General features: G+C 38.0%; 1 protein-coding gene across 2 annotated transcripts; it reads right to left on the bottom strand.

Annotated features, from left to right (window-relative positions):
- Positions 1 to 15486: 15486 nt before the first annotated feature.
- On the bottom strand, positions 15487 to 39459 carry LOC131636117 (membrane magnesium transporter-like). 2 transcript variants are annotated; one of them, XM_058906765.1, is made up of 6 exons: positions 39448 to 39459; positions 34075 to 34132; positions 33981 to 34033; positions 33781 to 33881; positions 16808 to 16872; positions 15487 to 15586 (listed from the first exon to the last, which is right to left on the bottom strand). In XM_058906765.1, the coding sequence occupies exons 1-5, from the start codon at positions 39457 to 39459 to the stop codon at positions 16848 to 16850; spliced, it is 249 nt and encodes an 82-aa protein (XP_058762748.1). In that variant the 3' UTR covers positions 15487 to 15586; positions 16808 to 16847. The 2 variants fall into 2 exon arrangements, 1 of the variants encoding a protein (XP_058762748.1); XR_009293963.1 differs by lacking the exons at positions 15487 to 15586; positions 16808 to 16872; positions 34075 to 34132; positions 39448 to 39459 and adding an exon at positions 34180 to 34456 and having other exon boundaries at positions 33803 to 33881.
- Between the last annotated feature and the right edge of the window lie 32630 nt (positions 39460 to 72089).

Genomic DNA, 72089 nt, shown 5'->3' with positions numbered 1-72089 from the left:
TGAGCGTCATATGGTGGAACCCTAATCAGTGGAGGCCTCATGGAAGGTGGTAGATGTTGTTACGAACCATTGTAAGAACGCTATTACTTTCAATAGTGAGTGTCCGTAGAAGCTGAATGGCCTAGAACCTTTTTAACCCTTCTAAGCCTTTTTAGGATATAGCGCAGAAACAAGGTCGAGTATCAATTTGGGCTTGTTGTCATGCGATGCTACGCTCATACGAGGTCTTTTTAGGCATATTATTGGCGCCCATGAGCAATTGTGCGTGCCGGTAGTATCCGATAGAAGATTGAAAACTCTGGGAACCTTTGTAGAACCCGATCGGCAGGTACAAAATTCCTTAGAACACACCTTGTGGGATGGATAGACCCATGACTCCATGCTCGTGACATCGAACTTTTGAACCCGGACTGTGTGATTTTGTGTGATTTTGTGTGCTCTTGATTGTGATTGATGCATAAACCATGCATTCATGCATTCATAAAAATGTCCTTCACAAATGGTTTTCAAGGAACTTAGAGACTTTTTTGTAAACATCACAGGTACCATGGATCAAAAGAGAAGCATCAAGAAGTACACTTTCAGGAATTCAAGTGCGAAAGAGCTAGCAACTTTGGTTCCTAATCTTGACAACTTCAGAAACCATTATGGGAAATTGATCTCTATCTGAAGACCAAAGTAGAAGAGCGGAAGAGACAACAAGAGGATTTATTTTCCTCTGGTAGTCAGGAAGATTCTGTTGCATGGAAAGAAGTTGTTGATAAGTTGATGGTCGAGAAGACTCATTTGAAGGTCTTTTATGAATATGAATTGGAGAAGCTCCGTAGGAAGCTACAAAGAGGAGCTGGATCTTCGTCAGAATTGTTTCCTTCTCGATTTTAGTTTTTCTGTTGTTTGTAATTTTGAACTTTGAAGTTTTTTGTAAGCTTTATTATTATTAATGAAAGAATTTTGTTATGTTTTATGTTGTATTTTACTAATGTTTACAATAAAATGTCTTAAAGTTCCTTGAAAACCAAAAATATATATATAAATTATTTGCATTGCATTTCATGCATCATTCCGCATTTTTGTCTTGCTTCCGAGAATATTCCCAAGGTCTTATTCAGTGCTCTTCGTACAGAAATCAAGCTGTCTCACCGGTATAATACTCGAGCCAACTGCAAGAAGAAGATGGAAGGTCTTGAACAAGAAAATCGTGAACTTCGTGAAGAGGTTGTTACTTTGAGATCTGGGGTGGAACGTATCACTGCTCTAGTTGAGACATTGATGGCTACTCAGAATCAGAATCAGGTTCCTCCTCCTTCCAATGCCCAAGCTCAGGGTCAGGCCACTGTGATTTGTGAAATTGCTGCTACAACAATTCCTGCTATTCCTGCTGCTGCTACTCAGCAACGTATGTCTAATGGATATCCATGGGGTATGCTTGAAAGTTATCTGTCTGTTCCTGAGATGACTCGTCCTTTGACTCCTGTCATGGTCACCACGTCTCCTATTGTTCACACTGGTCCTTTTGTCCCAGAGCCCATTTATGATGTTGCGCCAAGTGAAGGTTTGGGTATTCACGACAGAATGGATGGTTTCTAAGATCAGTTTGTAGAGTTGCAGAAAGAGATGAAAGCCCTGCGTGGGAAAGAATTGTTTGGAAAGAATGTGCATGATCTCTACCTTGTTCCCAATGTGAAAGTACCTGCTAAGTTCAAATTGCTTGAATTCGAGAAGTATAAGGGAAATTCCTGTCCTCAGGCACATTTAGTAATGTATGTAAGGAATATGTCCACTCACAGTGATGATCAACGTCTGTTGATCCATTATTTCCAAGACAGTCTCACTGGAGCTGCTTCAAAGTGGTATATGGGCCTTGATAGCACCCATATTCGCACTTTTAATGATTTAGCTGAGGCGTTTGTGAAGCAGTACAAGTATAATATGGACATGGCTCCTGATCGAGATCAGCTGCGAGCTATGATGCAGAAAGAAAAGGAATCCTTTAAGGAATATGCTCAGAGATGGCGTGAGGTTGCCGCCCAAGTGATTCCTCCGATGGAAGAGAAAGAGATGACTAAGATTTTCCTGAAGACTCTTGGTCCATTTTACTATGAGAAGATGATTGCAAGTGCTCCTGTAGACTTCACTGAAATGGTGGGTATGGGTGTCAGACTTGAAGAAGCTGTGCGAGAAGGTCATCTGGTTCAGAATGACAATCCGTCTGGTGGTGCAAGGAAGTATGGTTCTTCTTTCCACAAGAAAAGGAATCAGATGCTAATGTTGTTTCTCATGGAAGGAATAGTCGATCCAGAAGTCAACCTCAACAAGTGGCGTCAGTGACTCATGTTGTGAATTCAATGCCTATAGCTCCTGTTAATCAACAACCAGCGAGGCGGAATCAGTATCCTCGAGTTAATTTTGATCCAATCCCTATGACATACACCGAATTGTATCCTGCTCTGATTCATAAGAAGTTGGTTCAACCAAGGTCACCGCCTCCTGTTCTAGAGAAACTCCCTTGGTGGTACAAAGCTGATGCCACTTATGCTTTTCATCAGAATGCTCCTGGGCATGACTTAGAGAATTGTTTTCCTCTAAAGAATGAAGTTCAGAGATTGGTCTGTTCTGGTATGCTTTCCTTCCGTGATGTTGGTCCTAATGTGCAGAACAATCCACTGCCGACTCATGAAGCATCTGCGGTGAACATGGTGTATGGATGCCCTGGGAAGTATAAGGTTTATCGTGTGGAACACATCAGAGGATCATTGGTAGACATGCATGCCACTCTGTGTGAATATAGTCATTATGAGCATAATCATGCTGCTTGTAGGATTTGTTCAGTCAATCCTCGAGGATGTTATATTGTGAGAAGAAACCTACAAGAGATGATGGATCAAGGGCTCATTGTGATTCTGAGAGACAGAGATGAAGATGATGTCAATGTAATTTAGACGTGCTTTAAAATTCCAGAATGCATAGAGATTGGTTATTACGGAAAAGCTGCTGTAGAGCCTCTTGTGATATGTTTGCGGTGAACATGGTGTATGGATGCCCTGGGAAGTATAAGGTTTATCGTGTGGAACACATCAGAGGATCATTGGTAGACATGCATGCCACTCTGTGTGAATATAGTCATTATGAGCATAATCATGCTGCTTGTAGGATTTGTTCAGTCAATCCTCGAGGATGTTATATTGTGAGAAGAAACCTACAAGAGATGATGGATCAAGGGCTCATTGTGATTCTGAGAGACAGAGATGAAGATGATGTCAATGTAATTTAGACGTGCTTTAAAATTCCAGAATGCATAGAGATTGGTTATTACGGAAAAGCTGCTGTAGAGCCTCTTGTGATATGTTTGCCTGGATCTGTACCTTATAGCTCTGACAAAGATGTACCCTATAGATACAATGCCACCATGCTGGAAGATGGAAAAGAAGTCGAGATTAAGCCTCTGTCTTCTGTGGTGAATATAACAGATGTTAGTAGAGTGACTAGACGTGGACCATTTTTATTCAAGATTAGTTTTCAAGTGACGGACATCTTTCCTACATACAATTGTTTATTGGGACGCCTGATCAGTGGTTTTCACACATATATTTACAGTTATTTTCAGTTGTTTTTGAAGTATTTTATTTTATGTCTTTTTTCATTATTCGTCATTTTATGCTTGGTTTAAGTGTTTGTAGGCTCGGATGAATGAAATGGGAAAAATCAGTGTGAAAAAGTGCAAAACTGAAGAAAAGTTGTATCAGCTAGTCAAGCGCGTCCTCATACGCGTGTGGTGCCAGAAAAACATCTTCTGCTGCTGAAACGCGTCCCCAGACGCGTGTGGGAGTGAAAGATGATGTCTGTTGAGAAAACGCGTCCCCAGACGCGTCCCATTACCTGCAAAGAGCCAGAAAAGCACACCTCTGCCCAGACGCGTGCCCAGACGCGTTCCTGACCATCAAACGCATGCCCACACCCGTTTTAGAAGCCAGAAAAGCAAAGGAAAATGGCCCTTCTACCCAGACGCGTCCCAAGACGCGTGCCACAGCACCAAACGCATGCCCACACGCGTGTGCACGTAAAAATTTGGGCTTTCGTGCTGAAAAGCCCAGTCAGGCAGAAATAAAAGAAGGGGAATGCGTTTGAACAATGGTTTGACAAATTTGGGAGCGAAAGTACACTGTAGAAGGCTGAAGAACTCATATTTGATGCAAGGATTGAAGAATTCTATGAGCTTTTGCCATTGAAGATTGGATTTCCTTCATTTATGTAATGTCTACAATTAACACTTTGTTTTCTATTATTTTTATGAGAAGCTAAACCCCCCATTGCTAGGAGGTGACCCTGATTCTGATTGTGATGAATTTGATCAATTGATGCAATAACTATTTTACGTTTCATATTTGTTAATTTGTTCTTCATCTGTTAGTAATGCTTTATCCGTCAGAAAAACGGATTATGAATATGAATGAATAGTGTAGCTGGACGACATATTATTTGTGGACATGATTAAGAACATATAATATTTATATCGCCTAGGACTAGGGATATCATGTTGTAACCGGAAAGTCTTGTTATTGGAATGCTTGATCATAACCACAATTATCTATGGACATAGTAATTAAGTTATGAGGTCAAAGATCTCTTCATTAAGGCCTTAGGATTATATACTCTAAAGAATCGGGAATTAACCATGAAAAGTATGTTGTTGCATTGAGAGAGAAAATTCATTGCACGAAGAATCATTCACCTTCCCTAGCAATCTACTCATCTCTGTTCATCGTTTTATTATTCTGCGTATTTACTTTATTTGCGAAACCAACCAAAACCCCTTTTGAACTCTTGTTTACTTGAAATACTGACAAAACTCTGTATCGTCAAGCATTCCTTGAGATTTGACATTCGGGGAAATTTCCCTATTATTACTACAGAGGCAAAATAGTACACTTGTTATTTTACCCATCAAGTTTTTGGCGCCGTTGTCGGGGACTTCAAAGATTATAGAGTTTTTAGATTTATTTCAATTAGAATTTTGTTGCTCTGCGACTACAATTTTATTTCCTGCAAATTTTTTTAATTTTGTTTCTCATTCTGATAATTGACTAATCTTTTTTTGCAAGGTAAGGCCTCAGCTGAATTTATCTTTGACGCAAAAATTGAAAGGACTTTGCACACAAGGTGCAGACAAGCTCGTCAAGCTAAACTGGAGTCCGAGGAAGAAGTGATTATAGTTCATTTTGGTTCAGACACTGAAAGTGAAGAAGAGATCATGGGCGAGGTACCACCACCACCGGAGAGACTTCTCGGAGATTATGGTGCTACAAACACGCCAGGGGGTAGACTAACTATTGTCAACCAACTGGTTAATGCGGCCAATTTTCAATTGCATCCGAGCACGATAATTCAGCTTGAAAGAAAACCTTTCACCAGAAAGGTTAATGAAGATGCAAACAAGCACCTACAGAGATTTCTTACCATGAGTACAACTTTAAAAATCGAAGGTCATACAGAAGAGGCAAAGAAGCTAAGAATATTCCCATTCACCTTGGCAGAAGAAGAAGAAGAGTGGTTCAATTCCCTTCCAGCGGGCAGCATTACATCATGGGAAGAGATGGAAAAAGCTTTCTTAAATGAGTATTTTCCTGCATCTGTATTTATAAGGAAGAGGTATGACATCCTGAACTTCAAGCAGAAGTGATTATAGTTCATTTTGGTTCAGACACTGAAAGTGAAGAAGAGATCATGGGCGAGGTACCACCACCGGAGAGACTTCTCGGAGATTATGGTGCTACAAACACGCCAGGGGGTAGACTAACTATTGTCAACCAACTGGTTAATGCGGCCAATTTTCAATTGCATCCGAGCACGATAATTCAGCTTGAAAGAAAACCTTTCACCAGAAAGGTTAATGAAGATGCAAACAAGCACCTACAGAGATTTCTTACCATGAGTACAACTTTAAAAATCGAATGTCATACAGAAGAGGCAAAGAAGCTAAGAATATTCCCATTCACCTTGGCAGAAGAAGAAGAAGAGTGGTTCAATTCCCTTCCAGCGGGCAGCATTACATCATGGGAAGAGATGGAAAAAGCTTTCTTAAATGAGTATTTTCCTGCATCTGTATTTATAAGGAAGAGGTATGACATCCTGAACTTCAAGCAGAAGGAGGCTGAGCCCTTAGGAGATGCCTACAAAAGATTCAAAAGAATTCTAATAGCATGTCCCACTCATAATATGGACAAGACTGAACAGATGCAAGTATTTGTCAATGGGCTTAGAATGAAAACAAAGCAGTTGATTGATACAGCAGTTGGAGGCTCAACAAATTTCACAACAGCCTCCGACATCATAAAAATCATTGAAGCAATAGCTGCAAATGAGCATTTGGAGCTGTATGACAGGTGTGCTAGCAAACCGGAGGGAATCATTAATCTTAAGCTGGAAACTTCAAAAATTCGGGTTGAAGATGCCATAGCTGCAGAAGTTGAAAAGAAACTGAAAGCTATGAACATAGGTACACAACAGGTGGCTCAAGTTCAACAAGCTCAACCTGTAAATTGTGAAATTTGCCATGGTCCTCACCAAACTTTATGTTGTGTTGCTACTCCAAAACAGATTGAAGAAATAAAATTCTTGAGGCAAAACAATCCATATTCTAACACCTATAATCCTGGGTGGAAGAATCATCCAAATTTCTCGTGGAAAGATCAACAACAACAAGGCCCTCAGAAGGCGGAATGGGAAATAGCTATCGAGAGATTGACTGGACAATGCTCTCAGTTTCAAGAAGAGACAAGAAACAACCACAGGAACACCACAGCTTCAATCAAAAATCAGGAAGTTCAAGTGGGTCAAATAGCACAGCACCTTACTCTACAGGCACAAGGTGCCTTTCCGAGCTGAACTGTAAAAAATCTGAAAGACCAAGAGAAGATTAATGTTGTTACAACAAGGAGTAAAAAAGTGTCAGAATCGAAAAAAGGGAAAGACGAAATTGATGACCCCATGGTAATAGAGGTGGATTTGGAAATAAGAGCGAATCCGAAAGAGCCAGAAGTTGTGGTACCACTGGTTACACCAATTGAAGAAAAAAATAAGAAAGATGCGGAACCTGTGATCAAACTACCTTTCCCTTCCAGAGTGACAAAGAAGGATTCAAAAGAGAAAGACTTTGAGAAGTTTACTGCCTTGTTCAAAAAGTTAGAGGTAAATCTACCCTTCTTCGAAGCACTTAAGCACATGCCCTTGTATAGGAAATTTATGAAGGAGGTGATGGCAAAAAAGAGATCACTGGGAGGAGAACCAAAAACTGTAACCGAGAAGTGTGGTATAGTCTCGTCAGTAAGAAATATCCCAATCAAGAGGAAAGACCCTGGAGCGGTGGCGATACCATGCACTATCAAGAATATAACATTTAAAAAGGTACTCATCGATTATGGTTCTAGTGTAAGTTTAATGCCGCTGTCCATTTTCAAAATGCTTGAATTGGAAAAGATTAGTGAAAGTAAGACAAATGTAAGGTTCGCCGATCACACCATTAAGAAATCATATGGGGTATCTGAAGATGTGCTAGTGGAGGTTGATAAGTTTGTATTCCCTGTTGACTTCCACATCATTGACATTCCGGAAGACGAAGAAACTCCTATCCTTCTTGGGATACTATTTTTGTCAACAGGCCGCTGCAACTTTGACATTGAAAAAGGGGCGCTCACGCTGAAATCATTTGATGAAGAAGTAACCTTGAAGATGTTAGGAGTTAAGAAACATAGGGCGGTTGTAAATGATCAAACTTCTGTTGGTATGACAGAAAGTGAGGAAAAAGACAAAAGGCCTAAACAGCTCCAAGAAAAAGTATCAAGCATAGCCTCTCGGGTGGAACCGACTTATGTAGCTATCAAAAGTCCTAAGAAGGCTAAGGAAGTCAAGAAGAATGCGGGAAGTGAGCAGAAGAGAAAATTTGTCCATGCTTTTCATCTTCATGAATTCTTGGTTGAGGAGGTGAAAAGAAACCAGGTTTGGAAAAAAAATACGCTTCGTAAAAAGGGTAATGGACCGTCGAGCCATGCGACGTTAAACGAAGTGCTTCGTGGGAGGCAACCCATACTTTTAGTAATTACTTTGTCTTTTTGTTTATTTTATTTCAGGAAATAAAAGGGGCATTTCAAGTGGAAGCTATGGAGTGCATTACCCTCTGTGAGTCACCTCTCTCGGGCTTGTTCTAAAACATTGAGGCCAATGTTTCGTTCAAGTTTGGGGGAGGTTTTACTCTTTGCATTTTAATTTATATTGCTGCAATAATATGTGTGAGACCTACAGAATCATATTTGTCCCAAATTTTGACCGAAATTTTTAATTTTTGAAGAGTTTTGATCTTAAAGAGCGATCGGGAATAGTATATAGAGATGAAGGGAGGATGGTTTGAGGACAGGAAGTTCAGAATAATGTGACAAGAAGAGGCTTGTTTAAACACCCCTGGTTCCCTACATGAAATACGAGTATAACGTGTAGATTTGCACCATAGTACTTGTCTCCTGAGAAGTACTCCTCGAGTAGTTTATTGATACAGTCTGGCATAATTCAGATTCACGTGCATGATGACTGGTTGAGAAGAAAAAAAATATAAAAAGTTGGCACCCGAGGATGAAAAGGCGGTAAAAGGCAACCGGCTCGCTAAGTTGGGTAACCCTCACCCAGTTATTCAGCCCAAAGGAGGTTGATCCCCAAAGGTAGTCCAAAAGGACAATATATAACTACATAGTTTGAAAATTTCATCGGCAATAAAAAGGTAGCAAATGCTGCTCGTTTGGTGCCAGAAAAAGAAAATAAAAAGCCTTCATTTGTCTCATGCATGTGATGATTATTATAAGAAATACAGTGCCTTAATGTGATTGTCCGAATGAAAGAGGAGGAAAATCGGAAAGAGACTTAATTGCAAAGCATGGTTGGAGAGGTATCCGAAAGGGGAGTTTCCGGTTTAAATGTTGTAGCAGAAACTCGTCGCGTCATGTGATTGCCGGACCAACTGTTTCCTGATCAATACAAACGGATATCTCACGTATGAACACCGGTGTGCTCTGAAGGTCATTAACTCTTGTAATTGTGGCTTGAGGTCAAGCAACGGTTTAAGTTTGGGGGAGTTTGATCAGTGGTTTTCACACATATATTTACAATTATTTTTAGTTATTTTTAAAGTATTTTATTTTATGTCTTTTTTCATTATTCGTCATTTTATGCTTTGGTTTTGTGTTTAAGTTTTTGTAGGCTCGGATGAATGAAATGGGAAAAATCAGTGTGAAAAAGTGCAAAACTGAAGAAAAGTCGTATCAGCTGGTCAAACGCATCGTCACACGCGTGTGGTGCCTGAAAAAACATCTTCTGCTGCTGAAACGCGTCCCCAGACGCGTGTGGGAGTGAAAGATGATGTCTGTTGAGCAAACGTGTCCCCAGACGTGTCCCATTACCTGTAAAGAGCCAGAAAAGCAGACCTCTTCCCAGACGCGTTCCTGACCATCAAACGCGTGCCCACACGCGTCCCAGAAGCGAGAAAACCAAAGGAAAATGGCCCTTCTGCCCAGACGCGTCCCAGGACGCGTGCCACAGCACCAAACGCGTGCTCACACGCGTGTGCACGTAAAAATTTGGGCTTTCGTGCTGAAAAGCCCAGTCAGGCAGAAATAAAAGAAGGGGAATGCGTTTGAACAAGGGTTTGACAAATTTGGGAGCGAAAGTACACTGTAGCAGGCTGGAGAACTCAGATTTGATGCAAGGATTGAAGAATTCTATGAGCTTTTGCCATTGAAGATTGGATTTCCTTCATTTATCTGTAATGTCTACAATTAACACTATGTTTTCTGTTATTTTTATGAGTAGCTAAACCCCCCATTGCTAGGGGGTGACCCTGATTCTGATTGTGATGAATTTGATCAATTGATGCAATAACTATTTTACGTTTCATATTTGTTAATTTGTTCTTCATCTATTTGTAATGCTTTATCCGTAAGAAAAACGGATTCTGAATATGAATGAATATTGTAGCTGGACGACATATTATTTGTGGACATGATTAAGAACATATAATATTTATATCGCCTAGGACTAGGGATATCATGTTGTAACCGGAAAGTCTTGTTATTGGAATGCTTGATCATAACCACAATTATCTATGGACATAGTAATTAGGTTTTTAGGTCAAAGATCTCTTCCTTAAGGCCTTAGGATTATATACTCTAAAGAACCGGGAATTAACCATGAAAAGTATGTTGTTGCATTGAGAGAGAAAATTCGTTGCACGAAGAATCATTCACCATCCCTAGCAATCTACTCATCTTTGTTTATCGTTTTATTATTCTGCGTATTTACTTTATTTGCGAAACCAACCAAAACCCCTTTTGAACTTTTGTTTAATTGAAATACTGATAAAACTCTGTATCGTCAAGCAGTCCTTGAGATTCGACATTCGGGGAAATTTCCCTATTATTACTACAGAGGCAAAATAGTACACTTGCTATTTTACCGATCAACGCCCATGGATCCACGAAGCTGGGGCAGTTACTTCGACTCTTCACCAGAAGTTGAAATTTGTGAAAGATGGAAAGATGGTTGTCGTGAACGGAGAACAAGCTTTGTTGATTAGTCATCTCTCTTCATTCCGTGCAATAGAGGCTGATGAAGTAGTCATTGGAACTGAATTCCAAGCCCTGTCTGTTAATGATGAACTCAAAAAGGATGAAGCTTCCATTGCCTCTTTCAAAGATGCTCAGCTGGTGGTTCAAAATGGACACTCAGGAGTATGGGGACAAGTGGTGAGTCTGCAAGTGAACAAGAACAGAGCTGGTTTGGGATTTTCTGCCTCAGACAAGTCTGGGTTGAAGCCTGAATCTGCTTTTCGCCCTTATCAAGAGATATTTCATAGTGCTGGGTTCCTACACCCGACTCCTCCAGAGGTAGACGCTAATATTGAAGATGAACCAGAGCCAGAGATACCAAGCTTTGTGACCCGTCGAAAGATGATCAAGAACTCGATCACCAGTGATGTTCCTGATTATACTCATGTTTCAAAGTAATTTGCTTTTATGTTTTTCAAAATCCTTTCATTCTGCCCAAGATGAAAGTGAAATTGTTGGGGCTTTTCCTGTTTGTTTCAAACATTAATAATCATCAATAAAAGTCATTTTGTTTCTGCATATATATGTTTTTTATCTTTTTTCTTTTTCTGGAAAGTAGTAACACAAAAAACCTTAAATAATGTTTTCATTTGCCATAATCTGCACGATTACATGTTTGCATATATCTTTCCTTTTCCTGAAATAAGAATCACTTGTGCAGATTAATCAATAAAACCATTGAAAGTAATGACCCTGCACCCTCTCCCAACTTCGAGTGTCATGTATATGAGGCGGAAGAAGAAAGTGATGAATGTATTCTTGATGAGATTTCCCGACTGCTTGAGCACGAGGAAGACACTATTCAACCATATAAGGAGCTTTTAGAAGTCATCAACTTGGGTTCTGAAGAGGATAAAAAGGAAGTCAAGATTGGGGCACTGCTTGGTCAAGATGTTAAGAAGAGGATTGTAGAGCTTCTTAAAGAGTATGTTGACATTTTTGCGTGGTCCTACCAAGACATGCTTGGGTTGGACACAAATATTGTGGAGCATCGTTTGCCGTTAAAACCTGAATGCCTCCTGTCAAGCAAAAGCTAAGAAGAAGTCACCCCGATATGGCGGAGAAGATTAAGAATGAGTTTTTGAAGCAGATAGATGCAGTTTTCCTTGTCACTTCTGTATACCCTCAATGGATTGCCAATATTGTGCCTGTTCCGAAGAATGACGGAAAAGTTCGCATGTGTGTTGATTATAGAGATTTGAATAAAGCCAGTCCGAAAGATGATTTTCCTCTACCTCACATTGACATGTTGGTAGATAGAACGACAAAGTTTGAGGTTTTCTCCTTCATGGATGGTTTCCCAGGATACAACCAGATTAAGATGGCACCTGAAGACATGGAAAAGACAACCTTTATTACGCCATGGGGAACATTCTGTTACAAAGTAATGCCTTTTGGGTTGAAGAATTCTAGCGCGACATATCAGAGGGCCATGACCACTCTTTTCCATGATATGATGCACAAAGAAATTGAGGTTTATGTGGATGACATGATTGCCAAGTCCCAGTCAGAGGAGGGGCACATGGAGGATCTTTTAAAGTTGTTCCAGCGTTTGCGAAAGTACCGTCTCCGCCTGAATCCAAATAAATGCACTTTTGGTGTCCGTTCTGGAAAATTATTGGGTTTCGTTGTCAGTCAAAAAGGAATCGAAGTAGATCCTGATAAAGTCAAAGCAATTCAGGAAATGCCAGCACCAAAGACTGAGAAACAAGTGAGAGGTTTCCTCGGACGTTTGAATTATATCTCCATGTTCATTTCCAATATGACTGCTACCTGTGAGCCAATCTTCAAGTTGTTAAAGAAAAATCAGGGATGTGTGTGGAATGAAGATTGTCAGAAAGCTTTTGACAACATCAAAGAATATCTGCTTGAACCCCCTATTTTGCTTCCTCCAGTTGAAGGAAGACCTTTGATTATGTACCTCACAGTGCTTGAGAATTCAATGGGATGTGTGTTGGGTCAGCATGACGAGTCTGGTCGAAAAGAGTATGCAATATACTACCTTAGCAAAAAGTTTACCGAGTGCTAAACAAGATACTCGCTGCTTGAGAAAACTTGTTATGCTTTGGTATGGGCTGCTCGCCGACTGAGACAGTATATGTTGAATCACACCACCTTATTGATTTCCAAGATGGATCCAATCAAGTACATATTTGAAAAACCTGCATTAACTGGAAGGATTGCTCGCTGGCAAATGTTTCTATCTGAATATGATATTGAATACCGAGCTCAAAAGGCTGTGAAAGGAAGTGTGTTGGCAGAGTACCTCGCTCACCAACCAATTGATGATCATTAATCTATCAGAATGGACTTCCTGGATTAAGATATAATGTATTTGAGAGCTCAGGATTGGGATGAGCCGTTGCCAGAAGAAGGACCAGATCCTGGATCCAAATGGGGTTTAATTTTTGATGGAGCTTCTAATGTCCATGGCCATGGTATTGGTGCCATTATTATCACTCCGCAAGGTTCACATGTTCCTTTCACTGCAAGGATATGTTTTGATTGTACAAATAATATTGCTGAATATGAAGCGTGCATCATGGGACTTGAAGAAGCCATTAATCTGAGAATTAAGATTCTTGATGTTTATGGGGATTCCGCGCTTGTGATTAATCAGATTAAAGGAGAATGGGAAACGCGTCATCCTGGCTTGATCCCTTACAAATATTACGCTAGAAGGCTGTGGACATTCTTTAACAAAGTTGAATTCCACCACATCCCTCGAGATGAGAATCAGATGGCTGATGCTTTAGCCACATTGTCTTCCATGTACAAAGTGAATTCCCATAATGAGGAACCTCGAATTACAATTAGGCGTCTTGATAGACCTGCTCATGTATTTGCCGTTGAGGAATCAGTAGATGAGAAGCCTTGGTATTTCGATATTAAGCATTTTCTTTAGACCCAAGAGTACCCACTTGGGGAATCAAATAAGGATAAGAAAACTTTGAGGAGATTGGCCGACAGTGTCTTCATCAATGCGGATGTTTTGTATAGAAGAAATTATGACATGGTTTTGCTCAGATGCGTGGATAGACACGAAGCAGACATGTTGACGCATGAAATTCATGAAGGTTCTTTTGGTACTCATGCCAATGGACATTCGATGGCTAAAAAGATGCTTAGAGCGGGTTACTATTGGCTGACAATGGAATCTGATTGCAACAAGTTTGTAAAGAAATGTCACAAGTGTCAATTGTATGCTGACAAGATTCATGTGTCTCCAACACTTCTCAATGTTATTTCCTCTCCATGGCCTTTCTCTATGTGGGATATTGATATGATTGGCATGATTGAACCCAAGGCTTCGAACGGACATCGATTCATCCTGGTAGCAATTGATTATTTTACCAAATGGGTAGAAGTTGCTTCATATGCTAATGTGACAAGGCAAGTTGTGGTCAGATTCATCGAGAACAACATCATCTGCCGATATGGTGTACCAAGCAAGATCATTACTGATAACGGCTCGAATCTGAATAACAGTATGATGAGAGAACTATGTGAAAGTTTCAAGATTGAACATCACAACTATTTGCCTTATAGGCCAAAGATGAATGGAGCTGTTGAAGCAGCAGATAAGAATATTAAGAAGATTGTTCAAAAGATGGTTGTTACGTAAAAGAATTGGCATGAGATTCTTCCATTTGCTTTGCATGGGTATCGTACATCTGTTCGTACTTCAACTGAGGCAACTCCCTTTTCTTTGGTCTATGGTATGGAAGCAGTGCTCCCCGTCGAGGTTGAAATTCCATCATTGAGAGTTTTAATGGAAACCAAGTTATCTGAGGCTGAGTGGTGTCAGAGCAGGTTTGATCCATTGAATTTCATAGAAGAAAAGAGAATGACAGCTTTATGCCATGGTCAGCTATACCAGAAAAGAATGAAGAAAGCTTTTGATAAGAAGGTTCGACCTCGTGTATTCAGAGAAGGCGACCTCGTGCTCAAAAGGATCTTGTATTTCACCTCTGATTCAAGGGGCAAGGGGACTCCTAATTTTGAAGGACCATATGTTATTAAGAAAGCCTTCTCTGGTGGTGCATTAATTCTTGCAACTATGGATGGAGAAGAGCTACCACGTCCCGTGAATGCTAATTTAGTCAAGAAATACTTCGCCTAAAAATAATAAAAGAACAACTCGCTAAGTTGAAAACCCGAAAGGGCGGCTTAGGCAAAAAAGAGCGTCTCGGTGGATTGAAATCCCGAAAGGGCGGTCCACGAAAAAGTTAGAGACATAAACAGAATAAAATACCCGGTGGACTGAAAACCCGAAAGGGCGATCCAGGCAAAAGTTAGGGATTCATGGCAAGTAACTACATCAGACAAGACTTGATCATCAGTAGTCATCTGTTTATCATGAGAACACTATGCCATAAAAGACCTACAACGACGCTTTTTTTGGGCTTTAAAAGCCCTGTTGTAGGTGGCGCTGCTATAGGTTTTAGCAGCGCTTTTGGTTTAGGCAAAAGCGCTGGCGTAGATAGGCGTAAAGCAGCGCTTTTTCTTAAAAGCGCTTTCATATATTGGCATAAGGCAACACTTTCTCTTAAAAAGCGCTTTCATATATAGGCCTAAGGCAGCGCTTTTTTTGAAAAAGCGCTTTCGTAGGTGTTTTTTATAAACCTATTATTTTTATAATTTTTAATATTTTGACATATCTCAAATTTTCACTAATATTTTGAGAAATACATTTATTATATTAAACATCACTAATTTTATAAGTGCTCTAGAAGCTAAGTTTACAATCAAATTCTCAAAACACAAAATACAATACAAATATATATATATATATATATATATATATATATATATATATATATATATATATATATATATACACTGATTTGCTCCCAAAGAAAACTAGTTCTCTCCAGCCGAACGTGACTCCTTGATGGCCATAATTGACTTTCCAACAATGCATAAATCAACTTCTAATTTATCTTCAATTGTCCATCGCATGTATACATATAAAAATAAGAAGAAAATAAAGTTAATAAAGGAGTATAATACATATTGACTAAATGACGTATAGATAAGTCAGATAAGTAAATTGTCACTACACTAGAAATGTGAAACTAATCTTCCTACTTGTGAAACTAATAAGTTATAAATCAGATAAGTCATGCTTAAACATTCAGACACACAAACAAATGTATCATATAATAAGTTAGAAAATAAATAAAAAATATCATGGATATCAAAAACTAAAACAAGAGCACTAGGGGTCCTACACACAACAAGAAACCAGAAATGAACCTAACTCAAAACACTTAAAAACGTATCAAGACCCAACAACTCTACCTTGTCTTGAGAATTCAAATCACTTATCAAAATTGCATCCACGGCATTGAAGACCAAGTAAGTCCCTTTCCCATCAAAATGTATTAATGTATTAAGTTCTTTCCCATACTCAAATGTATTAATGTTTTTAAAATTATTCAAAGCATATAGCCTTTTATATATACCATGACAGTACTATGAGACATGTATATTCCCTATGAAAAAACTTTATGCTAGATATAAATGTAATATGCTTCATTATATGTCTTGTTGTGTAGTATTGTTTGCCCCATTAGGACCCTACCAGCTAAATCCTTAACTTCAATCAACTTGATAAACCGCAAAAGCTGTATTAAATTACATGAAATGTATATATGCTCTATACAGGACTAGGTCCTTATTCTTATATCATCGCTCTATATAGTACACCATCTCAAACTAAGAAAATTATCCACAAAACAAAATTCCATTTTAATAGCTTACACTTAAGATTGATGACAACAAGTCCAAGTAGAAGATGAACATTCTCCTAAATGATTTTAATTTTTAACTATCTCAATTTCAATTGAATGAATTATATGTAATATACCAACATAAAGTTGGTACTTTGTATACAAGATAGATTTATACGAAATGGAAAATATGGGTTCTAATCTATATTTGGTACATTTTTCTATTTTAGAACTAAAACAGGACAAGACAGAACATTGGGTGCAGTCTATAAATAAAACATAACTGGACACGAGGTTAAAAAAGTTTATACATTTTGATTCATTAAGAAGGAAGAATCAAGGAGAATAGAATAAATAAACTTGTACCAAATACATTATGAAGGAGGGAGAATCAGCCATAAAGTTTTTAAGATGTATTATACTTCTTACCTTACGTCTTTATAGCATATATCTTCCTTCCGCGGCTCTATTATAAATGTAGGTATCTTTTGAAGCTGCAAATTATTAAACAAGAAAAGTTAATGCCAATAGACATACCCAAGATATAAATGGAAAAAGGTAAACTACATAACCATGTAAGAACTTTTCCAATTCCATATTAGTCAAGGTTTTGCTCATAAGCAAGTCACAAGTGCAAACTCATCCACATGCAAGTCAGATCAATTGTACATTACCAGGCATCATAAACATTAGATCATATACAGAAATGTGATTTCACATAATAAATACTCAATTGACATCAAAGTGAAGTCTATGTAATTCCAACATATCCTATAAAGATTTGCTAACAATATACTATGCAAACCAATTACCACATCCGTATAGGACGACAATACATCAAACACCAATCTTATCCCATTAACTAAACCCCCACCAATATCATTCACATGAAAAATATTAGATCAATCTTTTTAACAATCCGCTAGCTTTCAAACCCCGCAAAACACATTTCAACTTCAAGTCAAACTTTTTAAGTGTGCTAAGCAGCAACTTCAAGCGCACATTATTGTTGACAATTCATGTTTCCTACACTCACAAGTCACACCCATTTTCGTTTGCTCTTAAGTTTACTTCCTTAGTTCAATACATTATATACAACCACATTAAGCAATCACAATACATCTGCACGATTTGAACTCGAAGAACTTTTATTAAATTAACTTAATATATAATATTGTCAACAATTCTTGGCTTGATACTTTTTTCATTATTATTTCTCGTATATATAAAGGTTACAGGGCTATATCGGTAATTACACTAAATAATTACATTTAAACTAATTCCTATTCACATCCCCTCTCAAATTGATGTTGCTTGTCAATGAGCATCAATTTGCTAACAAGAAACTGATGACGTGGACGCGGAACAGCCTTGGTAAGAATATCTGCAATCTGCAACTGAGTACTGACATGAGGAAGTGATATTATTCTGTCATCATAAGCGTCACGGATTGAGTGACAATCAACTTCAATATGTTTGGTGCGTTCATGAAAAACAGGATTCGCAACAATTTGGATTGCACTTGTATTGTCAGCATAAAGTGAAGTTGGCTCTATTTGAGGAAATCCAAGTTCAGCCAAAAGACCACGAAGCCAAATTATTTCAGAACAAGCAGCAGACATGGCACGATACTCAGATTCAGTAGAAGATTTAGAGACTCTCGCTTGTTTCTTACTTTTCCATGAGATTAATGAAGAGCCAAGAAACATGCACCAACCAGTGACAGATCGTCGAGTATCAGGGCAACCTGCCCAATCGGCATCACTATAAGCACTCAATTTAGGAGGAACTCTAGTAGGAAAGAATAAACCACGATGAGAGCTTCCCTTCAAGTAACGAATTATACGACGAACTGCTGCCAAGTGAAGGTGGCGAGGAGAGTGCATGAATTGACTTACTTGTTGAACAGCAAATGATATGTCAGGGCGAGTAATAGTCAAGTAATTAAGGCTACCCACGAGTTGACGATACAATAAGGGATCATGCAACAGATCACCATCATCACGATGATATTTAACATTAACCTCAAGAGGAGTATCCACTGGATTAGCCGATTGCAGACCAGCCATAGAAATTAAATCTGTGGCATACTTGTGTTGATGGAGGAATATGCCCTTGGATGTAGAATGAACCTCAAGACCAAGAAAATAATGCAAATTACCAAGATCTTTCATATGAAACGCTGCTTGTAACTGCTGTTTAAGGCTTTGAATGGAAGCATGATCAGAACCAGTAATAATCATATCATCAACATACAGAAGAAGTAGGACAATTCCAGTAGATGTTCTATGAATAAATAGAGAAGAATCGTACTGACTCTGAGTAAAGGAAAACCCAAGTAGAGTGGAGCGAAATTTTTCATACCATGCTCTAGGCGCTTGTTTCAAACCATATAAGGAGCGTTTGAGCTTGCACACACCCTTAGATGACGGAAATAAACCTTGAGGAGGAGTCATATAAATATCTTCCGCCAGGTCACCATGAAGAAAAGCATTTTTCACATCTAATTGATGAAGAGCCCACCCGTTAGAAGCAGCTATAGAGAGTACCGTACGAACAGATGTCATTTTGGCAACCGGTGCAAATGTCTCATCATAATCAATTCCATATTCCTGCTTGTTTCCTAAGGCAACCAAGCGGGCCTTGAAACGGTTGAGGGACCCATCAGAATTCAATTTCACAGAATACACCCATTTGCAGCCAATGGGTTTAACATCAGGAGGACAAGAGACAATATCCCATGTGAAATTCTCTTGAAGAGCTTGAAGTTCCTCATTCATTGCTTTTATCCAACGTACATCTTTAACAGCCTGTGAATAGCAAGTAGGAATAGATATGCTAGAGAGTGTGGCAGTCAGAGAAGTATGTGAGGAATCATACCTGTCTGGTGAATATCTATCGGGTGCTCGAGATATTCGACCAGAACGTCGTGGTTCAACCATTACAGGATCAGGTGGCGGTTCAGCGTCGGGAAGGGGTGTGGGAACCTGCTGTTTGTGTTTTCTGACATATACATGACCTGGTTTATAGCGTTCTATAGATTGAGGCATAATAGAAAACTTAGGAAGAATAACAATATCATTCATGACAGGAGAAACACATGGAAACATAAACTGATTATCAAAAAATGTCACATTCCTAGAAATGCGAAAACGATGGTTAGTGACATGATAACACACAAATCCCTTATGAGAGTGACTATACCCCATAAACGCACATTAACAGACTGCGCTCCAAGCTTATGCCTTTCAAATGGAGGTAAGTGAACAAAACAAACACATCCAAAAGTATGTAAATCATTATAATTAGGCTGAATTTTAAAAAAGACGAAAAAAAGGAGAATCTAGATCAATAACCGTAGAAGGAAGACGATTGATCAATAAAACAGTTGTGGAAAGAGCCTCCACCCAAAATCGGGGTGGTACAGAAGCTTGAAGAAGTAAAGTGCGGGTCACATCAAGCAAATGACGATTCTTGCGTTCTGCCATTCCATTTTGTTGGGGGGTATTGGGACAAGATCGTTGAGACAAAATGCCTTTTTGTTGAAGAAATTCTTGAAACTCACGAGACATGTACTCACCACTAGAATCAGAGCGAAAAATTTTAACATTTTCATGAAATTGAGTTTCAACATATGTCAGAAATTTCTTAAACATAGAAAACACTTCAGATTTAGACCGAAGAAAATATATCCAAGTAAAACGACTATAATCATCAATAAATGTGACAAAATATTTATAGCGAGCATGAGAAACTACAGGAGACATACCCCATACATCACTATGAATCATTTCAAAACAAGAGGAAGCCCGATAAGCACCAGACGGAAAAGGAAGTGTTTTACTTTTAGCTAATTTGCAAACAGAACATGAAAGAGAGGCATTAGAAACAACATTTTTATTTCCCAATAAACCATTTTTAAATAAATGAGATAAAACAACAGAGTTAGGATGACCCAATTTTCTATGCCAATCCTCATAAGAATTCAAGACATTATTACAAACAAGAGATAAATGACTAGAAATAAACTGAAGTGGAAACAGTCTTCCCTAGGCCCCTTCGCAACCACCTTCCCCGACACCTGTTCCTGCACAAGGCAACCATCACGAGAAAAATTTACATTACAATTATTATCAACCAATTGACCAACAGATAATAAATTGGAAGCAAGTCCAGGTGCTACAAACACATCCCAAAAATCAGAGTTGAGGTCACCAACATTCGTGATAGAGAGAGCATTACCATCCGCAATTTGAATTTTCTGATTACCATGGTAAGAATGTAAATTGTGCAAGTATTCAGAAGAGGCTGTCATGTGATTGGATGCACCAGAATCAAGAAACCACGGGCAGGAAACATTCGAAGACTTACCCTGAATTCCCAAGGTTGAAAGAGCAGAAAGTACCATCTGTTGGATTATTTCAGGTTGGAGAGCACCACCATTAGATGGATTGGTGATGGAAGGACCAACTGCAGAGCTTGTACTAGTAGGAAATGCTTGCACCGAACGTTGTGCTGATCGTGGAGGACGGGTGGGACAATCAGAGATAATATGGCCCCGCTGCTTGCAATAATTACAAAACTTCTTACTGCAACTCTGAGCAAAATGTCCAAATTGTTTGCAAGAGAAACATCGGACATGTCGAATATCACGACCGTTACCTCTACTCTGAGGAGCATATGCAAACATAGCAGACTCAGAAATGACAACATCGTGAGACATGGATCCTTGAGTAGCAAGACGTTGTTCCTCTCTGAGAAGTTCACCAACACATGTATCTAAAGAAGGAACAGGATTTCTATTCAGCAGAGCACCTCTGACAACCTCAAATTCTGCACGAAGCTTCATGAGAAATTGATCTCGCCTACTAGTATTGTAGACCTCTTGGACATCCGCGAGAGAACTCTTGGGAACATCAACATGTATAATCGCAGAGTGTTCTTTCCACAAATTCAAAAAACCAGAATAATATTCTTGAACAGACAGATTGCCTTGTTTGTAATTGGCAATGTCTAGCTCTAACTGAAAACGTTTGGCCGCGTTGTCTAGGTTATAGATACGCTTCAAGTAGTTCCACATTTCTTGGGCAGTGGAAAAAGATCGCAAATTATTAATCATGTGAGGATCAATAGTACCGAGAATCCAAGTGATAATCTGAGCATCTTCTATTTCCCATGCATCTAAGTCAGTTGTCTCTAACGGTGTCAAAGAGACATCGTCCAAGTGACTCCATAATCCTTTCCCTTTGACATACATCCGAAACTGAAATTCCCAAACAAGATAATTCTTTCCGGTAAAACGAACACAAATATGATCTATCTCTTCTTCGGAAGCCATAATATCAGAGATGACTTAAGAACAATTTTGTTAACGTAACAATTTTGTTAACGTGAAACAAGAAACACCAACGGAACACTGAAGAAAATACTTGCCGACACCAAATCAACACCCCAATTCAGGATTCTCGTCGACACCAAGTCAAAACCCTAATTCAGAATACTTGCCGACACCGAGTCAAAACCCTAATTCAGAATACTTGCCGACACCGATACGATAACACGATCAAAGAAAACACGATTTGTAAGCACCTGAGATTAGAATCGCAATCTTGGAAGAGATTACCGAGAACCGAGATGATTTCAATTACCGAGAAACGAGATCCACCGAGACGATTTCAAGAGCGACCCAGTGGGGTGTCGCTGAATAAAGCCAAGATTAACCTAAAACTCACAGGTTTGATCGAAAACCTACTGATACCATGTCAACAATTCTTGGCTTGATACTTTTTTCATTATTATTTCTCGTATATATAAAGGTTACAGGGCTATATCGGTAATTACACTAAATAATTACATTTAAACTAATTCCTATTCACAAATATATCATATGATAGCTTGTGTAGTATTTTACTGCTGCAACCAATCTTCCAGTTTTTATCCCAGTGAAAAGCTTACCAGCTATTTCACAATTATTACAATATTCTTCGAGTGGAAGAAAGAAAAACAATCATTTTCCTATTATCCTTTCCCCTGGTATATGTCTAGGATGCACTATTCTGATTTCACTGTCATTACTAGTTTATGTGTATTGTTTGAGGAAGAGAAAAGCTTGTGAGAATAAGTGTGCGCCTTCTGTGGAGATAACCGATAAGTTAATTTCAGAAGTTTCAAACTATATAAGTAATCCAAAAGTGTATCAAGCTTGTATGATTATGGAAGCTACAATGAACTTCAATGAACAATGCAGGATATGGAAATCTGTGTACAAAGCTAAAATAGACGGTCATGTTTTAGCTGTGAAAAATGTTAAGGAAGACATCCGAGTCACAGAAGAGTTGATGATTCTTCAAAAGGTAAATCATGCAAATCTTGTAAAACTAATCGGTGTCTCTTCAGGATATGTTGGAAATCACTTTCTTGTATATGAATATGCTAAAAATGGATCACTTTATAACTGGCTATTCTCTAAATTTTCTACTGCTTCAAGCTCAGTGGTTTCCCTCACATGGAGTCAGAGGTTAAACATAGCAATTCTAGGTCTAATCATGATCAAATGCAAGTTCATAAAATCACTGAGAAGAGATTGAATTTACCTCAAAAAAACTTTGAAAAGAGATTGAATTTACCTAAAAAAACTACTCATATATTAAACAGTTGTTGAATATATAAGAGCTCAATTAAGTTTTTTTATCCAAACACCTAACTCTTAAACCTATTATGATGAAAAAACATAGAGATAGATCACTATAGCATGTGAGGGCAAGGTGTAGTTTTCATTACGTCAAAACATTGTGAATCAACTACAACTCAAATGGAATCTGAGAAACCGAGCTAATGCAACAAAGACAAGTATCTTTGACCACAAGACACTAATAGGTCGACTCAAGGATGAAATAGGTCGACCCATTGCAAGCTGATTCTGAAAGATTCCAAGTAAGGAGTGAAAGTGTCGACGCATTACATGCATAGGTCGACGCATGGAACTTTGAGTTTATCTCGGCTATGCGCACGCTGACCCTTCAGGTCGACGCATCCAGCTTTTGAACCTCAGATGAAAAAGGAAAATGCGTCGACACATGGATGGAGCAGGTCGACGCACAGGATTTTGGGGAACTCACGGGAATGCGCACGCCGACCCTTCAGGTCGACGCAAGTGTCACACATTCCTCTTTCTCAGGTGCAACAAACTCAATAGGTCGACCTATGTAGAGAGCAGGTCGACCTGTCGCTAATTAATCTGGTTTTTCTGCTGTGTTCTAATTGGTATATGCATCAAATGTGGTATAAATACTCAAGTGATCATTCAATAGCAAAACAACAAGAAACGTGAAATATAGACTCAGCTTCTTCTCATCTTCAACCTTTCGCTTATTGATCGAGAATCACACATAATCATCTTTCTCGATCGAAGTAAGGAACGTGTGTTGATAAGGTTCGACGGTAGAGTTTGTCTTGTTCGAGATTCGACGGTAGACATTCATCTTGTTCGAGTGAAGATTGTTGAGGGTGTTTCTTGTATAAAACCTTAGGGTTTTTCCTTCCTCATCAAAGATTTTGTTCGAAGGTTTTTGACGATCGATTCGCTTTGGTAATCAATTCAGTCGTGCATAAAGGTTTTAGAGATTGAAGATCTACTCAACAAACTTGCTACAACCGGAGGATTGAGAAAGGAACGATCGGGGTCTTGATCGTGAAGATCTTAGACATTGACTTGATTCGACTTGAATCAAGGGGAGGATCGAATTGTATTTCAATTTTACTGCATGATTGTAGTTGGTGATTGGTACTTTCTATCCTTGTTAAACATTTTGCAATCAAATAAAACTTTCCAAATTTCATTTGAAATTAGGGGCAGACGTACTCCTGCGAGGACGATAGAGGAACTGCCTAAACAAATATCGTGTTCCTTATCGCTTTTACTTTATCGCATTTTCACTTGTTTTCGTTTATTTCCATTATTGAACAAAAACTAAGGTTAGGTAAAATATCGATCACCAAGTGTTCGATAAAATTACTCAATCAATTTTTTGTTCATATTTTAGTGAAAACGTTCATTGTGAGTAATATACCATAGAGTGTGTAATTGAGACAATCGAGATATTCGTTAAAACGTAATTCATCACTTGACATTCTCATTCGTTCGGTTTAGTGCACATATCCGGTCCCCGATAACATAATCATCTTAGACGATTAAGTGATTCAGGGAAGTCACGTTTCAAATAGCTAAAATTTTCTTAAGTCGAAAAAGGTGGTCTATTCACCCCCCTCTAGACCAGTCCTATCGTCTAACAAGTGGTATCACGAGCTCCGGTTCATTTTAGTGTTTGATATAACTTTTTAGAAAATGGAGAACGGTCAAAAAGGGGCGTATACTAAAGCGCCTGTTTTCACTGGAGAAAACTATAGTTATTGGAAAGACTGTATGTGCATTCATATCAACTCCGTTGATAGAAAAATTTGGGATGTCATCGCCAATGGTCCTATGGCTATCACCATAACCAACGATGCTGGCATCACAAGACCTAAACCTCAAGCACAATGGGATGAAAAAGATGAAAAGAATTACGGGTATGATTGGAAAGCTAGAAACATGATTATAGCTTCCTTACGGGTCGATGAGTACTTTCGTGTGTCGCATTGCCAATCGGATAAGGCAATGTGGGATGCATTACAAGTCGCCCATGAAGGAACTAATGATGTTAAGCTAGCTAGAATCAATACTTTAACGCAAGAGTTTGATCTCTTTCATATGAAGCATGGTGAAACCATTGCGGATATGCAAAAGAGATTTTCTCACATTATAAATCGATTACACACATTGGGACATATTACTCCCAATGCCGTAGCTACTAACAAAGTTTTGAGATGTCTTAGTAGGGAATGGCAACCGAAGGTCATGGCAATCAAAGATGCCAATGATCTCACTACATTGGATCTCACAGCTCTATTCGGAAAGCTTGAAGAACATGAGCAAGACCTCATGAACCTAAACAAGCACGAAAAGAAAGAAAAGAAAGAAAAGTCAAAGGACACGGAAAAGAAGTCTATCGCCTTAAAGGCTTCAAGCTCTAAGTCATCCACCAAAGATACATGTGATAGTGAGTCTAGTGTTGAAGATGAAAGTCCGGATGAAGATATGGGATTATTCGTAAGAAGGTACAACAAATATCTTCGAAAGAATGAAATTAAGCACTTGGACAACAATCTAGTTGATTATAGACGTCAATCAAAGTCTAACAAGCAAGATGAGTACAAGAAGACTAAACCTAGAGGATCTTGTTACAACTGTGGAAAACCCGGTCACTACAAACTGGATTGCCCTTCACTAAAGAAAGATAAGACCAAAAGTAAACCTCAAAAGAAGCAACCAAAAGAAAGAAGGGCCTACATCGCTTGGGAAAGTGATAGTGACTCATCTAGCAAAGAAAGCTCAAGCGATGAAGAGGAAACCGTCAACCTATGTCTCATGGCACATCAAAAGAAGAAAAAGATTGTAAGTCATGATAAATATAATTACGTTGATGCTATGTCTTATTTTGAATTAAAGCATGCCTTTGATACCTTGCATCATGAAGCTAAGGAAGCATTTCAACGCTTAGCCTCAAATAAAAGAATTTTTAAATACCTTAAGAAGAAAGTTAACGATTTCGAAAAGGAATTAGAAACTCTCAAGGAATCTATGATCAAGAGTATCAAAGACACAGGCGTTGTTGACAAAGGTCCTTGGTTTAAGTGGGGAGGATGTGAAACTTGTCACATTTGGCAAAAAGAAGTTAAAACTATCAAAGCCAAATTAGACAAGGCCTCACAACCAAAAATCACATATGCTATTGATCGATCACATTTCAAAAACAGTATGATAAATCCGTATCAACGATACACTTATGTGATAAAAGATCAATCTAGTAAATGTGATGACTACTCAAACTCAAGATGTCTATATTGTTGCAAAAGGGGACATGCCATTAAAAAATGTCGCTTTAGGAGATTCTTGGTTCCCAAAGGCATTTTCAAATGGACTCCCAAGAGCAACCTTTGTTTCACTCACACACAAGGACCCAATGAAAATTGGGTACCTATTTCCCTTGTTTAAATTTGTAGGTGGAATGTCTTGAGCCATCCGAAAGAAGATGGTTTCTAGATAGCGGATGCTCAAGACATATGACGGGTGACTTATCTTTATTCTATGACTTTATGGCTAAGAAGAAAGGATTTGTGACCTATGGTGATAACAACAAGGGAGCAATACTCGGTAAAGGTAGTGTAGGTAATCCCTTTTCTACTACTATGTCTGACGTCCTTCTAGTAGAGGGCCTTAAACACAATCTTATTAGCATCAGTCAATTATGCGACAAAGGATACTCAGTATCATTTTCTAAAGAAAGTTGCATAATTCGAAATGATGACAAGAAAGATGATGCGTTCAAAGGCCTGAGGGTAAATAATGTATACATGCTTGATCTAAATGATGTATCTTTAATTGAAGCAAAATGTCTAGTAACTATGAGTGAAGACTCATGGCTTTGGCATAGACGTTTAGCTCACGTCAACTTTGATTTGCTTAATAAAATCGTCTCAAAAGACTTAGTGTCCGGCGTACCTAAAATAAAGTTTTCCAAAGATCACTTATGTGATGCGTGCCAAATGGGAAAGCAAACGAGGATCTCTTTTAAATCTAAAAACATTGTTTCAACTACAAGACCTCTTGAACTTCTCCATATGGACCTCTTTGAACCATTTAGAATAAAAACTCTAGGTGGAAACTATTATGGGTATGTCATAGTTGATGACTTTTCTAGATATTGTTGGACGATTTTCTTAGCAAATAAAAGTGACACCTTCTCCGCATTTGAGAAATTTGCCAAGTTAATTCAAAATAAATTAAACACTAACATAGTATCCATCCGAAGTGATCATGGAGTTGAGTTTGAAAACCATCTCTTTGAAGAGTTTTGTGGCAATCATGGTATTAATCATAATTTCTCCGCACCACGAACCCCCCAACAAAATGGAGTTGTGGAACGTAAAAATCGAGTGTTGGAAGAACTTGGGAGAACTATGATTAATGAACATGGGCTTCCAAAATATTTTTAAGCCGATGCCATTAATACGGCTTGTTATGTTCTAAATAGGATCCTGATACGTCCTATTCTAAACAAAACACCGTATGAACTCTTAAAAGGGAGAAAACCTAACATTTCTCACCTTCATGTATTTGGATGTAAATGCTTTGTTCTAAACAATGGAAAAGAAAGTCTTGGCAAGTTTGATGCAAAAGCGGATGAGGGTATCTTTCTAGGATACGCTCAATCTAGTAAAGCCTATAGAGTATACAACAAAAGGTTACATATTGTTGAAGAGTCCGTACATGTCTCTTTTGATGAGTCTTGTCCGAAAGTTGTCGGAAAAGGTAGTGTTCTTAATGGTGCAGGTGTATCAACTGAGATTTTACTTAATGATCCGGATGCCAAGCTTGAGAAAGATAAAGAATCCCTCTTACCCGAGAATAATGAAGAGGAAGTGGATCAAACACCTAAAGAGAAAGTAGAAGATCAACCAGGCGAGAAGAGTGATCTTCCTCTTGCATGGAAATCTTCTAAGGACCATCCTATGGTGAACATTCTAGGAGACATATCAAAAGAGGTGACAACACGGTCAAGGATAAGTAACTTTTGTTTTTATTATTCTTTCATCTCTCAAATTGAGCCTAAAAACTCAAAAGATGCATTAGTCGATGAGCATTGGTATTTAGCTATGCAAGAAGAGCTAAACCAATTTAAGAGAAATTAGGTTTGGGACCTTGTCCCTCCTCCGCGAGACCATCTAGTAATTGGCACTAAATGGGTGTTTAGGAACAAACTAGACGAAAATGGTATCATCACTCGCAACAAGGCCCGTCTTGTTGCTCAAGGGTATAGCCAAGAGGAAGGGATCGACTATGAGGAGACCTATGCTCCGGTCGCCCGACTTGAGGCAATTCGCTTGTTAATTGCATTTGCATGTTCACAAAACTTTAAGCTTTATCAAATGGATGTTAAGAGTGCTTTTCTAAATGGGTTTATTAATGAAGAGGTTTATGTATCTCCACCTCCCGGATTTGAAAACGTTGATTATCCTGATTATGTTTATAAACTTAAGCGTACCTTGTATGGTTTAAAACAAACTCCTAGAGCTTGGTACGAGCGGCTTAGCAACTTTCTAATTAATCAAGGTTTCTCAAGAGGGAAAGTTGATACTACCCTATTCATTAAGAGACATGAAAAGCATTCAATATTAGTTCAAGTGTATGTGGATGATATTATCTTTGGTTCTACTAACATGACTCTTGTAAAGGAGTTTTCTAAGCTTATGCAGGGAGAATTTGAAATGAGCATGATGGGTGAACTAAACTACTTCCTTGGACTTCAAATAAAACAACTAAAAGAAGGAACGTTTGTGAGTCAAACCAAGTATTGTCAAGAACTCATCAAACGGTTTAATATGGCAAAGTCCAAGGCCATTGACACTCCTATACCTACCGCGGTAAATCTTGATCGGGATGAACATGGTAAGTCGGTTGATGTAAAAAGGTATAGAGGTATGATCGGTTCCCTACTTTACCTTACCGCTTCCCGTCCCGATATTATGTTTAGTGTATGCATGTGTGCAAGATATCAATCATGTCCCAAGGAGTCTCACTTAAAAGCCGTTAAGCGCATACTTAGGTATCTTGTAGGTACAACTAAGCATGGCTTATGGTTCTCCAAAGGTAGTGATTGCTCTTTGGTTGGATATTCCGATTCCGACTTTGCCGGGTGCAAATTGGATAGGAAAAGCACTAGTGAAACATGTCACTTCTTTTCAAATTCCTTGGTTAGTTGGCATAGCAAGAAACAAGTGTCTGTTGCTTTGTCAATCGCCGAGGCGGAATATGTGGCGGCTGGTAATTGTTGTGCTCAAATACTTTGGCTCAAGCAACAATTACTTTACTTCAATGTCAAGCTTGATCATATTCCTATCTTTTGTGATAACACAAGTGCTATCAATCTAACCAAAAATCCGGTCTTACACTCTCGCACTAAACACATAGAAATACGACATCATTTCCTTATGGATCATGTTGAGAAGGGTGATGTAGTGTTTGAGCATGTTGATAGCAAAAATCAACTTGCCGACATCTTTACAAAACTACTAGCTACCGAGCCCTTCTTTCACATCCGTAGGGAACTCGGCGTCCTTGATATATCGGATAGGTTGCAACTATGAGTAGTTGCATATGCTTTATTTATTATCAATGCTCTCACAATGTTTGAAGTGTTCATTAAAGGATATGTGAGGGCTTGTTTCTCATCTCCCTTGTGTAAAGGTAATATCGTTTCAACCATAAAACTCACTTCATGGTAAGGTATCACTATGGTAAAGTTGAAATGTGTTCATCAATATGTTTATTCTATGCAAGATTTGGTCATAACATGCATACATTCATTGTATACTGCCAAATTTTGAAATTTGCAAGCCTTAGGTCGACCTCATCTTTATGTGAGTCGACCTACTCAAAAATAAATTTTAAAAAACTTAAGGCTCATGCGTCGATGCATCCACTGCATAGGTCGACGCATCGTTCGCAAATTTTCAAAATTAGGTTACATTTTTAAAAGGGAACACAAAGCTATTTCATTATCTTCCTTCTCCTCTTGCGCCGACCCTCTCCCAAAAACCCTAAGAATCACTCATCTCCTCTCTCTCACTCATCCATGGCTTCCCACAAATCACTGAGAAAGAGAGCAAGCAGAGAAGACTCTTCCTCTCAACAACAACCTGAAGTAGAGGATGCCTTATCTCTCATTCCTGATGCTCTTATGGAATCCTACTCTTCCCACTTCAGAAACCGAAAAGTCATCAAATAATTCATGCTGTTCACAGGAACTCAACGAAGACTTCATCTTCAACAGGTAATGGAACTAATTGAAGTTCAAAATTTGGGTACTTTTCTTGAACTAAGCCATGAGTACAATGAGGATCTGGTAAGGGTTTTCTATAATGGTATGCAAGGACACTTCCAAGGGAGTTCCTTCAACTTTCATATGGGTACAACCACATACGCCATCACCGACAACACTTGGAGGCAATTGGGTCTATTTCCACTACGTGAGAATGCCGTCACGGTAACTGATACAAATGTGATGACCCAATTTGACTATAATGTTGCTCTGAACAACATGTTGCGACGCCCTCATGCTGACCATATAGTCCAAAGCAATTTGTTTCCTCGGTCCGCTACTACAGGTCTCTTAAACATTGTTGACAGAATTCTACAATGGATTGTGGCACGTATCATCCGACCTAAACAAGGTGGATACTCTCGTGTTGACCAACAAGAAGTGTACTTAGTTTGGTTGATTAAGAGCCGAATTCCGGTCAATTGGCCTCATTTTATTGCGAAGCGTATGTTTGAATTAAAGGAATCAGGTAGAGGAACCGCTATTGGATATGCATCTCTCATCCAATGGGTGCTTAACAAAGTCAACATTCCATCTCAGCGGCTTCCAAAGAAGACCATATCCATTGACCAAGAATTCACCAAGAAGACACTGAATATGATGGGATTTTTCTACAATCGCGCCACGGGTGCCTATGGTGCTGTTCTACGAGGCAACAATCCGGATCTCAATAGAGAAGATGAGGACGAAATGAACATTGATGAAGAGGAAGACATTGCAGGTGAAGATGAAGATGAAGATGTGGGTGCTGAAACTGGCGGCTCGAATATTACACAATTGATGGAGGCTATGCGTCTTCAACAAATTTGAAAATCAAAATTTGATGAATGAGCGCCTAACCACTCTAACCGCTCGTGTCACTGAGCAAGGTGCTCAATTTACCGCCTACTCGACACTTCAAGAGCAAAGGTACAACACGCTCTATGGCATGTTGGATGCCCAGAGCAACCAAATATCCTCCTTCACAAGTGCCTTCATGCAACACTACCCATTTCCTCCAGTCCATTCGTCTCAACCACCACCATCGGCTCAAGAAGGAGATGATGATGCAAATGCCTAGTGTTCTCTTTTGATTTTCTTTACATTCAACATTTACATATTGTCATGAACATTTTATTTGTATTTTGTGACTTAATTTTATTTTCTGCTAGACATAATTTTACCGTACTTTGTGTTTGTGTAAGGATTTGAATTGAGCTATGTGCTCATTATCGTTTAGCTATTTATGTTATATTGCCATTTATTTTATCATTCAGAATTGTTTTATGTGAATGAATGCTTTATGATTATGATTGCAAAAGGGCTTAGAAATGATCAAAACTGAACTATGTTATTCCACCATATATGTATAATACTGCCTGTCTCTTTTTGATGTTGTCAAAGGGGGAGAAAACTGAGTGAATCAGCAAGCAATGGAAAACACATGCACCAAGATAGGGGGAGCATACAGAAAGGGGGAGCAAGAACCTCGGTTAAGCAATGCCTCGATACAAAGATTCACAATTTTTGCCATCATCAAAAAGGGGGAGTATGTGAGGGCAAGGTGTAGTTTTCATGACGTCAAAACATTGTGAATCAACTACAACTCAAATGGAATCTGAGAAACCGAGCTAATGCAACAAAGACAAGTATCTTTGACCACAAGACACTAATAGGTCGACTCATGGATGAAATAGGTCGACCCATTGCAAGCTGATTCTGAAAGATTCCAAGTAAGGAGTCAATGCATTGACGCATTACATGCATAGGTCGACGCATGGAACTTTGAGTTTATCTCGGGTATGCGCACGCTGACCCTTCAGGTCGACGCATCCAGCTTTTGAACCTCAGATGAAAAAGGAAAATGCGTCGACGCATGGATGGAGCAGGTCGACGCACAGGATTTTGGGGAACTCACGGGAATGCGCACGCCGACCCTTCAGGTCGACGCAAGTGTCACACATTCCTCTTTCTCAGGTGCAACAAACTCAATAGGTCGACCTATGCAGAGAGCAGGTCGACCTGTCGCTAATTAATCTGGTTTTTCTGCTGTGTTCTAATTGGTATATGCATCAAATGTGGTATAAATACTCAAGTGATCATTCAATAGCAAAACAACAAGAAACGTGAAATATAGACTCAGCTTCTTCTCATCTTCAACCTTTCGCTTATTGATCGATAATCACACATAATCATCTTTCTCGATCGAAGTAAGGAACGTGTGTTGATAAGGTTTGACGGTAGAGTTTGTCTTGTTCGAGATTCGACGGTAGACATTCATCTTGTTCGAGTGAAGATTGTTGAGGGTGTTTCTTGTATAAAACCTTAGGGTTTTTCCTTCCTCATCAAAGATTTTGTTCGAAGGTTTTTGACGATCGATTCGCTTTGGTAATCAATTCAGCCGTGCATAAGGGTTTGAGAGATTGAAGATCTACTCAACAAAATTGCTACAACCAGAGGATTGAGAAAGGAACGATCAGGGTCTTGATCGTGAAGATCTTAGACATTGACTTGATTCGACTTGAATCAAGGGGAGGATCGAATTGTATTTCAATTTTACTGCATGATTACAGTTGGTGATTGGTACTTTCTATCCTTGTTAAACATTTTGCAATCAAATAAAACTTTCCTAATTTCATTTGAAGTTAGGGGCAGACGTACTCCTGCGAGGACGATAGAGGAACTGCCTAAACAAATATCGTGTTCCTTATCGCTTTTACTTTATCGCATTTTCACTTGTTTTCGTTTATTTCCATTATTGAACAAAAACTAAGGTTAGGTAAAATATCGATCACCAAGTGTTCGATAAAATTACTCAATCAAATTTTTGTTCATATTTTAGTGAAAACGTTCATTGTGAGTAATATACCATATAGTGTGTAATTGAGACAATCGAGATATTCGTTAAAACGTAATTCATCACTTGACATTCTCATCCGTTCGGTTTAGTGCACATATTCGGTCCCCGATAACATAATCATCTTAGACGATTAAGTGATTCAGGGAAGTCACGTTTCAAATAGCTAAAATTTTCTTAAGTCGAAAAAGGTGGTCTATTCACCCCCCTCTAGACCAGTCCTATCGTCTAACATAGCACATATTATGAAGCACTAACAACATAGAGAACATCCATTTAATATAGCCATTTAACATGATAATTTTTTGACAACTAAATCATCGATAACAGAGAGCTTTCTTCTAAAATAATATCAATTGGAATAACAGTAAGGTTACACTCTACAAGTTTTCTCCCTTCTCTAACATAAAAGTAAATCTTTCAAACCAAATAACTTAGACAAAATCTCCTAATAGACCATTCACATCCACTAGTCTAAATAAGCACACAGAACAAATGCAACCTAAAAACAAACAACTACAGCAAGAACCTTAAATAATTGAATAGAATGAAACTAACATAGAAAGGGATAGATAAGAAAAACAAACCTGTTTTCATCAGATTGTGGCTGTATGGACAAAAACTTCCCAAGCACAGTAAGAGCAGCCCAGAAACAAAGCAACAATCCAACAAACAGTTGAATCACCATCTGCATCATCATAATCAAATAAAACCCTAATCTCAAAAACACCATACACAATGCAAAATTAAAATAAATAAATAAAGTGAAGTTAATTAATTAGGTTACATTGAAAGGAGGTCCTGAAAACTCCTCTTCAGTAATCTTCAACAAGCTCTTATCTACAACCAAGTAAATATCAAAACAAATTGATTATGGTTACACTGGAGGGTGGAATAAGCAGCATGAAAAAGAACGAGAGAAAAACAATTCAACAAAAACTAGCCGAAATCAAAACATAAAGAATTAGGAAAAGAACAATGCATACACTGCAGGGCAAAACGCGAACGTTTTCAATCCTCGTTGTTAGGGTTTGAATCGGAGTCGAATTGGTGAAGAACTTGTAGATCGAAGAGACGTGAGAGGAAAAACGAGCGGTGAGAGGTGAGAACGGCGGCCAACGGTTTCCGTGAACGGTGAGAGGTGAGAACGGCGGCCAACGGTTTCCATGAGCGGTGAATGGAGGAAAGAGGTGAGAAAAGTTGAGTGAGTTGCATAACGGAGGTGAGTGAGTTGCAGAAAATATCGTGTATTGGTATTTTAGGGTTTTAGTGTTTTAATTTTAGAATTTAGATATAATGCCAAAAGGCAGCATTTTTTTATAATAAAGCGCTTTTTAATATATGCCCTTTAGCAGCAGCGCCTTTAGAAAGCGCTTTCTAACATATGGTGTTTAGCAGCGCTTTTAAAAAGCGCTTTCTTATCATGTCCTTTAGTAGCGCTTTTTAAAAAGTGCTTTCTTATCTTGCCCTTTAGCAGCACTTTTTTAAAGCGCTTTCTTAGCTATTCCCTTTACCAGCGCTTTCTTTTTAGCAAATTTTTTTTTTCAACTTATAGCAGCGCTTTTTGATAAAAGTACTGTCTTTTTAGCGCTTCTAAAAGTGAATTTTGGCATAATGGAAGTTCAACACATTTCAACGGAAGCCTTTGCTCAGAGATTCAAAGTTGAGAGAGAGGATGGGGTCATTACATTTCAATGTACCTTTTCCACAAAATTACCATTTTCCAAACTTTGTAATCATCCATGGGGTCTTGCCAATTGCAAGCTACCATTCTATTAATAAAGTTTGAGCCTTTGCCCATTATTTGCAATCTTATTTCTTTCATATCTCCTAAATGTCATTTATTGTTGATAGTAATTTTTGAAACAAAAAGAAAATTGATTTCAACAAAAACCTTTTTGAAAAAATATAAAAGAAGTTTTATTTTGATTCACGAGTATATTAAGGAATGGATATTGTTGATGTATTCATGTGCAAGAGAGGAAAGATGTATTCCGATTGACATATTTTTGGCCAAGTTCGAAAATGATGTAGAACTCAGCTATCATGTTCTCTCAGCTCCGATGTTTCCTCAGTGTTGAGTAGCATTTATTCCAAAGCCATCAAAAACTTGTTATGGCTCATGTTTGTGGATGATACCTCGAGTGCTCAACTTGAGACATGCTTGATTATGTTATTTTTGTACTCTATCTCTTGAGTTAATTCTTGTGCTAAGTTTTGGCAGCATATGCATCATTAACATGCATCAAAAACAGTCATGCATTCACATTTGCTAACATGAAGTTTACTGTCAATCATATTTATATTTCATTTAGAGTGTCTTTAGGCAGAAAATACCCACTTTCCTTGAAATCCCCACTGAATTTGTTTTTATGTGGATAATATGTTTCAGTTATTCTGTTCAAAATACTTATGGACAGAAATCCAGTGAGTTATTCCCTCACTTGATCCGGTCTTATTTGACAGCTTCTTTCCATTTGGCCATGGATTGAATTTTGTTCGCTGGATGATGTTTGTTGAGATTGTGCACTTGTGTTTGCACTCTCAATCTTTGAAAAGAAAAGAAAAGTATTATTGATTGCTCCTCACCGTCAGTGGTACGTCGGTGCATCTTTTCATACCTTAAGTGGAACTTTGGTATATTTTATCGTCAGTGGTACGACGATATATCCCTTTTCTACCTCCAGTGGAACGTTGGTAGCTCACCTTCAGTGGAAAGTTGGTGTATATTATTATCTTCATCGTCAGTGGTACGTCGATGTATTTTTATTCATACCTTCAGTGGAACGTTGGTATATGTTATCGTCAGTGGTACGACGGTATATCTCTTTTCTACCTTCAGTGGAACGTTGGTAGCTCACCTTCAGTGGAACGTTGGTGTATATTTTTATCTTCATCGTCAGTGGTACGTCGATGTATTTTTATTCATACCTTCAGTGGAACGTTGGTATATGTTATTGTCAGTGGTACGACGTTATATCTCTTTTCTACCTTCAGTGGAACGTTGGTAGCTCGCCTTCAGTGGAACGTTGGTGTATATTGTTATCTTCATCGTCAGTGGTACGTCGATGTATTTTTATTCATACCTTCAGTGGAACGTTGGTATATGTTATCGTCAGTGGTACGACAACATATCTCTTGTCTACCACCAGTGGAACGTTGGTAGCTCTCCTTCAGTGGAACATTGGTGTATCTTGTTATATGTTCATCGTCAGTGGTACGTCGATGTATTTTTATTCATACCTTCAGTGGAACGTTGTTATATGTTATCGTTAGTGGTACGACGATATATCTCTTGTCTACCACCAGTAGAATGTTTGTAGCTCACCTTCAGTGGAACGTTGGTGTATCTTGTTATTTTCATCGTCAGTGGTACGTCGATGCATTTCTATTCATATCATCAGTGGAACGATGGTGTGTTTTCTTTTAATAAAAGATTGGTATCTTGATTCTCCAGTGAAAGGTGATATATTTTCTCATCCCCAGTGAAAGAGGATGCATTCCTTCTCCACCTTCTTTGAAAGTTGCCGTATTTTCTCATCCCTAGTGAAAGGTGATGCTTTAACCTCTCTGGTGTGAAATGTTTTCCCCAGTGAAGTATCTTTTCCAAGCAAAGTCTCTGCAACAAAGTCTTGTTTTCCCCGGTGGAGTTCTTCCCGTAAGACATTTGTTTTCCCCTGTGGAGTTCCTTTTCCTCCCCAGTGGTTTTGTTTCATCATCATCGTATGCATTCATTAAACATTGCATTGCATCTTAGGTTCAAAAATTGTGTGTTTATATATTTAAGTCTCTTCAATCTCCTCAAAACAAAGATTTACAATCATCGTATCTCCGGATCGAAGAAACTTAAATAGGGGCATCTGTCATACCCCAATTTTTGACCCTAAGATCATACATTGGTTGCATTTTAATCATCAATCAAGAGCAGCATTGTGAAGCTCTATTCTTGATATTGTGATTAGCTCTTAGGGGAATCATCAAGCACCTCTAGTTTTTATTTGTTTTATACTAATCAAATTTCAAAAATATGTATTTTGTCTTTTTTGTTTATATTTTACAGGTAAAAGATCAGGCAAAAATCAAAACAGTGCAAGAAGAAAATTTTTGGAAATTTGAAGGTGGAAATCGATTTACCCATATGGGAAATCGATTTCCTGGAGCGAAAATTCAAAAAAAAAAAATAGAGAGGGAAACATGACATCATTTTGGCACCTATTTTCTTTGATCATTTTTGTCATTTTACCAATTTTCCACCTCACCAAAATTAATTCCCTTCATTAAATCCATTTTAACCCCATTTTATCAATTAAACATCAATTAAACACAAGATTAATTACCAAGTGCACAATGACCAAATTGCCACTACTCTTGCCACAATCCTATAAATAGAGGTGTCTACCTCTTCATTTTACAAGCTTGGAACGCCAATAAAACTCTTGCAATTTCTCTTTTCATCCCTACCAAATTGACCAAAGCTCTTTTTCTTTCATAAAGTTAGTGAGTCACATCTTGAACCTCACTAACTTTGAGCTAAACCACCATCCATTTCACTTTTTTCTTGAATTGTTGAGAGATCAAGATTTGTGTTGGTGATTCTTGAAGTGGATCTAAGTTTTGTTCAAGATTTGGTATTTCCTTGAAAACCCTTGATGTTTAATTCCAAGGCATTGTGATAAGGATTTTACCCAAAAACAGCCGTTACTCTGCCCGATTTCGTCAGAATCTTAATATGCTTAATGCAAAGTGGTGCTAAAGATAATAAGTTCATCTGGATCCCCAAGTGATAATGTGTTGGTTTAGTATTGATATTCCAAAGGATGGGAAATCTACCTTGACTCATAATGTCAAGTGTTGACTTCTTCTTCGGTTAGACCGTTTCTTTCCTTAGCTTTTATTTTGCGTATTAGGATAGCCTCTTCATCTCCTCCCCTTCTTAGATTTTCAAAATCTTATCCCTTTTTCCAAAACCTTCTTATGTTTGTAAAACCTTTTAAAACCTTTTCTTAAAGGTATCTTTTGCCCTTAGTGGCTTTTTCTTCAAAAGTTTAGACACGATTAATTGTTGTAGTGAGTTGCGATACCCCACGATTTTGAAATTGATTGATATAATGAGATCTTTTCCGCGTGAGAGAGCTAGTGGCATACTTGTTGATTTCTATCCGAGTTGGAGCCCTTCTTTCATTTGCGATGCAAAGAACTCATTTGTTCTCATGCTCAAGATCAATGGCTGAGTATTCTCTGCGACGACGATAAAAGTGTTTATTCCTTTTAAAAACCTTTTCCCTTTAAGTGAAACTACATTAGCTCTGACTTCCCCATTGCACCGAGGAGGTATGTAGGCACAAGGCTTAATGTCTTGCCGAGCTTATTTTAAAAATAAAACAAAACTCTTTTTTTAGCACACACGACACATATTTTCAAAAAGGTTCTTGTGGAGTACCACAGATATGAGGGGTGCTTAAAACCTTCCTCTTGTATAATCAACACCCGTACCTAAGATCTCTTTCTTATTTTAAACTTTGGGGTTTTTTTCGTTCTTTTCTCATTTCCTTTGGAAACAATAAAGCGTGGTGGCGACTTTCACTGAAATATTGAGTCGAGTCAACTTAATGGTTTCGATCTCAGATTTTCCCCGCTATAGTAACCACCAAGCATACTAAGAACTTCAAAACCATATCAAACCAAAAAATCTAACATCAGTTGTTAGCAAATCCAGGGAGCGAGGTCTAGAAGTGTCAATGATACAAAGTTATGGATTCATGAGACATTGATGCCACATATCCACCCAAAACCTCAAAGCAGTGAGAATATGAGTCACCTTTTTTATAAATCTAACATTTCTTACATTTTTAGTCGATGTGAGACTTTAGTACCCATACTTGAATCCCAATAATCTCCTCCACATATCATTAAATATTACATGTAGAAAAATCATAATCTTTACTATGTTGAAAAATATGAATTATATTTATTTGTAATGAGTATCATTTAATAATTAAAAAATACAGTAAAGTTGTTTAAAAAAATACACTTTATGAAATTAATTTTTTTTGTAAGCAAGTTTCATTAATGAGAACAAAAGTTCACGGAACGAGATTACAAAAGAACACGGGCAAAGCCGCGGAAGGAAAATTACCCATCAATTGAAACCTAACTTAAGTAATACAATGGGTTTTTGTCAAATTCACAAAAGTTACAATTGGTGTGGGGAATATTCCCAATAAAAGACCACCTCCATAAGAGCGCTTTACAACTCCAAACGACATCACGGGTATTCCACACCGAATTCTTGAAAATAATGCCGTTCCGAATAAGCCAAATACTTCAAATAATATCCATCCAAATACACCCCGTATTTCTTTTGCTAACTTTCTTGATTTACAAAAAGAAAACCAAATCCAAAAACTCTCCTTAAAATCCCCCCCTTTATAATTAGACAAACCAATCCAAAACGCCATTTCCTTCCAAACCTCATCCACCTTTCGGCAACCCAAGAAAAGATGAACGGGAGATTCTAAATAATCCTCACAAACAACACAACAAAGATTAGAGGTAGAAGATAAAATACCTCGAGACAATAACGAATCCTTTATTGAAATCCTATACTTGAAGCATCTCCATCCAAACGCTTTGACTTTTAGAGGAATGTCTCCCTTCCAAAGAAGATAAGTAACAAAATCATAGCGATTAGAAGGGCCGAAAATCAACACATCCTTACGAATGATGCCATAGCAAGAAGAGACGGAAAAAGAATCACGTCCCAACGGACGCCAACCCACACGGTCTATCAAACCATACTCCGACGAAGAAACCGCAAAAGCAGGTGAAGATCCAACAAATCCCTCAAAGCGATCAAGTTGCCTTCCAAACCCTCCGGGACTAAAGGTATCCCTACATGCAACAGATACATCTTGTAAAAAAGAGATAGCAAAAAGATACGGAAATAACAACTTTAAAATACCCTCCTCTATCCAAATAGAATGCCAAAAAGAGGTAGAGTAACCATCACCAATAGGGAAAGAAACATTGTTGGCAAAAAGATCCCCGGACATCCTTTTATCCAAGGACAAAATATCCGACCACCAACCCGATTTCGAACTATACTTATCAATTTTTCATCCTTCTATAATCATCCTAAGCTTTATATCCCCATAACGAGCTTTAAGCATCCTATACCAAATAGAATTTGACTCCTCCAAAATTCTCCACTTCCACTTACTAAGAAGAGGCAAATTAAAGTCTTCTAAACTCTTTATACCTAACCCTCCTTTATCCATCGGAGTGCAAACATCGTCCCAACGCACCCAATGAATACTTTTCTTTTCCTCCGCACCCCCAAAGAAAATTACTTTGGATTCTATTAATCTCCCGAATCACCTTTTTAGGAGCCAAATAAAAGGAAAGGGTGAAAATGGGTAAACTACCTAACACCGATTTCAAGAGGGTAATTCTTCCCCCAAAGCTAAGCCACCTCCCTTTCCACGTGCTCAAACGCTTCCTAATATTATCCACCAAAGGGTTCCAAAAATTAATCCTTTTAGGATTAGAACCAATTTGAATACCAAGAAAAGAAAACTCATTTTCCTCCCTTTTACAAGAAAGAAAGGAGGTTGCCACCTCCAAGAACCTAGAATTAATATTTATACCAATAAGCTTGCTCTTATTGAATTTAATTCCAAGACCCGACACCATCTTGAAACCTCTCAACACCGCTTTAATGGCCCATAAGTGCTTCCAACTACTATCTCCAACCAATAAAGTGTCATCCGCAAATTGAAGCACATCTACAAAACATTTTCCTTTAACATTACAACCAACAAAATCCCCATTTTCCACCGCCTTGTTAACCATAACTTTAAGGCCTTCCGCTACGATCACAAAAAGGAAAGGAGATAAGGGATCACCTTGCCGAAGTCCCCGTTCCGCCACAAACTCTTTTGTGGGACTACCATTAACGAGGACCGACATTTTACTAGAGAAAATTAAGACATCCATCCATTTCATCCAAACTTCCCCAAATCCCATCCTTTCCAACATAAATTTAAGAAAGTTCCAACCCACCTTATCATACGCCTTTTCAAAATCCACTTTAAAGAGCAAACAATCCTTCCCTTCCTTTGTGGAAAAATATACCAATTCATTCGCCACAAGAACTCCATCTAGCAATTGGCGACCCGGAACAAAGGCGCTTTGGCAAGAAGAAACGATAGAGTGCAAAACTCTTTTAATCCTACCGGCCAAAACTTTCGAAATAACCTTATAAATGCAACCCACCAAGCATATAGAGCGATAGTCGTCCAACCCCAATGGGTTAGAAGACTTAGGAATCAAAGATAAAAACGAAGAGGTAATGGCTTTAGAAAACACTCCTCCCGAATGTAACTCATTGAAACAAGCAACAAAGTCCTCATTTAAGAAAGACCAACAATTCTTCACAAAAAGAAGAGTAAAACCATCTGGCCCCGGGCTTTTCGAACCTTCACAATTCCACACCGCCTCTTTTATTTCCTCCTTGGAGAACAGAAGCTCGAGAAAAGCATTATCCTCCCTACTCAAAGAATTGAACGAAACATTCTCTAAAACCGGCCTACTAACACAATCCTCCTTGAACTTATCATTGAAATGACGCCAAACTTCTTCCTTAACCTCGTCCACTTTAACATAAATTCCACTATTAGTGGAAATGGAGCTAAGGTGGTTCCTCCTCCTCCTTTCTTTCATAGCCCTATGGAAGAATTTACTATTAGAATCTCCATCATTAAGCCACTTTAATCTAGATTTTTGGATAAGCATATTCTCCTTAATTTTGAGATTCAACCACAATCTACTACTAGCCTTTCTTTTGATAGCTTGAACCTCCTCACTAACATCGACACAATCGTCCGCCTCATTCAACTCTCTAACCCCTTCCTCCACTTCCAAATCATATTTTCCGAACACTACTTTATTCCACCACTTAAGTCTATCCTTGATAATACAAAATTTCTCCTTTAAAATAAAATCACCTCTACCGCGAACTATAATCGCCTTCCATTCTATCTCGACAAAATGCATGAAATCTTTATTATGGAACCATTCGTTATTGAACTTGAACGGTTTCGGACCCCAATCCTCCTTATCAACAACCACCATAACAATTAAATAATACAAGTAGAAAAATAATAATTATTAGGTTCAATTATAATTTTAGAATCTCTATTTTGCTTGATTTGCGAAATCAATTTCCTTATTTTAAAATTAATTTGTTTTACTTTGTTTTTTATGTTTTTGCATTTTAAATGGATATTATGTTCATTTTTACATAATATGTCATTTGGAAAAAAAATACAATTTAAAATTTGTCGCAAAAAAATTAAAGAAAAAACAAAACTGTCAATTAAAATATGGTTACCAAAATTATAATTCAATCTAATCATTATTATATTGAAAATTATGAATGATATTTATTTTAAAATAAATATTTATCTGAAAAAGAAGAATGATAAAAACAAAACAAAATTATTAACTTAAAGACTAATTGGATACAATAAAAACAATGGAGTGAAATGGTGCGGAGCGGGATGAAATAGAGTGGAACGGAGTAGAATGGAATAAATACGTCATTTTATTGTTTGGATACATCACGATGGAATAGAGTAATTTTTTCATTCCGCCTAAATCGGAGGGTACAAAAAATGGTGGAAAGTGATGGAATGAGATAAAATTCATTTCATCCGATACCACTTCATTCCATCCGTTTTTAATCGATCCAAACTATCGAACATAAATTTATTTCATTCTATTCCGCTCCATTCCATCCTATTCCATCCATTCAAACATACCCTAAAATATTTACCTTAAAATATATATATTAATATCACGAGATCTAGTCACGAAACTAATCACGAGATCTATTATTCTAATTTCTCACTGTATAGTAGTATTGATGTGGAGGAGAGCTTGACAGCAATAGTCTGAACATGTATTTGTTGGGGGACAAGTTCACTAAATAGAGTAAAAAGACAATAATGTATAACTTATTGTTTCTAATGTTGTGGTGACAACAAACTTTGGAAGAGACAAAATGAATCAGTTCGGTAATTCTAAAACACATAACATATAAATATAATAGGCTGCCGACACCGTCGATTTCATGTTATTTGGATACAACAAAGCCAAACATGATCATTAGTTCTCCATATCATGTAAGATTCTTTTATTTGCTTAATAATAGTATTCTTTCATTTACTCATATTGAAGTTGAACTTTTCCTCAATAACCCATTTTTTCATATATATATATATATATATATATATATATATATATATATATATATATATATATATATATATATATATATATATATATATATATATATATATATATATATATATATATATATATATATATATATATATATATATATATGGGATCAAATTACATTTGTTTAATAACTTCACATCCTATAAATATTTAATAAAATCAACCATTAGATTTAAACATATTATCCTATAGATTATACCTATAAACACTACTAAAAATACTCTACTTTTTTGTGAATTTAAGTTAAATTTCCGCAGGAAACACGTTTGCTGCGGTTTTTCGTCCCCTGCTAAAACCTTCATGGGTAATATTTTCGGCAGAAAGTTCCGCGGGTAAATCCGCAGAAAATATCCGCAGGTAAGTTCGCAGGAAACTCTAATGCGCAGGTAAATCCGCAGGTAATATATTTTTAAAATAAAAAAAAAAATAAATCTAATTTTAGATTCTCCCCCTAGCAGTATACAACAAAATACATCAATCTATGGTTACAATTATTACAAATACATCATTCTTGACTATATGTTAAGAATAGTATATTCCCTTTTTCTAAAAAGAATTCTCTAGTAAAATTATTCACCTGCTGTGAGCTCTTCGAAGAAAAACAGTAACTCTTTTTGTGCGGATTTGCAACTTTTTCTAATTCACAAGACATGCTATCATAACTTATCTGAGTAAACAGAATTCGCAGGAAAAAATACAAAAATTAATTTTTCACCTGTTTCAATATGCTTATAACCTATAGCTGTAAATGTTTTCGCTGCTTTAACAATCTCTTTTTGGAAATTCTGAATCAGATAATAGTTTTGAGCATGTCAATATACTAATAGCACATAGCACGCTAATGATTAACCTAGAAAAGAACAGAAAATGTATACCCTGCCGGCACGGGTAGCCCTGTACAACTTGTCCATATGTTGATGTCTCGGCATTTCAACCTCATCAATGACCACAACATCCGAGCTCTTGTAACCGCTACCGCTGAACTGTTTAATTACAGCCTGGAAAAACAAACAAGTAGATAATTATAAACTCATATCACAAACTGAAAAATACTATTATATGGTAAGTGAATCTAAACATGAAGCTCTAGAATAACAAAGGTACAATAATTCATATTAAGAAAACAGAAACACCGCATCTTGATGAACCGGTTCAAGAACCGGTACCCAAATCCAACTCAGACAGCATCAATTTCAAATGTATGATTTCTACTCTGTTATCTAATTTTTCTTATTCAATATAAAATTTCTAATTTATAAAAAATCCATCACAACAAATCTTAAAAAAAAAACAAATGAAGGGACCATTTTAGTCGGTAAAAGTTTTTCCTCCCATTTGCACCTATTAAGTAGAAAATTTTGAAAGGGGGTAAATAATAAAAAAAATAAAAAGAGAGAGAAAAGGCATCTATATAAAGATATCACTCTAAAATCTTGTGAGATATTGGGTCGAACTCTAGTACGGTCGAAGGGTAGCTTCTTGGTTCGACAGTTCGACAGAGTTAAGCATGAAATCGAAGGATTGTTCACATGCTGGTGTCGAAGTGTGCATGCTGTAGTCGAAGATGGGTCTAGCATGCAGATGTCGAAGATGCTAGGGTTGTTAGCATGTTAAATTAGGTTTTAGTGTTTAAACCCTAATTTGTTAAGTTAGCTTGTTTATTAAGTTGGCTTGAAAAAGCCCATTAGTTAGTAAGTTCGACAAGAAGGGCAAAAGCCAGTCGAAGTCTTACAATGACGAAGCATCTGGCATCCGATGCTATCATTGTAAGAAGGAGGGTCACACAAGAAAGGTGTGCCCTGAACGCCTGAAAGATCATGGAGGTAAGGATAATGGCAATGCAGCCATTGTTCAAGATGATTTCGAATCATCTGATGTTCTTGTGGTTTCAAGCAGTGACTCGAGAAGAGAGTGGATTATGGATTCAGGTTGCACTTGGCACATGACTCCAAACAAAGACTTGTTCGAGGAATTATGTGATCAAGATGGTGGATCAGTATTGCTGGGAAACAACAAGGCTTGCAAGATTGCAGGTGTTGGATCTGTGAGATTCAAGCTCCATGATGAGTCAATAAGGTTGTTGACTGAAGTCAGGTATGTTCCTGATTTGAAGAGAAATTTGTTTTCTCTTGGTGAATTTGACAAGAAAGGATATGTTTTCCAAGGAGAGAAAAGTATCCTAAGAGTCATGAAGGGGTCGAAGGAAGTCTTGAGAGGCGTGAAGAAACAAGGCTTGTATACCCTTGAGGCTGAAGTTGTAAGTGGTTCGACAAATGTTGTATCCACGAAACCTTTGTCGAAGACAGAAATCTGGCACATGAGATTGGGCCATGTCAGTGAAAGGGGTCTGGTCGAATTAGGGAAACAAAATTTGCTTGGTGGAGACAAAGTCGAAAAGCTGAAGTTTTGTGAACCCTGTGTACTTGGAAAATCTTGCAGAGTGAAGTTCAACAAAGGCAAACAAAGAACACATGGATCCCTTGATTACATCCATGCTGATCTTTGGGGGCCTGCAAGGTGTCCATCACATTCAGGAGCAAGGTATTTTCTATCCATAGTAGATGATTATTCCAGAAAATTATGGGTATTCATCTAGAAGACTAAGGATGAAACTTTTGAGAATTTCAAAAGTTGGAAGACTCTGGTTGAAAATCAGACTAGCAGGAAGGTCAAGAGGTTGAGAACCGACAATGGCCTTGAATTTTGCAATAAGGCATTCGACAGTTTTTGTGCTTCCTTTGGTATTGCAAGGCACAGAACTACTGCAGGTACTCCACAGCAAAATGGTTTGGCTGAAAGATTTAATCGAACTATTTTGGAGAGAGTCAGATGCATGTTGACTAGTGCGGGGTTAAAGAAGGTGTTCTGGGCTGAGGCTGTTTCGACAGCAACATATCTGATAAACAGATGTCCTTCGACAGCGTTATATATGAAGACACCTGAAGAAGTTTGGTCGGGACATCCACCAGATCTCGACAAACTGAGAGTATTTGGCTGCGTAGCCTATGCTCACATTAGGCAAGACAAGGTCGAACCTAGAGCTCTGAAATGCATGTTCATGGGATACCCTGAAGGAGTCAAAGCTTATAGGCTATGGTGCCTAGAGCCAGGTCACAGGTGGTGTATCACCAGTCGAGATGTAGTTTTCAATGAAGCTGAAATGACTTTTAAGAAAACTGATGATGTTGGTCGAAGTACAGAAACATCCGACGAAGAGCTGGAACAGGTAGAGATTCCTGTTGAGGTGGAGCATGTTGATGCTGAATTGCATATCCCAGATGAAGTCGAAGAAGAAGCAGAAGATGCTGAAGTTGAGGAAACTGACGATGACTACCTATTGTCGAGAGATAGGTCGAGAAGAGTCATCAAGCCACCTCAGAGACTTGGATATGCAGATCTTATAGCTTATGCCTTAATCTCTGCAAGTGAGGTTCTAGACGAAGAACCTAGAGACTATAAGGAAGTTATTAGGAGTCGAAATAAGACTGAATGGTTGAAGGCCATGGATGATGAGATGAAATCTCTTCATGATAATCATACTTGGGAACTGATCAAGAAACCTGTTGGGGCAAGGTTAGTCAGCTGTAAATGGATTTTCAAAGTTAAGGAAGGAATTGAAGGAGTGACGTCGAAAAGATACAAGGCAAGGTTAGTTGCAAGGGGTTTCACTCAGAAAGAAGGTGTCGACTTCAATGATGTGTTTTCTCCTGTTGTGAAGCATAGGTCCATTCGAATGTTGCTTGCCATGGTGGCACAGTTCGATCTTGAACTGGAACAGATGGATGTGAAGATTGCGTTCTTGTATGGTGATCTAGATGAAACGATTCTGATGAGGCAACCTGAAGGGTATGTCAAAAAGGGGAAGGAAGATTATGTGTGCAAGTTAAAGAGATCTTTGTATGGGCTGAAACAATCTCCTCGATAGTGGAATAGGAGATTCTACAAGTTCATGGCACGCATAAGTTTCATTAGAAGTCAGTTCGACCACTGTGTTTACTTCAGATTTCGACCTGGTAATTCATTTGTTATTTTGTTGCTTTATGTGGATGATATTCTCATAGCAAGCAACAGTGTCGAAGATGTGACGAGGGTGAAGGATGAACTCAATAAGGAGTTTGATATGAAGATTCTGGGAGCTGCTTCCAGGATTCTTGGAATTGACATTCGAAGAGATAGAAAGAAGTCGAAGTTATGCCTATCTCAAGAGGCATATCTACGGAAGATTCTTGAAAAGTTTGGTATGTCGAATTCGAAGCCAGTTGTGACTCCAACAAACCCTCAATTCAAGCTGAGTATTGATCAGTGTCCCAGTACTGATGTCGAAAGAGCATATATGAATAGCATCCCATATGCTAATATAGTTGGTTCTTTGATGTATGCTATGGTCTGTACTAGACCCGACATAGCATATGCAGTAAGTCTTGTAAGCAGGTACATGGCGAATCCTGGAAAGGCTCACTGGCAAGCATTGAAGTGGATTTTAAGGTACATAAATGGGTGTCTGAATAGAGTCTTAATTTATGGTGGAGCCTTGGGTGAAGATAGTAAAGCAGCAATAGAAGGATATGTCGACTCTGATTATGCAGGTTGTATGGATTCTAGAAAGTCTATTTCTGGATATGTTTTCACTATGTTTGGCACAACAATTAGTTGGAAAGCAACTCTTCAGAAGGTTGTTGCTCTATCAACCACTGAAGCGGAATATATTGCTCTAACTGAAGCTGTGAAAGAAGCATTGTGGCTTGAAGGTTTTGCGAAGGAGCTGAAACTTCAAGGTCGAGGTATCACTGTTAAATGTGATAGTCAAAGTGCAATACACCTGTCGAAGAATTCAGCCTATCATGAGCGAACTAAGCACATTGATGTGAGGCTGCATTTCGTCAGAGGAGTAATCGAGCATGGAGAAGTCCAAGTGCTGAAGGTTTCGACTGAAGACAATGCTGCTGATATGATCACCAAGACATTGCTGAGTTGCAAGTTTTTCCACTGTATGCAGTTGATAAAGCTGCATGAAGAAAGCTAGTTTGTTCCCTTGATGTTGTAGAGTTAGATCCAAGGTGGAAATTTGTGAGATATTGGGTCGAACTCTAGTATGGTCGAAGGGTAGCTTCTTGGTTCGACAGTTCGACAGAGTTAAGCATGAAGTCGAAGGATTGTTCACATGCTGGTGTCGAAGTGTGCATGCTGTAGTCGAAGATGGGTCTAGCATGCAGATGTCGAAGATGCTAGGGTTGTTAGCATGTTAAATTAGGTTTTAGTGTTTAAACCCTAATTTGTTAAGTTAGCTTGTTTATTAAGTTGGCTTGTGTAATGGGCCTTTGATAAGTGCCAAAATGTTGTTATTTTGAGTATATAATTGTGGCACTTATCGATTCTATTCATTCCGATTTTGTAATAAAATCCCCACTTTTGTGTATATAGTCACATTATTTAGTTTTCATATGTTTTATATACCGTTTAATAGTTTTTCCTTTGTTTTTATAGGTATTCATGCTTATTGGAGCCTCGAGGAATAAAGTGTCGAAGGCACGGCTCCGATTGCGCGATTTTGGATCAAATAAGCAAGTTTTGTGCAGAGAGCGCCGCTGAGCGGCGTGTAAGCGCGCTTTCCAGGGGCGAACCAATTTTCCCTGGCCGCTAAGCGGCGGGTCTGGCCGCTAAGCGGAGGCCTGTTTACTGTTGTAGATATTTTGTGAATACGTGTAGTCCGCTAAGCGAGATTTGGCCGCTAAGCGGCCGTAGCAGAAATTATGTTTATATTCTTTCATTTGAACCATTTTAGGGTTATGGTTTTGGATAGTTTTTGGGTCCAACTCCATCATTTTCATTCTTAGAGTAGGATTAGCTTAGAAAACAACACTGGGTCATGCACTTGGAAGATCGGAGGTGGATTTCTCATCAACCGGAGCTGACAACCCGCAAGATGTTTGGTTTATCTTCTCTATTCTTTGTGTATTTCTTTGTGTTGGGTTTGTTTGTATAGTTACTTGAATCTTATGTATATTTACCGATTATAATGTTATGTTTAACTTGCTTTACGAATCTGTGTTGATATTGTTCTGGATTTTTGCTCTGTGCTGGAGATTTGAGTTGCTTTAGAGATAAACTGCTTGAATCTTTATCTAGGATGATAATCTGTTGGTTCTGAACTCTAGAGATAGATTTAGAGCTAGCATTCACTGATTGTATCTGTACTTAATGCTTTCGTGTTTGAGCGGCGCGCGAGAGATCGCCGACGCGAGAATACGGATGTTCTCACGACTTCGCGTTAGAGATAACCTTAGTTGTGAGATTATCTCGTTTGTGCTCCAGAGATGGACGCTTATGTGAGAGATACGTGATGACATAGACGAGTATCGTAGGTTGAGTATAACGAGTTGGTAAGTGTATGTTTGTGAAGAGTGAATATATTTACATTCCTGATAAGTTATTTCTCTTCTAAGAATGTGTTTGTTATTCTTTTACTGTCCATATCTTTGTTTACTTTTGTCCATTCAATCCAAAGTTCGAAACCGTAGAAACTGTTGAATGGCATCTCCATCTCTGTGGACGATAAATCCCGGATCAATATTTGCAAATCTTTTCTTTTGTTGCTTGCCCTATACTGCATTCAACAAAATGGCGCCGTTGCCGGGGATGGTTGTGATTGCATCGCAATAGTTTTCGTGGTTTTGAGCTTTGTATATATCGTATATATTGTATATGCTTACTTGTATAATCTCACTTGCATATATACTTACTTGTACATGTTTACTTGTTTATATTCACCAACTTTTCTCTTTTTGTATAATAATACATGTATATGTTCATACTTGTATATATGTGTTTGTTTGTGTACATATTTTTATACTAGTGTTTTCTTTATGTTTGTGAAATTGTTGTATATATTTGTACCAGTAACATTTGTTGAGTGGTTGGTTAGGAAACTTTCTTTAGGCTTGTGCGGTGAGACATCACCATGGCATGATTGGAGGAAGCTACTTTCCAAACACCGAAACAATAAAGGCGTCGAGCTAACGACGTAAAACAAGCGCTTGTTGGGAGGCACCCCAACGGTTGTAAATGTTGTTTATATTTCTGTTTATGAGGTATTTAGGTGAAGTGGAGGAAAATTGGAACAGCTATTTCTGTTCTGATTTTTCTGGTTTTTTCTGTCATCGCTAAGCGAGCCTAGCTCCGCTAAGCGATGACAGTAAAATTCTGTTTTTCTTGCTTTGTACCAGTGGGGTTCCCATTCCACTTGGTTCACTCATTTTTCCCACTTTCACCAAGGCTACTTAGTAGTAGATACTAGTTTTATTTTTCTAATTCTTTTATTGTTTGTTTGTACTCAAATTTTGTTCGGTAATTCGAAGATTTTTGAGGTGATTTTCCAAAGCTTGAGTGTTTCAACTTGCGGATGTATGGTAGGATATTGTTTTTGAAGTCGTATCATTCAAGGTACTCATTTATCGCTTTCTATAGCACAACATGTTTAAGAAACTTTTCATTTGTACAATTACCATACCATTCATTCTTTTGCATTACTTGCTTGTTGATTGAATCACTTTAGTTCCCAAACCATAAATGTGAGGAAGCTTTCCATTGTTTACATATGCTGGAGGCCACAATCTTTGTTTTAACTAGATTTTATTATGCTTAATCTTTTGTTTATGTTGATTTTATGAAAGCATGAAAAGGATCAAGGCATTTTGTTTCATTTTGAGCACAACCACCAAAACCAAATAGTCAATTCACCTTGTGAGTGTGTGATCATTTGTTAACCCTTTTGAGCCTTTTTGTCAATGTCCATGTTGTTTTTGCTAAATGCTTATCTTTGAGTGTTTAGTTCTCATTTTTGCATGGATGATTGATTCTTTGTTTTCTTGAACCCTCAACCATGATTTTTGGTATGAATTTTTACCTTGCCTTAGAAAGTAGGGAGTATTCATATGATGGTGTGGTTGAATTCAAGTTGGGGAGAAAAATGATTATGTACTTATTTGGTTGTTGCTATGAGGTTGAAAAGAAAGAAAAAAAAGAAAAGAAAAAAAAAGTGAAAAGAAAAAAAAGAGGAGAAAAAGTTTTGAAAAACAAAAAGAAAAGAGAAACAAATAATTGTGCTAATAAGTATTGTGATTGGTTTGAGAAACTTGTGTTTAAGGAAGAAGTTTAATCGAGATTTTGTTGTTTGAATCTTTGGTGGATTGATCACTCCCTTAGGTTTAGGCAAGTTTTTGTTTCGATTAGCCTTAGGATATATCCCTTGTTTGTTAACCAAGCCACATTACAACCTTGAAAAGTCCTTGTGATTCTTGCTTTTATATCTTCAATGTGATTTTTGGATGAATGCATAATTTAATCTTTTGTTTGCAAGATTGTTGGATGAGTGTTAAAAGTCCCTCACCTTTGTGTGTTCTTCATCCATTGATGAATGTTTGCTAGGTGTGATTCATGAGATAGCATGTATTGGTTTAGAATGTTAGAATGCTTTTAGTGCTTAGGATTTGTTTCGTTTACATGTTGTCGTTGTAGTATAGTGGTAAGTATTTACTTTGTTTATACATTTTTGTATTGAACCATACATTTGTTTTTGGTTTTCAAAACTTGTTGATTCACAATTCTTTGGTTTATTACTTTTGATTCTTTGATTTATTTGACATTGTTTGAGGACAAACAAAGTTTTAAGTTGGGGAGAGTTTGATAAGTGCCAAAATGTTGTTATTTTGAGTATATAATTGTGGCACTTATCGATTCTATTCATTCCGATTTTGTAATAAAATCCCCACTTTTGTGTATATATTCACATTATTTAGTTTTCATATGTTTTATATACCGTTTAATAGTTTTTCCTTTGTTTTTATAGGTATTCATGCTTATTGGAGCCTCGAGGAATAAAGTGTCGAAGGCACGGCTCCGATTGCGCGATTTTGGATCAAATAAGCAAGTTTTGTGCAGAGAGCGCCGCTGAGCGGCGTGTAAGCGCGCTTTCCAGGGGCGAACCAATTTTCCCTGGCCGCTAAGCGGCGGGTCTGGCCGCTAAGCGGAGGCCTGTTTACTGTTGTAGATATTTTGTGAATACGTGTAGTCCGCTAAGCGAGATTTGGCCGCTAAGCGGCCGTAGCAGAAATTATGTTTATATTCTTTCATTTGAACCATTTTAGGGTTATGGTTTTGGATAGTTTTTGGGTCCAACTCCATCATTTTCATTCTTAGAGTAGGATTAGCTTAGAAAACAACACTGGGTCATGCACTTGGAAGATCGGAGGTGGATTTCTCATCAACCGGAGCTGACAACCCGCAAGATGTTTGGTTTATCTTCTCTATTCTTTGTGTATTTCTTTGTGTTGGGTTTGTTTGTATAGTTACTTGAATCTTATGTATATTTACCGATTATAATGTTATGTTTAACTTGCTTTACGAATCTGTGTTGATATTGTTCTGGATTTTTGCTCTGTGCTGGAGATTTGAGTTGCTTTAGAGATAAACTGCTTGAATCTTTATCTAGGATGATAATCTGTTGGTTCTGAACTCTAGAGATAGATTTAGAGCTAGCATTCACTGTTTGTATCTGTTCTTAATGCTTTCGTGTTTGAGCGGCGCGCGAGAGATCGCCGACGCGAGAATACGGATGTTCTCGCGACTTCGCGTTAGAGATAACCTTAGTTGTGAGATGATCTCGTTTGTGCTCCAGAGATGGACGCTTATGTGAGAGATACGTGATGACATAGATGAGTATCGCAGGTTGAATATAATGGGTTGATAAGTGTATGTTTGTGAAGAGTGAATATATTTACATTCCTGATAAGTTATTTCTCTTCTAAGAATGTGTTTATTCTTTTCTTGTCTATATCTTTGTTTACCTTTCGTTCATTCAAACCCGAGCTCGAAACCGTAGAAACTGTTGAATGGCATCTCCATCTCTGTGGACGATAATTCCCGGATCAATATTTCCAAATCTTTCTTTTGTTGCTTGCCCTATACTGCATTCAACAGCCTTGCTGAAAAAGCCCATTAGTTAGTATGTTAGGTTTTATTATAAATAGCATACTAGTCTCTCATCATTGCTAAGCTGCAAATCCTAATTTAGGGTGAGAGAGGTTATTTGTTATTCTTGTAAACTTGTAATCTTGTTTTAAGAGAAAGTGAAAGAATAGCAGTTATAACCAATTCTTGTGTTCTTCTTCTCCTCTCTAATTCCCTATTATACTTTGTTATTGGTATCGTTTTTACAACAAATCTAAATCACAATTCTCTTTCAGTATCATCCATGGTTCCCATCTCTAAATTTCTCTCTTTCCTTTTCCTAACAACCCTTTCATTTTCACTCCAAATTCATGCTAGAGACAGTCAGTTTTTCAGCAAAGTCAATCATGTCAACAACAATTTTAGAGACACTCAAGTTCCCAACCACAAAAACAATGAAGAACCATTATAGATTATGATTCATAGATACCATTTTAGAACATAGTGATGAAGGGACTATCATACAGTATTGAAGTTGAGTGGCGAGTGTCTTTTTGTTAACAGGTTAATGGAGTAAAAGATTAGCAAGGAAGAATACAAATTAATTGTTCACTTTAGACTGCCAAATTACCCTCCTTAAGATACTTGACTATATGCATCTTTAGACTTTATTATCCTCAATTCATATTGTTAACTAATATTAAATTTCATCACTTTACACTTAAGTGTCCAACTACACAACTGTCAACAGCAGTATCCTAGATAAACATAAAACATGTGGATAAACAGAACAAGTCAATTGTTCTGTTTTATTCTTTCTAGTTCAACTCTTTCAAATAGGAATCAGAACATTTAACTTTTTTTTAATCCTACTTAATTTTTAATATACACTAATCATAGATTAAAACTCACTATACTAATCTAACCTATGATGCAGAACAATATTAAAAAACTGGCTACCTATAAATTATATACTGATCACTATTTCTTCCACCAATTTCCTTGTTGCCAACTTATAGTACCTAGAGTATGTTGCATGCTACTGTCAGTTAAAGTGTTCAAAGTCAAACAATGAACAAGACTGTTCAGATGAGAAAAATCAGGTCCTTACTTCCTTTACAGGCCCAGATTTAGATTGATGAGTGATGTGCATTGATCGTGATCATGGCCAGATAAAATAAGCTTCTGCCAGTATCAAAAGTTCTAAAATGAAAACATAAACTAAATGACACGCTATAGTATACACATGAAACATAAATTGTCGGCAAAATAATTGTGGATTATTTGTATCCCTTGTCAATATCAAAGTGGAATCGCTATACAAAAAATTCCAAAGAGAAGGTAGATGACTTACAGGTTTGATAGTATCTAGTAAATACTTTGATGACTTCTCAGAAACGTAATTCTGATATCTGAATAGACCAAAAGTCAAACCGAATCTCAGTATATATGAGCCACTTAAACTAAGTACATACAAATTCCAAGCCTTGAGGTGAGTAACTTGCATTATATCATTACTCTTATCATACCCAGCAAGTTTTATCCTCTAATAATTAAAGAAGAGAGATCGACTAATTAGTAGTTTCAAAAATGGCAACTAGCACGTAAGAAAAAATTCTTATATTTGACTGACACGACACATCTTCAGTTAGGTGAAATACAAAAATAATAAATGAACATACACAAGCATAGACATGAAGCTTGCATCTTAATAGAGGCGGTATACTGATGCCATATAGTCTTAATACAAACCGTACAAACTGATTATCATAGTGCCGACGAAGAGATTATTAATGGTCACCACGGTGGATTATATAACTTACGGTGGAAAAATAATCTAAGCCCGGAAACTTATCATTTTCTAACAACTTATGAGTAGCTCGCTTTTACACGCAACACTTAGCTCATGAATAATGATCTTATTGTTGTACATGCAAAAGTACTAAAAAACTGCTAAAGCTCACCGTAAAACTATTAGATTCATGAATGTCGATGTATGTTATTGGCTTAGCCCATCGAGCTATTCTACTTTGTTGGTTAACACCGAAAAATCCCAACCCTCGATCATCATCTGTAGCTTCCTCCTTAAGCCCAACATCAGCAGGTCGAATCGTGTCTGCTATATCATGTTGAAACATATATTATACACACCTGAAAAATCATGTTGAACATCAAGTCATCAACATCAAGGCAAGACTTAATGTTATCTCCTAATGCCCACTATTAGTAATAGCCAACTTTTTATTCTATTTGGTAGGCCGATAAAGAAACATTTATTCCATTAACATGACTCACTCTCCACTATTAATCCAAAATAATTATAAATTACAACAATTATAACTACATGATAAATGCATTAAATACAATTATAACTACCGTGATGTATCTAACAGATCACGCAACATCCAAACTTAAAATGCAGCTAGCCCATAAAGGGGATATCTCCCCCCACCACTTCTCTCTATACTTCTCATCCCTTTCCAATTCCTTCACTCTACTCAAAAGCACCAACTGTAACACCCTTCTAAACCCCGTGATAATTTAAATAAATATATCAGAGTAACATGGAACAAGGTGTTAGTGCAAGTATACACTCAACAATAGTTTTTGATTCATGGCAAACATCTTTATAGAACAAATATCGAGCAACAAGTGAATGATTAAAGGAAAAGGAATATTTTGCCACTTTTGGACAGCTTAGGTCGACTCAACACAAGCCTAGGTTGACCAAGAATACTACATCCATCTTGTGGAAGAAAATTGGTCAAGTTAGGTCGACCCACTCTGTCTCTAGGTCGACGTAAACTGAAGGAAGCAAAAAGGGATCACTTCAACTTCATTTAGGTCGACTCAACCAACTGCCTAGGTCGACCTAAAATTGATGAAAACCAAAAGAACAAAAGTCAGCTGATTTTAGGTCGACCCAGAATCCCATTAGGTCGACATAACTGAAGTCAATTAGCAAACTGTTGAATCTGTTCCATTTAGGTCGACCCAAGCATCGAGTAGGTCAACCTATCATGCCAAAATTTACAAAATTATGTGTCTGCCAGCCAACTCTGCTAGCACATATATATATCATTTTTAGCTAATTATTGAAGTCAACACCAACAACTGAAAGATACATAAAGTCTTCTCATCTTCTATCTTCTTCTCAACTCCAACACAATTACACATAACAATTCTTGTGGTGAGGGTTTATGATCAAGATTGATAACGTCCATGGAAAGGATTTGAAGGTTCCCAGTGTTAGACGCTGGCCTGAGGATCTAGAGGGGGGGGTGAATAGATCTCACAGAGTTTTTCGGAATTATTTCGAACTAAAGCGAAAGCGATTCTGAATCGACTTGCGTCTATTCCGGACCGTTATTGCAAGGGTCGTATATGTGACAAAACCACAAGATAATTGAGATTACTGATGAAGTGATATGTTATCGAATCAATACGTTTCACAGCTGAAAATCAATTAACTTCTAAATTGACAAACTTTGGTTTGCAATGCAGTAATAATGGAATAAGCAAAAAGACAAACACTTGGTGATAATGTTCAAATTGATGATGATTCAAGATGTGGTGAATTGTGATGTTTATGCAGAACCTTAATTCACAATTTTAACACTTGAATCGTTAATCAATTTTGCAATTATGACCAAATATGAACAGAACGTAAATGAAAAGATAAAAGCGACAAGAACACGATATTTGTTCAGGCAGTTCATCGATCGTCCTCGCTACGACTACGTCTGCCCCCAATTCCAAATTGAAATTGGGAAATCTTCCATTAATGTTGAAAGCAGTTTATACAAAGAAGAAAGCAAAGCGATAAACAATAAACTGAATTTGTCGATCCTTTGAATCTTCTTCCCCCTTAATCTTGAACCAGATCAAGGTGATCCAAGAGCTTCACTTGATCCCTTTTCTGCAGTGTCTTGAATTGCCTTGAACCCTTGTTCTTCAATCTTCACACTCAGATGGATCCTCGATGAAACCTCTTGATAAAAAACCCCCAAGAAACACCTATCTTGGAGGACAAAACCCTCAGATTTTATTCACCAAAAACCCCACAAATCTTCACCCACTAGGAATCTTCAATTCCGTTCCATGGACGTTATCGAACTCGATCACTAACACTCAACGCAAGAATGATTATGTGTAACTGTGTTGGAGATGATGAAGAACGAAGATGAGAAGACTTTGTGTATCTTTCAGTCGTTGGTGTTGCATTCAATAATTGAACCTTGGACAATATATGTGAGTTGCTGGTATGTTGGAGCAGAGTGAACACGTGATTTGGGAAGTTTTTAGCAGATAGGTCGACCTACCTTGGTGCTTAGGTCGACCTAACAGAGGTAAGAATGAGTCAGAATGAATTTGTTTCCAGTTGAGTCGACCCATTGCTAGGTTAGGTCGACCTAGAATCAGTTAATTCAGCTTTTTGAAGAATTCTTCAGATTAGGTCGACCTGTGGATGTGAGTGGGTCGACCTAACAGTGATATGACAAAAACTCTTCAGTTTAGGTCGACCTGGGAGTGTGGTTAGGTCGACCTACTTGTGGTATTTCTGAAACTTTCTTGTTTTCTTAGTTTTGAGTCGACCTAGATATATTGCAGGTCGACCTGATTTGTCTTGAATAGCCAACCTAGCATTTCCTTGAGTTCTTTTGCTTAAGCCTTGTTGTTTGTTTGCTTGTGGAGTTTGCCATGAATCAAAAACTTCTTTGTGAATGTGACCTTGTATTTACACCCAATGGGTGAAGATTTGTGGGGTTATTGGTGAGTAAAATCTGCGGATTTTGTCCTCCAAGATTGGTGAATTTTGGGGGGTTTTTATCAAGAGGCTTAATCAACGATCCAGCTGAGTGTAGAAGTTGAAGAACAAGGGTTCAATTAATTCACAACACTGCAAAAGGGAATCAACGACAAGCTCTTGGAAGATACTTGATCTGGCTCAAGATCAAGGGGAAGAAGATACAAAGAATCAACATATTTGGTTTATCGTTATTGCTTTGTTATCTTCTTATATAAACTCTTTTCAATCATAATGAAAGACACCCCAATTCCCGTTTGGAATTGGGGGCAGATGTAGTCGTAGCGAGGACGATCGATGAACTGCCTGAACAAATATTGTGTTCTTTATCGCTTTTATCTTTTCGATTACGTTGTGCTTATTTCTGGTTATCATTGCAAATTGATTAACGAATCAAAGTGTTAAACTTGTGTGATAAAATCCTGGAAACACATCACAAGTCACCACACATTGATTCACAATTCAATTTGATTATTATACACCACGTGTTTGATATATTGCTTACTTTCATAAATCAAAGTCATTGGAAACAAGCTTATCCAAGTTAAACACTTAAACAATTTATCGTATCATAACTTGTTGATTCTCAGATAGTATTTCCATCATCACATCATAATCAGTTTGTGGTTTAAAAACATATCTGATCCTTCACGTAGCGGTTCGGAGTAGACGCAAGTAGATTCCTAAACGCTTTCGCCAAATTTTTTAAGAAAGCTGAAATAAATTCTTAAGTATCTATTCACCCCTCCCTTTAGATATGTAAGCCAAGCGTCTAACACAAGGGTGTCACAATTTCAAATTTTATAACAAACATCATACGTCATAGTCATGTAAACACTAAGGAGTTTCATCATAACTCATAGTAACTCATGTTAACACAGCGGAAAAACAATTATATGGAATAGTCCAACACCTTCGAAATTATATCCATCAAAACTCAAAATAAAGCAATAAAGTCATAAGACATAAACGATCAAAACTCGCGTCCCCGGTGTTACATTATCAGAGCATGAAACCTGACGCTAAACTAGACACACTGACTCATGAGCTAATCCTCACCAAGTCGTAAGCCGCTATTCTCAATCTGAAAATGAAAACATGTAAGGGCGAGTCTCATTCTCGATTAGTAAATATTATGCAATTCATAAGAAACAAGCATCATAATATATCGTTCACCCAATCATACATATTCAGATTCACAACTATTATTCATAAATTCATACAACAATAGATTACACCACATAACACTGAAATTCATTCAATCATTTTATGACAAAATGCATATGACTCAACTAACACTATGCATGTGGTACCAATAAATCGTGGAATTAATCCACCTGACCGATCTACGCCTCATCGAGATACGGCCCACCGACACAAATTCCGCACAATGGGAATTATGTCCACCATCGATCCAAACATCACCGGGATCCATCATCGAACACACAAAACATACTTAAAAACATCACCGATCACGATGAAAAACTCATCTCAACACCACATCACCGAATAAGTATGTACATTTTTTCAACATCATTCAAATAGCCATGCATTCATCACAATCATAATAATAATCACAGCCAATTCATCACCACATCAAATACATTGTCACACCTCTTTCGTATGCACACATTGATTACTTCTCACCAAGTAATTAAATTGAGTTTTTTTTTAAAAAAATCGGGCCACCGCCCATATCCATCGTTCATCATATAAAACATTTAATTACCTTTACAACACCCAAAACGGCACTAAGAAAGGATACACGGTTCAAAAGTTATGATTTTTCAAAGTTTGAAATTTTTTTGTATAACAGGGTCCGCTGAGCGACCCTCTAGCGCACTTTCCAGTAGCGAACTACCTTGGACCGCCGCTTAGCGGACTAGCTCCACTTAGCGAGCCTGAACGACACACACATCCTCCGCTTAGAGAGCCTATCTCCGCTTAGTGGACGTGCAATTTCTCAGAATCTCAGGTCTGCAACAGACCTGCGATTTCACACATCCATCATCCCAAATTGGTTCCAGACATCATATACAAGCCTACAATCATCATATATTCAATCATACACCATTCAACATCAATTAAACTCATTATTAACTAATAGTTCATCAAATTTCATCAATTCAATCTAAATTATAACACCCTAACCTAACAATCCCAATATCTAATTGAACCAAACCATACATCAATCTACCTATCACTTAATATCACATAAGAGATACTAAAAGGAAAAGTTTCCCCTTACCTTGATGGAGGTTCTTGAATTGATCCTTGAACTTTTGGGTTTTTCCTCCTTCCTTTGCTCTTCTCACTTCTACGATAAAATCTTTTTCTCCCAACCCTTCTCTTGCTCCCTTATTTTCTATTTTTCTCAATAATAAAAATAATAATATAATTAGGACTAAGTGTAGAGCTTTTTACTCCATACACCCACTAATTACACCTCACACTCCAAAAGTCCAATATTCTCTTCTTATTCATTTACTCCATTATTTTCAAAAATATTCATAAACTAAATTTTAATAAAATAATTAACCAAAATTCAATTTATCTAATAATTTAAAAATACGGGTGTTACAACTCTCCCCCACTAAAAGAGTTTTCGTCCTCGAAAATATACCTTAGACGAAAAGTTCTGGGTAAGAGTCCTTCATCTGGCTCTCTAACTCCCATGTAACTTTTCCACCGGCTGGTCCTTCCCAAACCACTTTCATCGTTGCTATCTCTTTTCCTCGCAACTGCTTCACTTTACGATCTTCAATCCTCATAGGTAATGTCTCTACAGTCAGATTATCCCGCACCTGTATATCATCTATCTTAATCTCATGAGACGGGTCCGCAATGTATTTCTTCAACTGGGATACATGGAATACATCATGAAAATTGGCGAGTGCCGGCGGTAAAGCAATCTGATAAGCAACCTTCCCAATTTTCTTAGTAATCTGCAATGGATCAATGAAACGCGGAGTTAACTTCTTCGACTTCAAGGCTCTCCCAATGCCAGTCATCGGAGTAACTCGCATGAATACATGATCTCCTTCCTTAAATTCAATATCCTTTCTTCTTTTGTCGTGGTAACTTTTCTGAAGACTCTGAGAAGCTCTCATCTTCTTCTGAATCATCTTGATCTTTTCTGTAGTTTGTTGCACAATCTCCGGTCCAACCACCGCACTTTCTCCAGATTCGTACCAACACAACGGTGTCCTACACCTCCTACCATACAATGCCTCAAATGGAGGCATACCAATACTCGAATGGTAACTATTGTTGTAGGTAAACGCAATCAAAAGTAAATAAGTATCCCAAGCACCACCTTTCTCCAATACACAAGCTTGCAAAAAATCCTTCAACGATTGAATCATTCTCTCCGTCTGACCATCTGTCTGCGGATGATTGATCCGCTGTCGCTCGCGGGTCAAAAACGAGTTAATTTTATAAAATTGTAGTACGACGGTAACGGTAACTCGTGTATCGTCTCTCAAGGATTCCTATTCTTATTAACCGAATGTAAGTCGAATTTGGGGGAGGGTTTGGTTTGGTTTCGATTAAACAAAAAAAGTGATTATGAAAAAGTGAGTATCAAATAAGTGATTATCAAATAAGCTGAAAAGTCGAATTATTGATTCGGTTCCTATCTATCATCGATTAAGCAATATTAATCTCCTAAGCGGATAATCTATTCCTATTTGACTACAAACTCAGTGACAAGCGCGAAGAGTATTGTACGATGTATAATCCTAATATCCGAATTAAGCAAACGGAGTTAAGCTTCGCGAATTAAGCAAACGTGATAAATCATACACGGTAACGAATTAAGCAAACGGTAACGTGTTTATTTGTTAGGATCATACAATCAATCGAATTGAATCAAAATATTCTATGAAATTCGAATTAAGCATTTAAGAACATAAAACAAAATTGAAAGGAATAAATACTAGATTAACATTAAAATAATCTCAAGGTTGGAACCTGAATACAGCAATTCGACAGGATTTGGTTAGTTCTCCATAGAAATTGTACCAAGCTTCAAAATCGTGTATAGTGACAAGGATGAACAGTAACCGCGGCTGCTACCCTAAGGGGAAAGAGTACAACCTGTTTTACAATCCAACTGGGTCAAACATACGACCCAGACCCAAAACTAATTGACCCGAAACTTAACTAAAACTAGTGCTGCAACTTCAACGAATTTTCTGGCCCTTCTACAGTCCGATTCTGACTTCGACTCCAACATAAGAATTGTAGCTCTTTCTCTTAGCTTTCCGTCGATTATTAGAACGCCTCAGTCGGACTCCTAGAACTCCACTTATGATTGTTTCCGTGCAGACTACTAAAGCTGAAAATTAAATACGAAAATCAAATAACAATAAAAATAAATTAAAATATAAAAACATTATAAAATACAAAAATAAGACAAGCAAACCATGGAAATGTATAATTACAACCGTAGAGGAATGTGCATCAAAATGCACTGATCAAATTCCCCCACACTTGAACTTTTGCACTCCGAGCAAAATGAAAAACAAAACAAAGAAAGCACAAATACATCAACAGTTACTCATCCTAGGCTACAAATCTTCTTCGGGTAAGTTTGCATCGACAGGTACTAATCTTGCACACTAAGGACATCGTAAGAACACTAACCACAGATATGCAGACATAAGCCTCCTAAATACACAAACCAATTCAAATCATATTATTATACCAAAGCCTAACTTACTCATCCTTTTTGCTCTTTTTCATTCAGGCGCAATCACATTAAGCCCGTTTTCTCCACACACTTATAGCAGGACGACCGGTTAGTGACTCTGATCCTTTTGCACGGGGTTCCGGTACTTACGTGGCATAACCCTTTGTTTACTCAGTTGTAGTTGCGGGGGATCGGACCGTAATCCTCCCTACCAAGTTCAACACCAGAAACCGCTGAACCAACTAACAAAGAGTTTTGAAAACTTTTTTTTTTTGAAGATTACACAACCGTTGGGTTAAGTGACCGGGTGAAAGTCACCAAACTTAGAAGGTGTATTCTCTTTTTCTTTTCTCTTTTTTTTTTTCTTTTCGGAACATTCACTTATATTCATCGGTTTCCCTACGTAAAGTGTGTGAGAGATGGTGCCGACTGCTGAAATAAACTACTCAAGAGCTGTCAAAGAATGAGAAATTAAGGCTAAAACATAATAACAAATTCAAATCAATTTCCATATGCAGGAGACTTACGGTGTTAGAACGATACCGATCTTGTGAATTTTTCCCAAGTCTCCGCAAACTCGACTCAAATCAGTCTGTAGCCCAAAACTTTCAAGAAGATGCATTTTTTTTATTGATTGAAATTAAACAAAATACTAACAAAAACAAATAAAACACACGATTCCCTCCCCCACACTTAAACTAAGAATTGCCCTCAATGAAAGGACGTTACTAATAAAGTAGAGAGAAGGAAAGAAAGACTCCCTGATCAAGTTGCAGTGTAGTCAGGTGCTTCCAAAGAAAGCTCGTCTATGCTGACATCTTCAGGCACCGAACTTTCATGAAATAACTTCAGCCGCTGCCCGTTAACCTTGAAGATTTTGTCAGTACCTGCACTTTTTATTTCTACTGCACCATGAGGGAAAACATTAGTAACAACAAAGGGGCCAATCCATTTGGATCGAAGTTTCCCAGCCATAAGCTTAAGGCGGAAGTTAAATAGTAAAACCTGTTGGCCCATAGAAAATTCCTTCCTAGAAATCATTTTATCATGGAAGTGCTTAGTTTTCTCTTTATAAATCCTAGAGCTCTCATAAGCCTCTAATCTAAGCTCTTCCAACTGTTGTAATTGGAGTTTTCTTTCAATACCTGCTTGTTGCATCTCCAAATTACAACTCTTCACCGCCCAAAAAGCACGGTGTTCTATCTCAACAGGAAGATGACATGCCTTACCAAAAACAAGTCGATAAGGAGACATCCCAATGGGTGTCTTGAAAGCAGTCCTTTGAGCCCAAAGTGCGTCTTCTGACGGCTCCAGTCTTTCTTGTTTGGCTGCACCATTTTCTCTAAAACCTGTTTGATCTCCCTGTTTGAGATCTCATCTTGCCCATTAGTCTGTGGGTGATATGCAGTAGAGACTCTGTGCACAACTCCATACTTTCGGAGCAAAGCTTCCATGGTGCGGTTACAGAAATGAGTGCCTTGGTCACTTATGATAGCTCGCGGTATTCCAAACCTGCAAAAGATATTAGACCTGACAAACTCTGCAACAACTCGAGAATCATTAGTCCTAGTGGGGATAGCTTCCACCCACTTTGAAACATAATCAACAGCAAGTAAAATGTAAAGGAAACTAAATGATACAGGAAAAGGACCCATGAAATCGATTCCCCATACATCAAATACCTCACAGAAAAGCATAGGCTGCTGAGGCATTTCACTCTTGCAAGTGATGTTTGTACCTGCTATCTGGCACTCTTTACAAGTGCGGTAAGACTCAAAAGCATCCGTAAAAATAGTTGGCCAATAGAAGCGTGAATCAAGAACTTTTCTTGCAGTTCTTTGAGGACCGAAGTGTCCGCCGACTTGAGATGCATGAGAAAATTACAAAATAGATTCAATCTCATTGTCGGGGACACATCTCTTGATTACCTGATCACTACCAAACTTCCATAGATATGGATCATCCCAAACATAATATTTGGCATCACTTTTGAGCTTGTGAACCTGTGATCTAGATGCACCTGTAGGAAAAACACCAGCAACAAGAAAATTAACTATGTCAGCAAACCAAGGTGTAATCCCATGCAAAAGAAACAGCTGCTCATCGGGAAAGTCATCCTTAATAGGAAAAGGATATTCATCTCTCTCTATCCTGCTCAAGTGGTCAGCCACTAAGCTCTCAGCTCCACTTTTGTCTTTAATCTTAACATTAAACTCTTGAGCAGCAACATACACCGAATCAATCTCGGTTTTGCATCCGGTTTCTTCAGCAAGTACTTTAAAGCTGCATGGTCAGTAAAAACAACATCCTCGGAACCTAGCAAATAAGATCTGAATTTGTCAAGAGCAAAAACAATAGCTAGCAGTTCTTTTTCAGTGGTAGTGTAATTTGACTGTGCAGAATCTAAAGTCCTAGAAGCATAGTAAATAACATGGGCAGCCTTTTCAACTCGTTGTGCAAGGACAGCCCCAACAGCGTAATTGGAAGCATCACACATAAGCTCAAAAGGAAGTGTCCAGTCAGGGGGCTGAATGATGGGAGCGGAGGTCAATGCTTTCTTCAAGAAGTCAAACGCTTGTTTGCATTTGTCATCAAAATCGAAAGTGACGTCATTCTTCAACAAGTTCGACAGCAGAAGAGCTATCTTGCTGAAATCCTTGATGAAACGCCTGTAAAAACCTGCATGACCAAGAAAAGAACGAATCTCGCAAATGCAAGAAGGGTAAGGCAGTGTAGAAATCACATTAATCTTAGCTGGGTCAATAGAAATTCCTTTTTCAGAAATAATGTGACCAAGAACAATTCCCTGGTCAACCATAAAATGACACTTTTCATAATTCAACACAAGGTTAGTCTCGATGCATCTTTCTAAAATCAAGCTTAAACTGTTCAAGCATGCATCAAAAGAAGAACCATAGACGGTAAAGTCATCCATAAACACTTCCATGCAATTTTCAATAAAATCAGAGAAAATACACATCATGCATCGTTGGAAAGTGCCAGGAGCATTGCAAAGGCCAAAAGGCATCTTCCTGTAAGAAAATGTACCGAGTGGGCACGTAAAAGTGGTCTTTTCTTGATCTTCAGGTGCAATAAGAATCTGAAAGTAACCTGAAAAACCATCAAGAAAACAATAATGTGATTTACCAGCTAGCCGTTCAAGCATCTGGTCAATGAACAACAAAGGAAAGTGATCCTTTCTAGTGGCCTGGTTCAGTCTCCTGTAATCAATACAAACTCTCCAGCTGTTCTGGACTCTAGTGGGAACAAGTTCATTCTTTTCACTTTTTACCACTGTGAGTCCAGATTTCTTAGGTACAACCTGCATTGGACTTACCCACTTACTGTCAGAGATAGGATAAATGATACCTGCTTGCAAGAGTTTGGTTACCTATTTCTTTACAACATCAAGAATCAAAGGATTAAGCCTCCTTTGGGGCTACCTTACTGTTTTCGCTCCATCCTCAAGTAAAATCTTGTGCATGCACATCGAAGGACTAATACCTGGAAGGTCGGCTAATGTCCACCCGATTGCTTTCTTGTGCCTCTTCAATACCTGCAAAAGTCTGTCTTCTTGATTGAAATCAAGGTTAGAAGAGATAATAACAGGAAGTTTTTCATTATGCTCCAAGTAAGCATATTTCAGGTTTCCAGGGAGCTCCTTTAGCTCTAAGGACGAGGGCTGCTCGATGGATGGAAGGCTTGGGGCAGCCGGGATGTCAAGAGCATCGACGGCAAAAACAGCCTCATTGGTAACAACTTCACCTGTAGGAAATGTATCAGGCTGCAAGGAAGCATCAATCTCAGCACAAAGAACACAAACGTTAGTGTCAGTGCAATCAGGACATGAATAATTATCATCAAAATCAGAGAGAGATGGAAAATCAAGTGCAAATAATTCAGAACAACTCTCATCAACTAGTTCAGAAATTAACTCATTATTAAAAACCGAATGCTCCTCCACAGGGTGTTTCATGGAATCGAAGATATTAAATTTTGCGACGATGTCACCAAATTCCATGGACATGGTTCCATCATCAACATCAACTTTTGTCTTCGCCGTTTTCATGAACGGTCTGCCTAAGATGATGGGAGCTCTACTTGACTTAGTTTCTCCTTCCATGTCCAGAATGTAAAAATCTGCAGGAAAAATTAAATCGTTAACTTTAACGAGGACGTCTTCCACTATGCCGGTGGGACGTGCATTGCTCCTGTTCGCCAGTTGAACGATTAAACCTGTATGCTGCATGGGACCAAGGCAAAGGTTATTATAAATAGAAGTAGGCATAACATTAATGCCCGCTCCTAAATCAAGCAAACAATTATCAAATTTCTTATCCCCGATGGTACAAGGAATAGTAAAAGTTCCCGGGTCCTTGCACTTTTGTGGCAAGACCTGAGAGATGGCCGAAACACTTTGTTCGGGCTGAATGAAAGCAGAGATACTTCTTCCCAAGTTGACTCTGTCACTTCCTTTTACTTTTCTCTTGTTTGTACACAGATCCTTCAGAAACTTTGCATACCTTGGAACTTGCTTAATCACATCAAGAAGCGGAATGTTTACCGCTACTTTCCTGAACATATCCAAAATTTCTTTTTCTTTGTCTCCCTCCTCAATTATTTTATTTTTCAGAACTCTATGTGGGAAAGGAACTGGTGGCACATACTCCTTTTCTTTAATTTTTTCAGTTTCGACCATAACAGAAGAAGGAGAAGAAAGTGCAGCATGGGAAGGTTCAGATGGAGAAAGTTCAGAAGTTACCTCAATGACTTTTTTATTTTTTTGCAGGGGCTGGTTCTGTAACCTTTCTGGATCTCAAAGAAATAGCGCTCACATTAGCATTACCATTCGGATTGACAACAGTTTGTGCTGGAAGTTGGTTCGAACCTTGAGCTTGCATATTATTTATTTGAGTAGCAAGTTGTCCCATCTGTGTGGTCAAGGTCTGAATGCTAGTGTCGGTTCTTTGTTGAAACTGAAGGTTGTTCACGGCCATTTGTTTAACAAGATCTTCCAAGGATGGTCCGGAAGTAGTAGCTGGAGGGGTGTGATGTGGCTGGGGTAATGGAACGGTGAGCTGTTGTTGTGAGGGATGCTGATTTCCATATCGAAGGTTGGGATGATTCCTCCAATTAGGGTGATATTTGTTGGTGGACAAGTCAGGGGTGTTGTTGTACCTGTTCTGGTTGTAAAGGTTGGCTGCATAAGCTTGAGGCAGCTCGGTAACAGTATCATCTTTCAGAAGAGGACAAGTATCAGTGGGATAATCATGAGCTGTACAAATGCCACATACAGTTGTTGTTTGAGGTTTCGCTACTACAAGTTGTTTGACTAAAGCGGTCAGCTCATCAATTTTGGTTTCTAAAGCTCTGTTCGAGGAACCTTGAATTTGATGTACACCCTTAGTCTGGACAAAATTGGTTCGAGTGGTGAACTGCTGGGAATTTAAGGACATATTTTCAATGAGGGCCCTGGCACCAGCTGGAGTTTTGTCAACAAGTGCTCCACCACTAGCAGCATCAAGAATGTTTCTATCCATAGGTAACAACCCCTCATAGAAGTACTGAATGAGAAGTTGTTCGGTAATCTGATGTTGAGGGCAGCTTGAAACCAACTTCTTGAACCTATCCCAGGATTCAGCCGATGACTCGTTATCTTGTCTAATGCCACAAATCTCTTTTCGGATTGAAGCAGCTCTAGAGGCAGGAAAATATCTCTCCAAGAACACTCTCTTCAGAGCATTCCAGCTTGTGATTGAATTCGGTTCGAGATCATATATCCAATCCTTCGCTGTACCCTGCAAAGAAAAAGGAAAAGCACGAAGTTTGACATGATCTTCAGTGATCCCTTCAGGCTTCAATGGTGTAGAACACACCACCTAGAATTCCTTCAAATGTTTGTGTGGATCTTCACCTGCAAGACCATTAAACTTTGGTAACAAGTGTATTAAACCCGATTTTAATTCAAAAGGAACAGCAACAACATCATATTCAATACACAAGCCATTATAATTCACATCAGGGGCTGCAAGTTGCCTTAGAGTACTATTGTCAGCCATTTCAAAAGCAATTTCAGAGTCAGAATCAAACAATTAGGGGCGGCTTAGGCAAAAAGGAGCGTCTCGGTGGACTGAAAACCCGAAAGGGCGGCCCAGGAAAAAATTAGAGACATAAACAGAATAAATTACCCGGTGGACTGAAAACCCGAAAGGGCGGTCCAGGCAAAAGTTAGGGATTCATGGCAAGTAACTACACCAGACAAGACTTGATCATCAACAATCATCTGTTTATCATAAGAAGTTCAACATATTTCAACGGAAGCCTTAGCTCAGGGATTCAAAGTTGAGTGAGAGGATAGGGTCATTACATTTCAATGTATCTTTTCCACAAAATTACCACTTTCCAAACTTTGTAATCATCCATGGGGTCTTGCCATTTGCAGGCTACCATTCTATTAATAAAGTTTGAGCCTTTACCCGTTATTTGCAATCTTATTTCTTTCTTATCTCTTAATGTCATTTATCGTTGATAGTCATTTTTGAAACAAAAAGAAAATTGATTTCAACAAAATCTTTTTTGAAAAATATAAAAGAAGGTTTATTTTGATTCATGAGTGCACTACAAGGAATGGATATGGTGATGTATTCATGTGAAAAAAGAGAAGAACATATTCCAGTTTGGTATATCCTTGGCTTGTTTCGAAGATGACATAGGACCCGACTATCATGTTATCTCAGCTTAGCATTTATTCCAAAGCCATCAAAAGCTTGTTGTGGCAACTCTTTGCTCATGTTTATGGATAATACCTCGAGTGTTCGGCCTAATACATGCTTGATTATTCTATTCTTGTACTCTATCTATTGAGTTAATCCTTGTGTTAGTTTTGGCAGCATATGCATCATTAACATGCATAAAAAACAGTCATACATTCATATTTGCTGTCATGAAAAGTTTACTGTCGCCAGAATTCTCTTCCATTTAGAGTATCTTTAGGCAGAAAATATTCACTTTCATTGAAATCCCCACTGAATTTGTTTCTATGTGGGTAATGTGTTTCAGTTATTCTATTCAAAAGTACTTACGAACAGAAATCCAGTGAGTTATTCCCTCACTCGATCCGGTCTTATTTGACAGTTTCTTTCCATTTGGTCATGGACTGAATTTTGGTCGTCGGATGACTATTGTTGAGATCGTGCACTTGTGTTTGCATCCTCGATCCTTGGAAAAGGCAAAGTGTTGTTGATATATTTAAGTTTGCTTTTCTACCTTCAGTGGAACGTCGGTAGTTCACCTTCAGTGGAACGTTGGTGTATTTTGTTATATCTTCACCGTCAGTGGTACGTCGGTGTATCTCTTTTCTACCTTCAGTGGAAAAATGGTAGTTCACCTTCAGTGGAACGTTGGTGTATTTTGTTATATCTTCACCGTCAGTGGTACATCGGTGTATCTCTTTTCTACCTTTAGTGGAACGTCGGTAGTTCACCTTTAGTGGAACGTTGGTGTATTTTGTTGCAGCTTCACCGTCAGTGGTACGTTGGTGTAACTCTTTTCACCTTCAGTGGAACGTTGGTGTATTTTGTTATAGATTCAATTTCAGTGGTAAGTCGATGTATCTCTTTTCTACCTTCAGTGGAACGATGGTAGTTCACCATCAGTGGAACGTTGGTGTATTTTGTTATATCTTTAACGTCATTGGTACATCGGTGTATCTCTTTTCTATCTTCAGTGGAACGATGGTAGTTCACCTTCATTGGAACGTTGGTGTATTTTATTATATCTTCACCGTCAGTGGTACGTTGGTGTATCTCTTTTCTACCTTCAGTGGAACGATGGTAGTTCACCTTCAGTGGAACATTGGTGTATTTGGTTATATCTTTACCGTCAGTGGTACGTCGGTGTAACTCTTTTCTACCTTCAGTAGAACCATGGTAGTTCACCTTCAGTGGAACGTTGGTGTAGTTTTTTATATCTTTACCGTCAGTGGTACGTCGGTGTATCTATTCCCTACCTTTAGTGAAAGATTGGTAGCTCGCCTTCAGTGAAAGTTGGTGTATCCTCGCAACCCCAGTGGAAGATGATGCTTTAATATTCTCACCAACAGTGAAGGATTGTTAGATTTCCACATCCCCAGTGAAAGGTGATGCCTTAGCCTCATTGGAGTGAGATATTTTCCCCAATGAAGTTCTCTTCCTCCAGCAAAGTCTTGTTTTCCTCAGTGGAGTTCTTCCCACAAGACATTGGTTTCCCCCAGTGGAGTTCTTCCCAGTGATGTTATGTCTCCCCATATTTCATGATCATGTTTGATGCATTCATTAGCATTACATTACATCTTAGGTTCAAAAATTGTGTGTTTTATATTTAAGTCTCTTCGATCGCGTTGAAACGAAGATTTCCAATCCTCGTGTCTCCGGACAGAAGAAACTTAAATATGGGCATCTCGATCATTAATCAAGAGCTTCATTTCAAGGCGTTTCTTTTACTATTATGTTTGTCTCTGAGGGGAACCATCAAGCATTTGTATTTGCTTAATTTGTTTTATACTAACCAAAATCCAAAAATATGTGTTTTGTTTCTCGTGTTTGAATTTTACAGGTAGAAGATCGAGCAAAAATCAAAATAGTGCAAGAAAAGGAATATTTGAAAATTTTGTTGGGGAAATTGATTTACCCATATGGGAAATCAATTTCCTTGGGCGAAATTTGAAAAAAAAAGAGGGAGGCATGACATCATTTTGGCAAAAAACCATTTTTTTCTTGATTATTCTTTAATCATTTACCAATATTCCACCTCACCACAAATTAATTTCTCTCATTAACCTCATTTTAACCCCACTTTACCAAATTAAACACAAGCTAATTACCAAATGAACAAAGACCAAATTGCCCACACCTCCACCTCCAATTCTATAAATAGAGGCCTTCACCTCTTCAATTTACAAGCTTGAATAGCCAAATAAACTCTTGCAATTTCTCTCCTCATCCCTACCAAATTCACCTAAAGCTCTTTTTTCTTTCATAAAGTTAGTGAGTTACATCTTGAACCTCACTAACTTTGAGCTAAACCATCATCCATCTCTCTTTTTTTCTTCAATTGTTGAGAGATCAAGGCTTGTGGTTGTGTGTTCTTGAAGTAGATCCAAGTTTGTTCAA

Source organism: Vicia villosa, unplaced genomic scaffold (genome assembly GCF_029867415.1).
Source record: "Vicia villosa cultivar HV-30 ecotype Madison, WI unplaced genomic scaffold, Vvil1.0 ctg.001636F_1_1, whole genome shotgun sequence".
Taxonomy (NCBI): domain Eukaryota; kingdom Viridiplantae; phylum Streptophyta; class Magnoliopsida; order Fabales; family Fabaceae; genus Vicia; species Vicia villosa.
This window is presented reverse-complemented; position numbering and strand designations above follow the sequence as displayed.

Bases quoted from the DNA above. Each gene is read 5' to 3' on its own strand.
- LOC131636117 (XM_058906765.1), bottom strand. The intron at 34,034-34,074 runs GTAACCATAATC...ACTTGGTTGTAG, and splicing joins TGCTTATTCCACCCTCCAGT to ATAAGAGCTTGTTGAAGATT. The intron at 16,873-33,780 runs GTTTGTTTTTCT...AATAATTTGCAG, and splicing joins CCACAATCTGATGAAAACAG to CTTCAAAAGATACCTACATT.